The sequence below is a fragment of the Acartia tonsa genome, chromosome 9 (genome assembly GCF_053477335.1).
Source record: "Acartia tonsa isolate MP-2025a chromosome 9, ASM5347733v1, whole genome shotgun sequence".
Classification (NCBI taxonomy): Eukaryota; Metazoa; Arthropoda; class Copepoda; order Calanoida; family Acartiidae; genus Acartia; species Acartia tonsa.
The window spans coordinates 12,727,651-12,799,739 of NC_137268.1; the positions used below are offsets into that span (position 1 = coordinate 12,727,651).

Genomic DNA, 72,089 nt, shown 5'->3' on the forward strand with positions numbered 1-72,089 from the left:
TATATCTTTCTATTCAAACTTCAATTAACATTTAATTTTAAACAAGGGTGGGTACGTTTATTAGTCGCGAAGCTAAAACTTACAGAAATAAATTGAGAGAGAGATAAATAAAGAAAGAGAGAGGGAGAGAGGAAGAGATAGAGAGAGAGAGAGAGAGAGAGAGAGAGAGAGAGAGAGAGAGAGAGAGAGAAAGAGAGAGAAAGAGAGAGAGAGAGAGAGAAAAGAAATAACAGTTAGGTATCAATAGATACTATAAGACAGAAGACTCAAAGAGTAGCTTCGCTACTAAAAAGGATAATAATGACTAAAAACCTTTCTAATTTAAGCATAAAATGTTAATTAAAGGTATATATTCAAAGACGAGTCATTTAAAAAAGATTTATTTTTATAGAACTAAACCTTTATTAAAAATCTAAAACTTAAGATAAGATGTAGTAAAGGATCTCGCTAACCGCTGAACCGTTATGGTTCTCCTTTAAAATGAAACTTTTTATTGAAAGATCTATAACTCTTATTTGTGTACCACCATTCTCCAGAGAAACCCTCCCTACTAAATTTTTTTATTTACTTTATCTATAACAGGGGGGGGGGGGCTAATTATTTGAAAGTGAATAGTTGAATTCCGTACCTTATCCATCACTCAAACGCCCCTAGAGGCCTCTAGTGGCTTAACTGCTAGTATGTTAATATAATAACTGCAAAGTTTGACTGAAAACTATGCAAAATAATATGAAATTCTGTTTGAAGTAAGTTGCTAATTATAAACTTAGTTCTGCAAAGATAAATAACAAATATCAAACAGGACCTCAATCAGGAAGGGAAGGGATATTGGAATATAAATAATTTAAACACATTAATTAAAACTCAATTGGTGGGTTCAACTTCAAACTAGTAGAGACAAAATTTTCAATAAATGATTTCAATTTTATCATCATTGGGTATTTACATCAATTTTTTGTTCATTGTCTTATCCCTCAAAATCCCTGGGGCTTTACTTCAGAGCAAACAAGGACGTCAGTGATGATCATAAGTAGCGCCGCTAATTACCTAATTACGCACATAATTTTTGAAAAACAGGAGAAGTGGTTATTTTTTTCCCTTCAGTCCCCTAACCCTGCTGGTTTACCCAGTATCGAATATAACCTATCCTAAATCTGATCTAAAATAGTATACAAAAATAACAAACCACCGCAAAGTTTTTTACCCCCCCCCCCCAAATTTTTTACCCCGGGGGTAAAATTTGCTTAGGGGGGGGGGGGGATTACCCCCCCTGAAATCTGTTGGCAGGGGTAAATTTTGGTTATTCCCTCCAAAATTTACCCCCTGAGTATAATTTTTTTTTTTTTTTTTGGGGGGGGGGGGGTAATTTAAATTTTATTAAATATTTAGTATTAAAAATTGGACGTCTAAGACCACCCCTTTGTTTACAATTTATTTCAAAATGAGAAGGGGGTAGGTAGGGTATCTTTGCTCACCAGGTTAATTTGTGTGTAAGCACCAAAATATCTCTATTTGAAATAGGACAAACAACATAAAGTGTTTACATTCTCAGATGAACAATACACTCAAATACAATTTGGTTTAATTAATGGATCACGCGAAGCTCCTCTATAAGTCAAATATCTTAAAGGATAAAACAATGAACGATAGATTGATGTACATCCCCAAAAGTGATAATCAAACTGTATAAAACTATAATAACAATCTTGATAAGCAATTGATTAAAAAAACGCCTTATGAATTATCCAATTTTGTCTAAATCTTATTGCTTGATAATTTTCACCACATAATGATGAATACAGTTTTAAAAGGAATTTAATTACGCCCAAAAGCAGTTACTTACTTACCACTATAAATATGTTTATCCACAGTAATCAAAATAATTAGCAGTTTATTACTAGTAGAGGGTCTAGAATCCGTCAATAATAAATGTATATGCATATATTTATAATCCAGAAAACTACCTTGACAAAGACGCAAGGGCTCTTTTCGTCTGCCAACAAAATTCTTACTGTCCTTTTTAGAGACTAGGCTTTATTTATTTTTCCGACGCATTAGCTGATTTCATAGACCCATTGCAAAATCGGGTCAGGGTGCCCGTCCTGTGGACAGAGTTACACGTAGCTTATGCGCGCCACCTCTATTCTTTTACTTTAATCCGTCGATAAACAGAAAATTTATTTCAATATTTATCGATGCAGTAACTTAAAGACTAACTCTAGTTGTGCTTGCCCGGGCCTTAAGCCAGTTCGGGACGACAAAACTGGAATTAATCATATGTTTTTTTTTTATTTTACTATCCATGGATAGTTGTCACTAATACGATTCTATAAATCTAGCAGAATTACGTGAACATAGATAACAGCCTAATAATAATAACCTAATTTGTTGTGATTCCTAAGCTGAGTATGTATCATAGAATAACATTTAAAATACTGCCTTACCAAGCCTAAATTATAATGTTAAATAATAACTATGAAACGACTAAGAGATCCAAGTTTAATAATAACCTAATTTGATATAAACGGACATAATTATAATTCAGAACGTTTTAGTGTTCCTACAAACAAACAAAAAAAAGTTTTAATAAGCAAACTAACCTAATTTTACATTTTATTTTACACTTTTTATTTAAGTGGGGTAAAGAGGTTATATATATTTTTGTGAGGGGGGAGAGGTAACCAAAAGAAACTCAAAACCAAACAAAATGCTGGTTTGATTTGGTTGTTTTCATTAAATACCTAATTGCTAATGAGTGGAGAGGTGGGGGATGTTGCTCATATTTGATTACAAATCTGCGGTTTATCCAGGAATGGAGGGGATATTGGACTGGTAATTATTCTAGTCCCCGAAGTGTAAATAACCTGTTCTCTCGTTCGTTTACTTAATAATATTTATTAAATCTCAAATTTGGTAGTACAATTTATCAATGTCAAAACTTTTATACTACGAAAGGAGTATTTTTGTCTAACATATTTATTTAGGTACACAACAAATATTATGAAACATATTGTTTATAATTTATAAAACATAAATCTTTAACAGAATAAAATGAAGACCTAATTTGTAATGCTTAATCAGCTAAATTTTAAAAATAAAAGCTTATTTTCCACTTAAGCTTAAAATAATCTTTTTCTTTCTAACTGGATAATGTAAAGAATAAAATTAGCCTTTTCTATTCAGTCTAACTCTGTATTTACTAAAATTATGATTTAATAGAAGATGTATTTTATAAAATGTATCAAAGCTTCTGTAATAATATGCTTGTGGTTGGTATTATTTATATTCTATTTTCCAGTATTGCTTTGAAACCTATTGGTAAGGGTTCTCAGCAATACAAAAAATCATGTATAGCATCGTATTACAGACAATTTTCCACGAACACTAAAAGAATCATACTATTAATAAGAGTTTTGTTAGCTTAGAAAGTCCAGGCTTAATAATTTCTATATCCTCCGAAAGCTGTCTATAATTCGATGCGATAAATAACTATCATCTCCTAATCCGAATTTCTTATTTTTTTTCTTCAAATTTTATTTTTGATTACTTACAGTACTACGCTACTTGTGTCCTTATTAACATTTGTAGGTTTCCTTTAATCAAGCTGAAGGAAGCCCTTTTTGACATGGTTTCTTTCATGGAGGGGGGGGGACATTGGACTGTAAATTAGATAGGTGCTCAAAGATTAATAGCCACTGAAAAACTATAGATAATTTTCTTTTATATATATATATTTTTTATTTGTTGTTTGAAGATGATTGAAGTCCCTTCACAGATTATGACGTCATACAATAAAATAACCAATGAGAGGACAGCATAAATTTTACCATTGGTCAATTACAGGGTATACTGGCCTCTCCCTGTCGTATGACGTCATCATCTGTGGAGGGACTTTAATCATCTTCATAATTTACAGGAATTTATCATTCATTGTCTTATCTCTTAAGATCACGGAGTTTCTTTTCATATGGATATTTCTAGTGCATCTACTCAAAATATAAAAATATTTTTATTCGAGATCTAACTAAGATGTAGTTTCTATTTAAGTAAATAAAAGCTGTTTATTTTCAATAGCGAAGCCACTCTATAATTCATGTTTTCTGTCTCTAAGTCAAATACGTAATGTTAATAGTCATATGCTGGATTAGCACCATTGTTCTAAATTTTAAAGCTTTGTTAAATATAAATATTATCATCCTTGTTGTTTAATAGTTTATGCATAATTATTCAAGAAATGGAGCCAATTATGCAATCATTACAACAAATAATTTTTTATAAGTTTTACAAAACAGCAAAAAAACAAGAGGTATAACAGGATAATTATGTTACAAGGTAACAAACGCTGCGTTGTAGTTAACAATATATTCTTGAATAAGAAGATTTACCCATGCCCTCCTCCCATCCCCCCAAAACAAATAGGCCCCCAAGTTTTGGGTACCAAAAAAATCTTTAAAAGCTATCCAAAATTTGGATCTTAGTAATTTGCTATTTCGTTACTATTTTTATTTGTGACCAACAGACAGGTGAACTTTCGGAAAAGGGTAAATAATATAGAGTTTTGCGTTATTTTGCTTGTACTATTGAGTTGTTACTCTTTCTAGTGCACTAAAGAAGCAAACAAAAATCAGCTGCATTGTCGAAACAAGCATTGAGTTTTCATCATTGTTCTTGGCTTCTCATTTACAATTGCCAAGTGTCATTTCAATGCAATTTTAGTCAGGAATCTAAAGGGTTAAGACAATGGCCGATAAATTGATGTAAAAACCCTATAATGATACACAAAATTCATCCCTCTGTAGATTAAAATTATTTGTTGAAACGTTTATACACCCATATTAATGAAACAACAAGTCAAAACCTATAATTGTTAAGCCACCAAATAAGAAAACTTTGGTGACTAGTGTAATAAACAGCCCAATGTCTCCTCCTGTCTAACCAAAAATTTAAGAGTTTACTATTTTAAGTAGCTTTTATGTTAATGTCTTTTTAATTGATATATTCTACTAGGTAGTAATTGATAACAAAATTTGAAAATATTATTTTCTTCCAAAAATTGTAAAACTTTCATTTAATAATAATGAAAAAATATATAATTTGTATCAATCAATTATGAAAAAAATAATATTTAAAAATCGATATTTTTTATAAAAGAAAAATATAAGATAAACTTTAGATTTACTAAGATTAATTAAACTTTATGGATCAAGTTAGTAAAGTGTATCAAGATCAAGTGTTTCAGCATACTCCATGACGACTTAGGTCTAAACTCAAAGAAACTATGGCTAGTCAACCAATCAATCAATCAAAACAAAGTCAAAATATTTATTTCAGTCAACATATTAAAACACAATTATATGATACGAATATTTACATAGGTATATTGTTTATATAGTTTTATTTTATTTATTTTAATACACAAAGAAATATCAAATATGTTGCCTAGTGGCAGGACCTAACGCAAAACACAATGTGTAAATTTTTTATTATAAAGTGGATTATTAAACAATAACACTGTGATCATGCGGTAAAAAGAGATCAAGCCCTATTAAGAATATAATACAGTAAAATAAAAAAGAGATGAAAGTTAAATATCATAAGGGAAAAAAATTTGTATTTATATAAAAAAAAATAAAAAAGTAAGTGGAGCATGTAGTTCAAAAAAAAAAGAGAGAAAGAAAAAAAAGAAAGGAAATGTACGGCGTTGTAGTATGTTTAAAACCTGGCAATTTTTGCATTCTAATATTTTTTGATCACAGAATAATAAAATTATAGAATAATGGCAGCATTCCAACCAACAATAGTTCAAATTGCATTTAAATGGCAAATATGGCAAAGAAGTCTGTAGCAGTTTGTTTCAATATTTTCTATTTTAAAGAAGGTTCTATCTCTGCGGGGGTGTAATGGTTACGTTGTTTGTGCTCCACTAGCAGTGAAAGAAAATTGACTTTTGTTTTGATGAAAAGTTTTTTTCTTCATCATACGAGGTATATTTTAATGAGAGGTTAGGAATAGAGGGTTACCTTCAAAAACAGCAAATATTTAACACTAACAATTATAGCAAAATCTTAATTTTATATATTTTAAACCAAATGTAGAACTTGATTTTCAGTGATTTTGGTACCTTTAAAATAATTACTAGGGTATGTCTTGCGGAAGAGGGTGAAGAGAGTAAGGGGGGTGTCAACAGTAAAACCCCTCTTAAATTAAGCCTTTCATTCAATTTCAAAAAGTCAAAATAAACCGATAAAACTGTATATCGCCAAAATTGTACAAGTTTTGCGTATAAAAGAACCTCTTATTATGAAATTAAGTAAAAAAAATTGGATATCTTGTATAAATGTCGCATAAGAATAAAATTGTGATTAAAACGCTGTAGGGTAATGTAATCTAAAATATCGTTCTTATGGAACTATTACAAATGGACAAAAAATTAGTTTGATGCATGCAAGCCATGGTTATGTAGTCAAAGTAGAACATTTATTCAACAATTATGGCAACAACAATAAAAATTAAGCTCAACCAATAAGAAAATCAAAAAAGGAACATAAAGATAAATCAGCTTTCTAAATTAGAATTAAAACAGAAATTTTACTTATAAGCCATAATTATATATTAATACTACGCTGATAAATTTAAACCTAATCATCCCAGAATTCGCCATTCAAAATTAACTTAATTGGATTATTAGATACTTTGTTAACTAATCATATTTATAAATTGCTCTGCTAAACATTGTCATCCTTTGCGCATATTCATAATTTGCCCATCTTTGATATAAAACCTTGAAGAAAGCTTCTCGTAGAACCTTAAAGCTTATCCTGAGATACACAAATTAGTTTTTAAAAGGACGCTTTACAACTTTTAGTAGCTTTTCAAATCATATAAAAAGCCAATCTTTGAAAAAGGCAATCAAATATTCAAGATACACAAGTGGCTTTTAGCCTTTCTATAATTAGGGTCGGTCCGTCCGTACGTCCATAACAGATAGCTTTTTTCGTTAATTTAGGCATGTTAGAATTGTCCTATTGGTTTCAAACTTTGCATGGTGATTACTTTAGCAGTTAGGTACGATTTAGAAAGCGTAGCAACTCTGTAATCATTACCAGAATGTCCGTACGTACATTTTAAACTTGTTGTTTTATATTATTTTCTGATTTGTTGTTTTGATCTTTTAATCCTGAGTTTGCTTTTAACCATTTTTTTAAAATGAGGATGTTTGTTTATTTTTTTCCATATCTCAAATAGGACATCTAAACTGTGCTTTTAAGGAGAGTTTCATTATAGTTCTGCTGGCCTTTTTTTAATGGTTAAGAAGACTAAAAATCAAATTTTCATGGCATTTTAGAAAGGGGCGTTTTTTTTATTTTATTGAATAATTTTTAGGTAGATAGTGTCCCATTAAGGCCCAATTCTAACCTGCAGAGAAGCCTACATGGAAAATACATCTAAATTTACATATCATAGTCTTACAGGGTGTCTGCCAAAATAAGATACAATTAGGGTTGGGCCGGATATCCGGTGTGGCCGGATATCCGGCCATTTTCAATATCCGGCCGGATACCGGATATTGAAACTATCCGGCCGGATATCCGGCTCTTTAATTTTTTATACTTTACACCAAAAATCTCTGCTTTTTAAAATTTTAAATGGCTATAATTTTCTTATTATTGAAGCTAGAAGAACATTTTTTCTGAACAAGTTTAACTTTATGTAAATTTATATAAGATTTCTGAAGAAATTTTTTTTTGCTACTTTAGTATCTGGTAATTTGGCCGGATATCCGGCCGGATATCCGGTAATTTGGCCGGATAACCGGATATTTGCCGGATATCCGGCGTTAGTCGGATATCCGGCCGGTTACCGGATATCCGGCGTTTGAAATCAGCCGGATATCCGGCCAAAAAAGTATCCGGCCCAACCCTAGATACAATATAATTATACTTAGAACTATATATAATTTGCAAATACAATTCTTTCCGATGATAAACATTATATACATAGAATATCAGAGACAATAAAAGAATAGATTTATGAACCCCATATATTGGTCTGTTCATTCATCCAGTAGAAGGGAGGGGATATGGTAAAAAGGATGAATACTTCATATCGTTATTTTAGCCAGCTGAGGGTATCACCTCATTCGAGTTCATAAAAATCTGGTGCAACATCCAAGTAATTATATATCGATTATTTGAAGATAAATTATTTTCGAATATTTTTTTTTTCACGCGAGCACCCTGTATTTATGATATTCTACTCATAACTGTATGTAACTTGTAAGCCTAAAATTAGATCATAAAAATTATCTTAGATCTTAAGACTTTAAGTTATTGTGTCTATGACTTTATTTAGCGGGGCTAGAAATATATTATCATTACCGTAACATTTTATGTCTTACTTGGGTTTAGCTGTAAAAAATTGCTCTTTAAATTTGTATCTACTAAAAGCAGATAGGGACTGGTACCCAAAGTTTTATGCAATTTATATTTTAACTTAAAAACTTTGGGTACTTTTGTTGGACTTGATTGGTTCCAAACAAATAGGGTCCAAATACAAACTACAGTAGGGGTAATTTCATTTATCATCACTGGGGATGTAAATCAATCTATTAACAATTGTCGTATTCCTTAAGATCCGTGATAATAATAAAATTTGAACTGTATATTTTTTTCAAAGGTGAAAATGTTAATTTTGTTTTTATAAATGTTCCAAATACTGTAACCAATTAAAAAGAATCGATATTATGTGGTTCTTATTTACTCTTTCTCTCTCTCTCTATATATCTACGTAAATTTATCATTTATTGGAAATATTATTGTCGAATTATTTCAGTGGAATTTTTATTCTTACAATTATAAATGGTGATAACCCTCCCCCCCCCCCCCCCATCATAAAGAAAATGGATTCATTCGACGATATGGCATTTCAAAAAGTAGCTATTAACAAAAACGATAAATAGATGTACTTGTACATCCACAATTATGATGATAAACAAAAATACCCCTTTTTAAATAAAGATTATTGTTTGAAAGGTTTAAGCACTACTAGTTTAAAACAACCAATCAACTTTTAAATTAAGGACCCAAATTTTTAAACCAACCAATGAGAGAGTGTGATTACAAAACTTTGGCTACCACAATAATATGAAATACCCCCTGGCAAAACAAATTACTAAAAATAATTTTTTTCAGGAGTTATTTTTTTTTTTTTGGGGGGGGAGGGGTAATGGTTCCCTCGCTGCTAATAGGAAAATTACCTATATATTTATATGTAAAATATATATCTATTCTGTACTTTATTGAATAATTAGAATTTTTTTTTAACTTTTTTGTTTTCCTGCATTCGTTGCGTGACAATGATTTAATTATCATTTAAATACCAACTTATATTTTTTTGTCTACTAAGATATCTAAATGGTTGGACTGATTACTTGATAATTATCATTATATAGCTTAACATTGGTTCTGGGCAGGTTTAAGGCTGTTTATAATGGAATTATGTACATAAAAAATGTGGGAGTTGTTACCACTAACTTTTCACTAATGGAGGCTGTTTAAAAATATTCTTAATATACGATTCAAAAAATAAAATTATATCTACTAAAAGAATATAAATATCTTAATTTAGTTTTGTGAGATAATTAAATATTTCTATTGTTTATTATTTTAGAGAAAAATTTGTTTGTATTTGCAAAGCTAATCTGTAAGTCACTTAGTCTGTTGAAGTCCGTCCTTCAGTCCGTAACGTTTTTGTTGCTTAATCAGCAGTTTATATGTTATACATACATAGTTGGTACGAGTCCTTTTTTATGAATATACTACTTTGAACCTGTATCGTTCCTGTAAATCCCCGCTGTGATCCTATTCCAAGCTCCCTGACTGCTGTAGCTTTAGTGTCACCTTTACAATGCCAGCCACCCAACCTTATCCTCCAGGTGACCAACCTTGGCAGACCACCAGGTCTCAGCCACAGCAACCCACCTTCCATCATACCAAATTATTTTCTGCTACTTGGCTGCGTTAGTATTCCAGACACTATTGGTTAATTTTCAAAGACGCTATTGAGAGTCGGCACAAGGTCCTTGAGATGGGGACATACAGTTTTCTAACCCCTTCCCCCTCTAGTGTAATACTCTAATTGATTTATGACCTCTAATAATTTATTCTTGAATTAAGAAAACTGTACATATGCTCTTTAAATTACTTTGACCGTGTTTCTTCCGTATTTTTTTTTGTTCTTTGCTGCTTATGGATATTGCAATTCCTAGTTTTTTTTATGAAATAAAGAAACTCACTAAAATAAATTAAATATACTAAAATATCTTATCTTAACAAATTACTTCTTTCAATCCAATATTTAGTCCAAATTAATAGATTTATTTTATTTTTGTAATCTTTAAAATTTTACGTAAAATTTACAGAATAATTTGAAAAATTCAATATACAGAATATTGCTTGTGAAAGTCATAAGTAAAAACTAAAATAGTAAAATATGAAGGATTGATTTGATTGTTTTTACTTTTTAAGACAAAATGTATTGTTTTAATAAAGCTTCATATTTACTATATCTCTGCTCTTTGCAATATTGTTTTTTGATAAAAATTAAAAAAATAAGGGGATTTAGTTTTTTCTCCTTTGCTTTCCCTAACCTTACCTAATAAACAATCATTATCCCCCCACCATTATTTTTAATTCATTTTAATACAATGGGGGGTGGGCTTTAAATACTTAACTAGGCACTTTGAGGAATTCGCCAAATATTCATTTATTTCTTGTTAGATATTGAATATTGTTTAAAAATCATTTAGATATTTTATCAACTATCTAACTCTCACGAATAATCTCGTAGGGATTAGGGATGTAGTAAGAAATAATATTAATGCACTCTAATAAAGTTAAACTTGTAGCTGACTATAATAAAGATTCCCCCCATCCCCTCCCCTCCTGGATAGACGAACTAATCAATAAGTGATGTCCATATTAGCAACCTAAAATGACAAAAAAAATTTCCCTATATCCATTACAATATTTTACTTCCAACTTTTCAACAAGTCATAAATACACTAACTTTCATATTCCTTTGGATATTGGAATATCTATTTCTAAGACAATTGGGCATTATGTTAAAAGCGAAGCATCTCTGTAATCAATATTTTTTCATGTAAGTACGTCCAGATGATTTTTCAATTTTTGTTTGTCTATATGATATGCAGTGCTTCGCTTTCATAGTTGTATTTCTTAGGTTTTGTTATGTTACAAAATACTTTTTGTATTAAAACAAAATATCAGGCAAAATAGTTTTTCCTTTAGATGCTATAACTATATGTCCCTGATCTTTAAAATTATAAATTGTTTTTAGATTGTTATCATTAGGACTGGGCAACCGCGCGTCAGCCGCGTGTAAGCCTCATTAAAATCTTGATATTATAATTTTAGAATCTGGATGGATGTCCAAACCTTGACTAAAGAGACAATCCACATATTCATAATTTCATTTTTTGCAGTCAAATGGGTTTAAAATTGTGGTTTTTGAGCGGCTGAGGCGCGGCTGCGAGTCCTAGTTATCATATCAATTCAGTTGTTCAATGAATTCCGCAAAAAATACATTGAAATTAAGGGGTAAGAAAAGGAATGAATAATTGATTTGCTTCCCCAATGAAGACAAACATAACTCTTCTATAAAGTTAATAGTTAAATAGTTTTGGCACTTTTAATTTGAACCAGTCAATCAAAATTTTATATTAGTGTATACAATATTTTTTTTATCGAAAAAGATTGCATGTTAAAAAATATGTTCTAAAGTCAAGAATCTCTATACCTTTAAGTTGTCAAACAATAAATCAAATGCTTTCCTGCATTCAAATAATTTCCGCGGTAAATATTGAACACTATGTGTTCATGCAAGGTGATAAGGATACAAATATTCAGGGAGGGAGGGGACACTGGACTGATAATTAAAATCTTGTGTTTCTAGAACACGTCTCTAGTTCACTAGTTGTATCCAAACTTTTCAAAAAAAATAATCTACAGAACAATATCCGTTCTTTTTTTAAACTTAGAGGGTTGCCTTCCTCCACGTCTCTCTAACACCTTACCTTACCAGCCTCTAGTGGTGTAGTCGGTAGCACAAAAAAAATATTATTTAATATTATCTAATTATATAATTGTAGGGCGAGTAACTAATTAATGAAAAACAAACAATTTATAATAATAAAGATATAATAAAAAAAACAAGGACAATTCTGGTTGTAAGTGACGCAGCATTTTTAATATGTAATATGGATAAGGGACATCAAACAGCTCTTTCACTTTTATACCTCATACATATTTCTTAATTAAATTGAAAATAAAGATAAAGAAAGAGAGATAGAGAGAGAGAGAAAGAAAGAGAGAGTATTTCATCTTGAATGGTTGGATGAATCTAGCATTGCCTAAATTTTTCTGTCAATAGTTCTAATCTACAGAAATAGTAATATATTGATTATCATCACTTGGGGATGTACATTAATTTATCGTCAATTGTCTTATCCTAGACATGTGGCCTGATACTAATTGAGAAGTAGTTGTGCTATTACTGTTCAGTACTATTCTGGAGGGTCCTACGACAAACGCAGGAGTCCCAAACGTCGGAGTGGAAACTTAACCTAACCTAACCTATTTTAGACATCTTTTAGGTTTTTAAATGCCTAACCCCTGCGGGGGGATTATTTGTTCATTCATATCTTAACATAACCTAACCTGTATAGAAATACCTTATAAAATTAATATTTTAACACTCCTGCGTTTGTCCACTCCGACGTTTGGGACTCCTGCATTTGTCCTGGAACCTTCTGGAGGTATAATGTCCAAGAGAGAACACCAGGGATTTCAAGGGATAGGAACCGGTTCTCATCCATACGAAAAAACTATGTCTAGCATCGTATTATATCCAGCTTTCTACGAATATAAAAATGTACAATCATAAGATTAAATCCATTTTTTTAGCCCGTGCCTACGGCATCTCGGGGCTAAAAAACTGGTTTCAATCTTATAATTGTACATTCTATATCCGCGGAAAGCCGTTTATAATACGATGCGAGAAATAACTATTACGTTATATTGATGTACATCCCAAAGAATAAAATTCAAAATTAACTCTTCTGCAGATTAAAGTTTTTAGTTTAAATGTTTGGACACTGCTAGATTGAACCACCAAATAAAGATTTAATAAAAGTATCCAAAGTTATCAAGCCAACTAATGAGAATACGTCTTTATGAAACATTGGGTACCGTTTAATTTACAGTCAAATATCCCCTTCATCCCTTGAAAACAAAGGTAAATGTAATTGTTTTTTAAGTATGGCTTCGAAACCAATTAATATCCGCTGGATTAAAACCGGTTCCCAGCCATACTGAAATAAAAAATCATGGTTAGCATCGTATTATAATATTTTTACGAAGTCCCGGGATAACAAAACTGGTTTAATTAATCTTACAATTTTTCATTTTATTATCCTCGAAAAGCTGTCTATATTAATACGATGCGATAAATAACTATTTTAAAAGCAAACCTTTCTATAATTAGGGTTGGTCCGTCCGTCAGAGATAGATAGCTTTTTCTCGTTAATTTAGGCATGTTAGAATTGTCCTATCGATTTCAAACTTTGCATGATGATTCCTGTAGTAGCTAGGTAAGATTCACAAAGCGTAGCAACTCTATAATCATTACTAGAATGTCCGTACGTTCATTTTAAACATGTTGATTTTTTTACTTTTTTAGCAACAAATTTTCATGTGATCTAATTATCCGATTGATCTGATTTTTGGTATACTGATTCCTGGGACAACATAATACAATATTATAAGCGAAGCAACTCTATAATCAAGTCCTAAAAATGTAAGTATGTCCAAAAACATTATCCTGTATCAAGAAGTTTTTCAACAAATTTACTTAGAATTTTGCTTTGACTCTTAAAAATTATATTCTTATTATTCAGTTCTGATACTATACAATGTCCGTTTGTACTAACGTTTCAGAGCTTCGCTTTTATGGGTGTTGCCATCCTTGTTGCATTATTTTTATTTTAAAAAGATTATGAAAGTCCCTTTATTTGAGCTTAAATCTCTCTTATCCTTATACATAATTAATAGAGTGTCTTTTTATCCTTCTGTGTGTTGCATAAGATCACGCTAACTGCCGGATTGATATGATGGTGTGTCCGTACGTCTGTATGTACGTAACGGATAGCTCTAATAGTAATTTAGGACAATTGTAACAATTTCATTATTCTATTAATTAACTGAATTTTTGGGGTATAGTCCCTTTCGTTGCAACGCCCCTTATAGGACGTTTTTCTACGTAATTTCACAGCAGCTTTTCTCATATTTCTAGTCCCTGCAGGGGGCTCTAAACCTGCGGGGCCAACTGCCTAACCCTGCGGGACAATCACCAAACCCAATATAACCTAACCTAACTTATCAAAAGCCATTGGGAAAATACGACGAATCGCCCCTTAAGGGGCGTTGCCACGACAGGGGCTATAACCAATTTTTGGAATAGAGATTCTTAGAACAAATAAATATAAATATTGAATATTGTTATAATATCTCCTATCATAATATTATTATGCTAACTTTGCTATTTTCAAAATACAAAATATTTTAATATTACTAGGTTTATTATGTAGAAATATTTCATTTTATTACATATTGCTCTGGGATCTAAAGGGATATGATATTGGCCGATAAATTGATGTACATTCCCAATAATGATACACAAAATCACCGCTTCTATAGCGTTAAATTAGTGGTTGAAACGTTTAAACACTTAAATTTAAAAACAGGATAATGTTTATGGACATACTTACATTTTTGGACTTGATTATAGAGTTGCTTCGCTTATAACATTGTTCTTTGTTGTCCCAGGAATCAATATACCAAAAATCAGATCAAACGCATAATTAAAACACTTGAAAATTTGTTGTTAAAAAAGTAGAAAAATCAACATGTTTAAAATGGACGTACGGACATTCTGGTAATGATTATAGAGTTGCTGCTACGCTTTATAAATCGTACCCAACTACTACAGGAATCATCATGCAAAGTTTGAAATCGATAGGACAATTCTAACATGCCTAAATTAACGAATAAAAGCTATCTATCTCGGACGGACGGACGTACGGACGGACGGACCGACCCTAATTAAAGAAAAGCTTCGCTTTTGAAAATAAATTGATGAACTGGTATATATACTTTTGTGGTAATTTTAACTAATACTTTTAAAACTTGCGTACCTTGTTGGACTTTTCGATACCTTTCGCCATTAATAGATTTGAAAAATTATGTATATTATAGATCTTTCGCCTTTATGGATGTTGTCATCCTTGTTTTAATAGTGTCATCCATGTTTAAGATAACAAAACTAACTGATTTTATTATCTAACTCTTTAAAAATTAATTTGTACACTAATATAAACATTTAGATTTAAACTAATTTGTTGAAAAGTTTGGACACTGATAATTTGTACAATCCAATTAAAATTGTATCTAAGTCCCCAAAGTTTTTTATGCTTGCGAATGAGAAAAGGAGTTTATTATAGTTTTAAAACGTACCTTACATCACAAAATGCATTAGAATGTAAACAAAAGTTAATTAATCAAGTAAAAGCAAGTATTAATCTGTTATTTTATAATTACACTAGCGGCTACGCCACCTAGAAGCCTCTATGGGCACTTAATGTAGGAGTTGGAAAAGTCGACCTCATCTCATTTTGAATTTGTGTTAAAAAGAGTAAAAAAATATTTTTTGGGGGAGGGGGGAGAACAATATCGGTTAAGCGGTTAGCGAGATCCTTCGGGACAGACAAAAAACGCTTACTACTTTATATAATAGGATAATAACTATTTACTAAAGAGTAATTCTATTGAAATTAACACTCACGAAATTAAGTAGTGATTTGTTTTTAAATCAAGAAATATTCACTTAACAATAAAACATTTTACTCTTTTTTACATGTTAAATCTCACATTTTAAACACTTTGAAATACTTTTAAAAAGTCTATAATCACTTGATAACAGTTGTTATGTTTAAAATATAATGTTATTGAGCCTTTGATAGGTACGAACGTACGCGTATTGAAAACTAAACTCTCTCTATAAAATACTCTCTATCTCTCTCTCAATATAAGACTCTCTATCTCTCTCAGATTTACTCGCAATGTCTCTCTATATCTCCCTGTTTCTCTTAAACACACTCATCTCTCTCTCTCTCTCGGTGCCTCTCTCTCCCTCTCTCGGTGTCTCTCTCTCTCTTACTCTAACTGTGGTCATTCTCTAAAATTTCCCCCTTGCCCTTTATAAAGGTATTAAATTAAACCACTAAACTCTCTCTCTCTCTCTCTCTCTCTCTCTCTCACTCTCTCTATTTACCACCCCTTCTTCTTCAATCAAGGTATAAGATTTTTATCAAAAGTTCCACCCACTATGTATATTTAATTCTTAGCAGCAAAATTCTGCTTTTAGAAGCTCTTAAATGTTAGGTGAAGAAAGAAATATTATTTTTACCCACCAATATCCCCTATCTCCCTGGCTTACCCTGTTTAAACCAAAACTTCTCTGTGTACTGTTTAGCAGAAGTATATATCTCTTTCTTTAATCACTGCTTTCTTTAACTAAAACAAAACTTACAAATTTACATTATAAATGTTGCTTACAGAATAATAATATCATATAATTATGTAAAGTAGTAAGGTTTTTTTTATCTCTAGCGTAAAAAGTTAAGGTTTTAAATCTACGATAACTTGAGTTCTCAATTTGAGGGAAGCTTCACATATGTCCCAGGATGGTTTTAAGATACTTTTTGCCCTTCCCTAGCCTATCGAATACAGAACTACTGCAAATACTAGAATAATATAAAGTAGTAATTTTTTTGTCTGAAGCTAATGATCTCAGAAAATTTGGATCCGAATTGTCTGTACTTTACAAGAAAGCAATATATATAATATATAGTTCTTGTAATGGTTTTATGCTATTATCCTGACCAACTGAGCAACAGGTCCTATTATATTAAGTAGTAAGGTTTTTTTTTTATTTTTCTATTTTGATCTAAACAGATATATATCTCCATTTTTTGAGGCTTTACACAGGTCTCGTGATGGTTTTGGGGGATTTTAACAAAAGTAAGCCTTTGGAAAAGGATCTGAGAGTTGGTGGTGAAAAAATATGTTCAAGTGAAAACACTGTAGTAATATATTATTGTGTTGAACATATATTTGTTTCTCAAATTGAATTAAACATTTAAATTATCTATAAAAATAAGGAGAGTAGTGATTATAGAGCTCTTACTTTTGCTTTTCTCTCTCTCTTTCTCTTAATATGCTCTCTATATTTCTCTCTCTTTACTCTCAATGAGAATTTTAGAGAGCAAATACGCTCACTAAAGAAGAGGGGGGGGGGTGAAGGGGTAGGCAAGGTAGATATCTTGCAGAGTGGGATAAAGGGAAGAGAAGGGGGGGGGGAACACGCCCCTGAACAGGTTTCTACAGGTGTCAACAACAAGGTAAATACGGGATGAGGGAGGTAGATATGTGTGTGCATGGTGCACGCCTCTAAGATGGTCTTGTGTGTGTGTGTGTGTGTAATGGTGTAATCAAGCAAAGTGCGAGAAGCTAAAATCTTATGGATGAAGTTGCACACTCACACCCACACACACACACACACACACACACACACACAAGACGTGATTCAAAGGTGTTCGTCCCTAGAAGACGTGCGAAAATTCTACCTTTTGCACAGCGCCGTATTATAAACACATAAAAAATGTCTGTACATTTAATTGAAAATAAAATCAAGATTTGAGTTTTAAATTTTTACTACATTTCATATTCAGGAAGGGAGGGGACATTTGGCTCTTCATTACACGAGTCGCCAAAAGTTTTCATAACGTCTTCCTATTCGTTGGCTTCACCAATTTTAATTTTGATAGGTTGAGCTACAGAAGGGGATATTTTTGTGTATCAGCATTGGGGATGTACATTAATTTATCAGCCATTGTCTTATCCCTTTAGGTCCCTGTTTCATTTTAGTCTTCTATTATCTTTTTAAAAAACTGTAATTAGCTTGTTATTTATGGAACATTTATCCTGACTTATATTTATTTTATTTAATCATTAATTGTTTTCTTTTTTACAAGAAGTTAACTCTTTAAAGCTTCTAAGAATTCTGTTTACATCAATCACAAGCGGCCCCTAATCCTAGGGGTTGGCATCCACCCTATTTGCAATTATATTTTTTAAAAAAATGGTTTAAAAAATTTTGTAGGGGTAAATTTTCGTGGTGATTTCTCTTGTGAGGGTTATGATACCCAAATATGTTAGCGAGATTTGGTATTGACAGACTGACACACGCACAGAAAGACATCCTGTTACTATAATGTAATAACTATCTTTATTAAATATTAGATAGATATAGAATATACTTATTACCCTAAAGGGTCCATAATAGGAATGTTTAAAAATGTTTTTTTTTATTAAAAAGAAAGCTGTTCTGTTGGATAAGTCCTTTATGCTGCTTTAATGTGTTTTAATTTCAATGCAGAAGAATTTTTAACCAGTTTCTTTTCTATAAAAATCCCTAAAAGATTTAAGAAAAATAAAAATTAGGCGGCGTAGTATATGTTGAAAATATATGCCTATAGGGATACATTACACAGGCTGTGGCTCAGCAGCAAGCAACAGCAGGTAGACAGATACACAGACTGTGGCACAGCAGCAAGCAACAGCAGGTAGACAGATACACAGACTGTGGCACAGCAGCAAGCAACAGCAGGTAGACAGATAATCATAGACTATTTAGTACATAGAAACCTATTGTAATCATAGACTACATAGATAAAAAGTTTTGTTTACATTATTTTCATAACGAAATGAAACAACAGTAACCTTTATTGACAGCTGGAGCTGAGGTGAATGAGGTTAATGTGGGCTGTTGGGAAATATGAGTGGCGGAGGCTGATTGCGGCTGAGGGTGACTATGGATTAGCTGCGGCTGGAAACCGTCTGGTTTAAAATTTGATGGCTCAGGCTCATGTTAAGGTTGGTTGACACCAAGTGGGGCTAAAGTTGGCTACGACAGATGGCGGACGATTCTTTCTTATAGCTGCTTAGCTTTCCCATGCAGTTAATTGTTTTATTTCAGCGGGCACTCATGTAATCAGCTTCAGCTAAAGGCGGCTGATTTTAAATGCATTTCTTTTCTATAGTGAGTGCTTTTGGATTAAGAACTTTTTTATCCATCTATCATAGCGGCTACATGTACTGGAAGCTAGTAAAAGGTGCTGACTCTGATTATGACGTCGAAAAAATTAACCAATGAGGGGCCAGTATACGCAGTAATTGACCAATGGTAAAATTTATAGTGGCCTCTCATTGGTTAATTTTTTTGACGTCATAATCTGAGTCAGCCCCTTTTACTAGCTTGCAGGAACTGTTATCTTTTGAACGTTTTGTAACGTTAATTTTTAAACTTCTTGTTTTTAAATTAAGAGAGTGTGGCAAAATAAAACTAGGGGGCCCCCTAATAATCAGCAATATAAAGCAAAATCTTTTTTTTTATTATAAATAAATAAATTACCCATACAGAATCACGAAACCTTAAATAATGTGTCTTTCTTTAAAGAAAATATAATTTCATCGTCCAAATAAAATAATAAATAGCCTTGAAGACTTACAGACATGCTAACAGATTTTTTTTAAACAAAAAAAAACTAATTAAATTTTAAAGTTTTTAGTGTCATATTCCAATCATTGTACCGGACAGACGATTTTATTTAAACTAAAGGTGTCTGAAAAAATGTAATGATTATAAAAAAAAACTTTTTAAAGAGAAACATCTCCAGCAAATTTAGGAAGAAGGAACGAATTATAGAGTAGCTTTGCTAGCAATAAGGTACGTACAAACTGCAACATGTAAAAACGAACAAATATGATTCATAAAATAGACATAACACAGTTTTATGGTTATTAGAATATTAAAAAAAGCTGGAAGTAATTAGAAAATGAAATTGAAACATGTCCCCAATAGCATGTTGATCTATTGTATGGTCATTGACAAAGCTAGAAATTATTCCCAATAAATATTCTAAAAGGTTTTATAATAGAAATTAAACGATGCCTACTGTTAATTTTTCTGTCGGCCTGAAGCTTAAAATCTTGCTTTCACTGTTAGATTGAAAATGTTCAGGTCTCAAGGGAATACACAATGCCAAAAGAAAACTAATATACAATTACTTTCTCAATTACCCAATCACAGGTATATTTTGTCCAACCCCCCCCCCCCCCCACACATATATATTTTTACAATTTAAAAAGTTTTTTTCAAACTTCTTTTCGGGAGTTGGGGGCATAGGTTTTATCGCAAAAAAGGGCCGATTTCATACTCCCCCTTCAAAAAGCCTAAAACCTTTCATGGACAAATGGAAAACTACCCTGAAATGTATAAGATCTACTCAGCCGTTTTTGAAATCTTAGCAGACGATGATACATACAGTTAAACATCTTGTTAATAAATATATTGCTTTAATTTTATTTGTCTTATCTTTAAATGCAAAGATAATATTTGTAAAATCAACTGATTACCTAACAGCAATACTAGAAACTAAATGACAATGTTATTTCTTATCTTTCTGTAGCTAAAATTGTATACCTATATGTGCTCAAATATAGAGCTTAGTACGGCATAATATCTTTATAAAATAAAATACAAAATATAAATGTGAATTTATAGTGTTTTCTTATTATTATTATGAAAATGAAACTTAAAATTTTGATTGTTTTTATAAGGTATGCTTAAATATTAACTTTATGCACGTAAAATAAAAGTTTAACACCAATTTAGTAAGCATCACAAATTTCATAGAAGAATAAAAATATAAGAATAGAAGCATATTCTGAACCCTTTTTTCGTCAAATATAAGAAGGAACTTTTCTAGCAGACAAAAGGTATTGTTTACTTTTGACTCAAGCTGATGTGGATTCTTAAAAAACGATAGACTCGATAGTGAGGCAAAATCATTTTTGTAATAAATCATCTAAAAGCACATTAAAAATTTACAAAAATTAAACAAAATCATATGTTAATAACCCTTTTAAAATTTTATTTAATTTTTGTAAATTTTTTAATTCGATTTTGGAGGATTTTTCACAAAAATAATTTTGCCTCATCAGCGAGTAGCCAGCCTAATTTTTTAAAAAGAATCCACCTCTTTCAAATTGAAGACGAAATTTTTGGGCAATTAATTCTGATTCCGCAAAGCTTTCTATTAAGAAAATATACTGTTTACAGCTGACTTTTGTGTATGTATGAAATGAAAAAAAAACATGCGTTCGTGACAAAATGTGTACACAATTTCAACCAATGGGATTAAATGTATGTACCGATACGATTCTCCTATTGGCTCAATCAGACATTACCCCTCTTTCTTAGTACCTTTATTCATAGAAGCAAAGCGCAGCAAAAATTTACGTCCACAGCATATTGACACCAAAACCTTGTTGGGTGCTTGGCACCATGATTTAATGCCCTTATTTCCAACCCAACACCCCACGAACAAAGCTTTGACGACATTGACTAATTAATTAATTTGACATAATAACATGAGACCAAGTACGTGCACGCCTTTCCTGCACCGTGCATCAATGACCCTGGGAGCTACACCAGAAGAGTCCTGCTGTGCTAGAAAGGTCCCAGGGTTAGATGCCAGACTGAATTCTGGTCACTTCCCCCAGTCTAGGGGGTTTGGGTGGGGCTAACAATCCTTCCCTAGAAAAAACCTGCTTATGTTCAACCCGCACAATAACATTACAATATTTTTGGCAGAGATGAACGCGGCCATAACCGTATACGGTGTAGCTATTCTTTATGTTCAGATTATTGAGTTGTTTTGGAGTAAACGCACAAGTTAGAAATTCTTCAACAGCTGATAGCCAGTTTACTCAAACGATAGGTTAGTTTTAGTAGCGAAACTACTCTTTAGCTCACTTTATCTGCCCGTTCGTCAGTAACGCTATGGGGTAAATATGATTTTCTCAGCTGCTGTTCAATATAAGCGGCTGATTTTTTAATGAAAAATTCCCTTCTATATTGAATCGTTCTTAAAGCTATAGAGTTATTACAAAAGAATTTCTATTGTCCTATCCCCCAACAAAATAGCTTAAAACCACCACAGAAACAGTTGTATATTCTCTGAAGAGTAGAGCCCAATCGGTTCAACATTCACCGAGATCTTAAGCTGCAGACTGACACACAGATATCGTTCTACATTGTACTATATTTAGATGGTGACGACGGATCCATCATTTTTGATGAAAACTTTGGCAACTCTGACAACTCAAATCTTGTATCCGGCAACTCTGACAAAAAAGAAATAACATCCGGCACCCCTGGTCCTGACAATTTAGATTTAATATCTGGCATCCCTGAGCTCAGTTCTCAATATCCGGCCAAAACTTTCTGTGATATTTGTCAGTGCATCAATGAGACGGCAACCCTGCTTTTTGTTGACTGTAATTATGCCGGACACCCTGTTGGATTAGGTAATAGTTTTTTTCTCGTATTCATTCGAATCCGGTGGATAGGAACCGGTTCTCATCCATACGAAAAAACTATGTCTAGCATCGTATTATATCCAGTTTTCTACGAATATAAAAATTCGGCACCTCGGGGCTAAAAAAACTGGTTTTAATCTTAAAATTGTACATTCTATATCCGCGGAAAGCTGTTTATAATACGATGCGAGAAATAACTATTATTGCATTGTATTATAGACAGATTTCTGCGGATAGTATAAAGAACAATTTTAAGATTAAAACCAATTTGGTTGGCCCCGACTGTTATAAAGATATTAATTTGAAACATTAACACTTGAACAGAGATGGCAATATCCATAAGTAGCAGATGTTCAGTCATTATAACAAAATAATAAGGAAAGAGAGAGAATATACATTGCAAGTTCTCAAAGAAAATCAGAGCTGGACCTTTAAATCATTTCAATGGTGCGCCAAATCGGGGTGAGCCAACTTTCCACCAATGAGAGCACAGCATTTTACGAAATGCCACGCTGTGATTGGCTGAAATTCGGTTCACCCCGATTTGGCGCACCATTGAAATGATTTAAAGATCCAGCTCAGGAAACCTATTGTAAAACAAAGGTTTGGGTCTTTTGAAGCATGGACGACTGACAGCCAGAAAGAAACAATGCATTTTCCCCCATGACTGACAGACTGCCGGACAGACAGAGTAAATTATAGATTAGCTTTATTTTATAACTTTTACATCTTATGTTCAAAGAAAATCCAAATTTGATCAAGCTAAGACACTAATTTGGTCTTAATTGTTCTCAGTTGTTTCTTTGATTATTTTTTTTATAATTAAATTTATTGTATTAGCTAAAGTGAACTGTACCTTTTATATTCTACTAGTGGTTGCCCCCCTAGTATCAAGGGGATGTGTATTCAAAGGAGCAGAACGTGCTGATAAATAAATAGCTTAAAGCCATCCCAAGACTTAAATCTGAAAAGGAAATAGCTTAAAACCCTCATAGGGCCTATGTGAAGCTTACCTATAATTGAGAACCCAATCAGTTGAAGTAGTTATTAAGATCTTAAGCTTCTGAAAAAAAATCTTGCTACTGTTTAGAATAGGATTCTGGCAAAATTTGAATCAGATTTTCCTTTTTTTTATTATTTTCATTGGATTAGGTTATATTTGACACTATATGATGTGTTATAATTAGAGATATGTAAATTCATTAAACGCCCTTTGACATAACCCTTAAGATTCCTGATATTTAGATACGATACCGCCGTGGCCAGCCAAATTGGAAGAGATCTACAACTACACAATTGTTATTGATGCTTCCAACAATGAAATTCAACAAGTCAAATCTTTTCCAGATATTCCTGTTATCAACTTAGACTTAAGGTAGGTTTTGTTTATAAAGATACCTTCACTTTGTCTGTACATTCGTCCGTCCGACTGTAATGTTATATGGCATACGGATTTTTTGGCTGCTATTCACGATAAATGGCTAATTTCTTAGTGAAGATTCTCTATACCAATCAGCATCCATCAAACTTTACTTGAACCGTCAGTTAGTCAGCAATGCTAAAAGATTATAAATTTTATAACACATAAAAAAACAAAAATGAAAGGTTTTGTGATTTTTGTAAATTTATAATTAATCAATGAACAATGTACTTCTGTTTTTTAAATCACTGAATTTAATTTTGCATTCACGAAAATTCTTGTACAATGCTACTTATGGATGGTCATTCTTAGTTGTAGTGAAGCTACTATACTTTTCTTCTTTTCCTCTGAGTCTTGCAATATATCTGCCAGTGTTTTATCCCCCTTCTTTCTCTCTCTTTCTTTTTTTCCTATTTCTATTTTTCTCTCCCTCTCACTCGCTCTCTCTCTCGCTCTCTCTCTCTCTCTCTCTCTCTCTCTCTATCTCTCTCTCTCTCACTATTTTAAACTATTTCTCAAACAACAACAAAAATCAATTATTACATCAAAAAGTATTATTTTGAGCATGTACTTTAAAAAAAACTTGTATAATATAAAGCGTTGAAATAATATATTTGTTTTTCAGTAACAATGACATTAGAAAAATTGACACGGACGCTTTTGTTGGTATTTCCAAGTATATTGAGCACTTAGATTTAAGGTATTTCTATTTCTATATTATTTTAAGACTATCTCGTGAATTACATCACACTAGCTAGGCTGCTGTCCATTACACTCTAACAACAACCTAGGATAACTATGAATCGCCAATTTCTCATTTTCTATCCAAACATTCAGAGCTGGATCTTTAAATCATTCTAGTGGTGAGCCAGATCGGGGTGAGCCGAATTTCAGCCAATCACAGCGCGGCATTTCATAAAATGCTGTGCTCTTATTGGTGGAAAGTTGGCTCACCCCGATCTGGCTCATCACTAAAATGATTTAAAAATCCAGCTCAGGATATTAGGTAAACAACCAACTCTTTGATTTCACATCCACTACCTTGAATATTTAACTATCATAATAATAATAATATTTAATAATAATGTTTTTGTCTGTAGCGAAGGATCTAGCTAACCGCTCAACCGATTTGGTTCTCCTTTACAGTGAAGCTTCTTGTGGGTCCTGAGATGGTTTTAGGCTATTTTAATTTTACAAATAAGTCTGGGAATGGTTTTAGCCTATTTTTGGCTCTTCGATAAATGAGTCCCTAAATGCTAGGGACGCTGCCGCTAGTGCATGATAAGGTAATAAGTTGCGTCCGTTTTGGGCCAAGGCATCCCCTTACTCTATAGTTGATAATGTCTAGCATCTAACGTAACTAAAATAGCAGTAGGAATAATTTTAACGTGTTGTGACATGGTTTTGAGCCGGTATTCGATCCCATCACCTCCCCGATGCCGATATGATCTTATTCTTGATTTTTGTAAAATTCAAAATCTTGATTTTCCTAATTATCTTCATTTTAGTGGAAATAAATTGGATGCTGAATCTATGAGCAAAGAAAGTTTTAGAGGTTAGTACAAGTTTAACCAATATGTTGCATCTATGAACAAAATCTTGTTGATGAACGTTCTATGGACTACCAACTCTTTGATTGCACAGATTTCATCTGTAAGTTTTAACTGTGCATGGAAACAAGTTGCAAATGTTATGGACTTCTGGATTAAACAACATTGTAAAAATTCACAGACAAGCTTAGTTATAGAGTAACTTAACTCTAATTATCAATCTGAATCAAATAAAGTTTGGCATCCTAGAATAATATCAAAATGATAGGTATTGCTTAGTGATACCTGTTTTAAGATAGACATACATACAAACTTATTATATTTAGGTAGCCTGGAAACTAATGGATATTTTCATTTCAATATTATTCAATTGAGGTAACAGTTTAGGGCCAAAGCTTTGAATACATTTTTAGTACATTTATATTTTACAAAATACATTAATACCTTAAGACAACAAATGAATTATCTAATGACCTATCTATGCAAAGCAAAACATGAACATACAGGCTTTCTGGTAACAAAAAATAAGGAAACTACGCTTTCTAAAATGTAAAACTGTTACAAAAAATAATCATGCCGAGTTAAAATCGATAGGACAATTCTAACATGCCTAAATTATCCATAAAAGCTATCCATTACGGACTGAATCTAATTAAATAACAGCTTTAATTTTAAAAATAATTTAGTTTTGCTAAAAACCGTCTACACACCCTGGCTCCTGATTTTTTTGACCATATGGTGTACCTTACTACTCTGGATCTTTCCAATAATCCACTTGCTCCTCTAACTCAGGTATAGATAGATAGATAGATAGATAGATAGATAGATAGATAGATAGATAGATAGATAGATAGATAGATAGATAGATAGATAGATAGATAGATAGATAGATAGATAGATAGATAGATAGATAGATAGATAGATAGATAGATAGATAGATAGATAGATAGATAGATAGATAGATAGATAGATAGATAGATAGATAGATAGATAGATAGATAGATAGATAGATAGATAGATAGATAGATAGATAGATAGATAGATAGATAGATAGATAGATAGATAGATAGATAGATAGATAGATAGATAGATAGATAGATAGATAGATAGATAGATAGATAGATAGATAGATAGATAGATAGATAGATAGATAGATAGATAGATAGATAGATAGATAGATAGATAGATAGATAGATAGATAGATAGATAGATAGATAGATAGATAGATAGATAGATAGTTCAATAGATAGATAGATAGATGAATTTAAAGGTATTTCTGAGAAGTATTGACAAAAGCGATTGAAATTATATCTTACTCAATTTCGTTATTTTAAGGACTTTCAAGATGCAATAAGTAGTATAGCATCTCTACAATCTTTAACATTAAGGTAAATATAAATAACTTTAATTATGCATTTAGTTATGAAAATTATTTAGTTTATTTTACATAGCACATATTGTAATATATGGTACTTTCCCAGATAGTGCCTAGCGAGTACAGAAAACCACTTTCACTACTCCTTTTTATCTTAACTAAATTGACAAAATGGGAAAGGGGTAGGTTTTTTTCTATTCCAACCCATATTTACAATTAATTTAGTTAATTTTGGAAGGGCAGGCTTTATTTGCCTTCATAGGAGAGAAACTGAATGATAATTCTCTTTTTTTTTTTAAATTAGTCAAATAATTGAAAATATCCAACATTTAGTTTACTAAATTTACTTTTCCTTTAGGAACATTGGACTTGATTATATACCAAGTGGGTTCTTATCAACCTTACCAGATCTTACCTACCTGGATCTTAGTTCCAACTTATTTACCCAGGTAAACATTTCTTATCAACCTTACCAGATCTTACCTACCTGGATCTTAGTGCCAACTTATTTACCCAGGTAAACATTTCTTATCAACCTTTCCAGATCTTAACTACCTGGATCTTAGTTCCAACTTATTCACCAAGGTAAACAGTTCTTATCAACCTTACCAGATTGTATCTACCTGGATCTTTGTGCCAACTTATTCACCAAGGTAAACAGTTCTTATCAACCTTACCAGATCTTATCTACCTGGATCTTAGTGCCAACTTATTTACCCAGGTAAACATTTTTTATCAACCCTACAGGATCTTAACTAACAAATTTAAGTCTGGAAAATAATGCATAATAAAAGTAACCGGATAATTGTCTGTCTTCTGTGTGTACCCTAATATCTCGTTCCTCTTTGCAGTGAATCTTTATATAGGTCTAGTAAAGGTTTACAATTATTTTGGTAGAGGATATCTCCAATCTTTCTGAAATAAAATTGCCCCTCAAAAATAAAAAAACAAATATATATTTTTTAAAATCTAAAATCAAAAATGATGTACGACATACCAAGGTTACATTCTTCCCTCAATTCTGCTAAGAGGCCTCTTGGGGCGTAGTTATTAATAAACTCTAAAAGCTTCTGCAAAACAATTTTTTTCCATTTCATAAATATTTTCCTTCTTAATAGATAGATCTCCAGTTAAAGAACCTGCCAGGACTTGAATCATTGAACCTGGATGCAAATCTTCTTCAAGTAATAGACGAAACCAGTTTCAAGGGTCTAAATAACCTTAAAAATGTTTCTATCAGGTAAAAATTTTAGAACTAAGGAATGCTGAATTATTATCATTTAGGTAAGATCATGTAAATACATTAGATAAAACTTTGTAATTTCAGTCCCAATAAGCCTTCTCAAAAGAAAATTCCTTTTTCAGTGTCATTTCTGAAGAATTTTGACATATGTTTAGTACAAACATAAAGTTGAAAAAATTAATTTTAGTTAAATTTAATTTATAAGTTAGTGTATAACATATTTATAAGTTTTTTATTAAAAAGATTTGTAAAAGTTTGAACATTTTTATATTTTTCTATGGACAAAATATATTTCTGTATCTTTAAGTGAATGTACAAGGTTGCAATTTGTTGATCAATTCTCTTTCCAACATCAAAACAACTTACAGTTTCTCAGGTTGAATTTCAAATCAATTTTTTCTGTTCCTATAAAAAATGGTTAAGAAGGGGATCATTCCACTACCTTATTTTTTAGTAGCGAAGCTACTCTATAATTCACTTTGTCTGTCCGTCCATCAGTCAGTCAGTCCGTAACACTATGGTGGAAACGTAATGTTACCCGTCTCCTATTAAATATAGACAGCTGAAATTTTTAGTGAAGATTCCTATAACATATGCTCATCTAATCTATACATTGTTTTGTCCATCTGTCTGTTAATTGGGGTGCTAGATTAATTCATACATTTTTGTCTTCGTAATTTTCTCGACTCCTTTTCAAGACAGACTTCTGAAATTTTTAGGGATTTAATAAATTCACGTTCTACATATTTTTGGTAAGTTTCATTGAGATTTGTATATTAATATCTATATCTATCCATAATTTTTATGCTTCGCTACTTAGGGATGTTGTCATTCTTGTTTTAATAAATTCTAATTTTATAAATGCGGTCCATATTAGCAATCTAAATCGACGACAAATTCATCTGTCAATATATCCAAGTGATTATATATCGACTACTCACACATACATCATGCAAACATCGAATGTAAGGATAAAAATAACAGAAAAAAAGAATTTTTAGGTTAACCTTGTCCTGTCAATACAACTATTATTACTGAGTGTAAACTGAAAGTATAGATAGAAAACTAATTTAGTTTTTGGCCACAAATATTACTCCAAACAGAAATTATAAATGTAAAAATATTTTCCTATTCTGTAGTTAACTAAAAACACACATATATTACGTTTTTAAAAGCGAAGCTTTTCTATAATTATAATTGGTCGGTCGGTCCGTCTGTACGTCCGTAACGGTTAGCTTTTTTGGTTAATTTGGACATGTTAGAATTGTCCCATCAATAGTCCTAAAAACGTAAATATGTCATTTAAACAGTATTCTGTATTTAACAGTTTTGCAACAAATTCACATATAATTTTGTTAAAACTTATACATTTTTTATTCTGCTTATTCAGCTCTACAAGTGTTCGTTTGTCCTATCGTTTAAGAGCTTAATGGATGTTGCCATCCTTGTTAAAATAAATCTATATTAATTTTGTACTACAAAGTTATTATTTTTGATATAAGGATAAGACAGAATCCTCTGTTAACTTGGATAAGTCCAGATGCGTGGCCCACTCAGCCAAATGTATCAACCAATTTAATTGGTAAGCAAATTATATTTATTTTTCTATAACAAATATTAAGTATTGCTTAATTTAACCCACTTACTGACATAGCTTAGTATATAATTAACATTTTATTTTTGGATTGGCCAATCTTTTATCAGAAAACAATATTTTAAAAATTACCTATCCTGGAAAAAAAAGGTGTTAGATCATAATTAGTTTAAAACCATTAAATAATTTTTTATGTTATAAAACTTCCCAAGCCAATTAAAAAAATATATTAATGTTTAATTTGTGTCAGGTGTAAGTGGGTATAGAAATTACTTTATATTGAATAAAAAATCCCTTTGATATTTGATGTTGGTACCTGAAATTCTTTTTAGAACTAGACCTGTCATGGAATTCATTGACCTACCTTCCCAGCTCATTACTACACTCTCTTGAGGATTGGAAACAAATTCAAATGATAAATATTCAGGTAATAATCGATATGGTTCTCATTTACAACATTTCTTCTTCTAGGTCCTGGGAAGGTTTTGAACTATTTTGGGGGAGGGTACCACCACCCTCTAAAGAGAGATTACCCCCTGAAAAAATGACTACTAACAAAATTACCAATGAATGGAGTTCGACTCAACTCCACTCCCCCCTACAACTTAGGGTGCTCCTTGAGGCCTCTAGGAGCGTATCATCTAGTATTTAACAGGCCTAGCTATTGTAACAATCATTTCTACAAAAAAATCACGAAACCTTTGGAAGTTAGCTGGGGGTATATCTTGTTTTTGCAGGGTTGGGTAAAAGGGGAGGAAAAGGGGAAGGGGGTTGTGGGGTAATTTTCCTTTAGATTTGTTTGTCAGAATATCATTCCCTTTTCCCTGAGTAATAATCCAATACATCAGTCTACAAACATTTTAGATCTGAAGAATAAATAATCAAAGGAACACATTTTAGGGTAATCCTTGGATGTGTGATTGTCACAATGAGTGGCTCATCTATGATTTGGTTCCTATGATTCATCAAACTAATCCATCAATGACTCAAGTAAGAAGAACCTAAAAGTAGCAAAAATTTACATTCCTATCTTAGAAGACCTCAAAAAAATTCCATTACTCTCCCGGGAATAAATGATGAGCTATCACTCCATATTTTATTTCAATTTGCAATATTCAAAATTGTAATGTATTCAAAAATAATCATGATATCTTAAAGTAAATTTGATTTAATTGAAGGTATTTTTTACTAGGAAATTTTGTGTGGGGGTCCTAAAGAAACTTCTTTGATAAAGGTACAAAAAAATTATTTATAAAAATCAAAATTAATATTTTAAAAGTGCTTGTCTTTTTCTGTCTTAATAAGATTGTTGCAAAGCTACTCTACAATCAACTTAATGTCCGCCCGTCTATATTTATAATGAGGAAATGTGATTTTCCTGGCTACTATGAAATTTTCCGTGAAGATTTCAATTTTGTTCCTAATGTTCATGATTTAAAAAAATGTTAAGGTTTCGTGATTGTTTTGTTCATCATATTTTGTCCATCATTGGTTTTTAGTGTTTCGCTAATAATTGATGTTATCATCCTTGTTAATCTGTAGGAAGAAATCATTGTAGTTCAGCAATTAACAAATCACACTCAACTTCAATGTACTCATGATCAGGTACTAAAATGAAAATATTATTACATAAATGTTGCAACAGATTTTCCTATACTCTGGTAAAGTGATGCTGACATATACTTCCTCATAACTCCCTTTACCCCATCCCCTCCCCTCCTCTTGGATAAACTGACCAATTGTTATTTTAGCCCGCTGTGAGTTTTACTTTATTAGAGAACATGAAAATCTGGTGTAACATATCCATTATTTAACACCTTTTTGTTTCTCATAAAATTTCAAATAATAATGTATTATAAATTTTTAGTTCAGTTTTTACAACAAAGATTTCATATTTCATGATGAAGTTCTTCATAATCCAAGGTAACTTAAATCAATAAATGCTTTAATAACAATATGATAATCAGAATGGATTAACAAAATAATGTACAGTATTGTAATACAGACAATTTTCCACAAATACTAAAATAAAACATAATATTAACAGTTTTGTTAGCCCGGTTTTTCCGGACCCTCGGGCCAACAATCTTAATCTTAAAATTTTTCATTTTAATATCCGCAGAAAGCTGTAAATAACCATTTTAATATTCTAATTTTGTTTTAGACCAAGAAAACAGATCTTACCATTAGCTCTTACTATCATTTGTGTGACAGCTGTCATGGGTAAGTTACAAACTTACTATCATCTGTGTTACAGCTGTCATGGGGTAAGTTACAAACTTACTATCATCTGTGTTACAGCTGTCATGGGTAAGTTACAAACTTTCTATCATCTGTGTTACAGCTGTCATGGGTAAGTTACAAACGTTCTATCATCTGTGTTACAGCTGTCATGGGGTAAGTTACAAACTTTCTATCAACTGTGTTACAGCTGTCATGGGGTAAGTTACAAACTTTCTATCATTTGTGTTACATATGTCATGGGTAAGTTACAAACGTTCTATCATCTGTGTTACAGCTGTCATGGGTAAGTTACAAACTTACTATCATCTGTCTACAGCTGTCATGTGTAAGTTACAAACTTACTATTATTTTGTAACAGTTACAAATAATGTATTGATTAATACTTGGATCTTACCAGATTATCATGTACTCTAATAAAGTGAAACGGCGTTATTCTCTTCAAGTTTGAAAATTTGGGTACAGAGGAACAGACAAAGTGGATTATAGAGTAGCTTCGCTACTAAAGATTTTGTTTATGTAAATATAAATTAATTTTCAGGTACAGCAGCAATGGTTGGATATCTCTACATGGAAAAGAAAAAGCGAGTTAGGCGGTAATTTCAAATCATATTAAGTTAATAGTTTTCATTAACCTATTTCTAGTAATTCAATTGCAAATTGAAAAAAAAATGAAACTTAGAAAGTTCCATCAGTCATACAACTTTTGAAGTTATCACACAAAGAACCCTCTTGAGCACTGAAGATAACCACCCCACCCCACCCCCCATCCATAATTTATAAATAAATTGAAAAAAAAGAAATTAGTTTTGCATTTGTTTTTTACTACTTTGGATTAGGTTAGGTTATATTAGGTTCTTGGTGTTCCTAGAGGATTAAGGAACCATAGAAATAGGCCTCGCAGAGTCAGTCCCCCCCCCCCCCACCCACCAAAAAAACATCCCCCCACCATATTTTTTTTTATTTTTAAGGGGGTTATCAATGCTCAACTGGCTACATGTAGGAAAGCACCATTTTTATGTCATTTTTTTAGAACAACAAGGGATAACCCAACACCTCGTGTTGCCTACATACCAGCAAACTTGGCCAGGGTCAGAGGATACCACAGGCAACATGATGAACCAACAGAACATCTGGCAACATCGTTTACTGACAATCCAGTTGAGAATCAAAACTCAATAATTCGTTCACAAGAAAACAATCGGAATTCAAATGTTGAAAATGTTGATGATCAAACGCATGGAATAACAAATATTAATTTTAATGCAAATTCTTAAAATTATTTATTATCTGATGTGTAAATATTTAAAACAAAATAAACATATTTGTTAAATACTTTGACTCAATAATTTTGATCCCGTAGAATCTTGTTCATCCCCTAAGCATTCTGTGGCAGAGGCATATTTTCTAAAAAAAGTGGACTAAAATTAAATCATGATTAAGAATATAGGATTTGTAAAGGAATGATAATGAAATATACAACATACTATAGTTAAGAAATATTTTAGAAATTTTGTACAGTTAATTAAAGAAAAATTTAATGTTATTATATATGAGTATTTGAAACTGAATGTGTCTGTCTGTCTGTCAGTACCGAAGGATCTCGCTAACAGTAACAGCTGAACCGATAAGGTTCTCCTTTACAATGTAGCTTCTTATAGGTTCTGGGAAGTTTTATTATTATATTTGGTGATGGTACTGCCACCACACTAAGAGCAATCGGTTCTAGTAAAAAAAAAGTTTTTCTTTTTAAAACCAAAATTAGAAACGGGAAGAGGTCGATTCCAACCCCCCCCCCCAAAAAAAAAAAATATGTTTCCCCAACACTAAGAAATACTTTTCTTTTTAAATTTTACCCCCCCCCCCCTCCCACCACTCGAATGCTAATAGAGAGAGACCTCTAGGAACGTTGCCGCTAGTATTATATAAAATATCATACTAAAAAATCTTTTGAAAGTTGGTATTATTTCATCATAGTTACATAGTGTACAAAAAAAAAACCAGTAAGCATAACAACGTAATAACAATGACGTCAAACCTTGGGCCTCTTACATTTCATGATCAATATCCTCAAAAAGCCATCAAAGCTGATACAGCTGTGAAATTTTTTTTTCAATACGGTATTAAATAAGTATAAATCCCAGGTTCGGCAGCCGTAGTAGCCTCAGCCATAGCTACAGTCATTATTGAACGGAAACATCATCCCCTCAAAGCCTCACTTTCCTCATCCACCCGAAGCCTCTATCAATCAGTCTCATCCGCCATCAACCACTTATGAAGCAGCTTTTTAACAGCTGTAACTACGCAATAAACCTTTACAAATCAGATGTGGCAACAGCAAATAACTGCATGAATTTGGGAAAGCTAGAAAGCTAGAAGAAAGAATCTGATGCCCCTAGCCGCAGCCATCATTAGTCACTCTTAGCCTCAGCCACCATCAGCCTCAGGCATCATATTTTAATTCAGCCGTCATCAGTCGCAGCCAGCCATAGTCACCCTAAGCCGCAGCCAGCCATAGTCACCCTAAGCCGCAGTCATCCTCAGTCCTAATCAGACTTACCCAACCTCCTTAATTGACAAATTGAAACATAATGGGAAGTATTTATCGCTTGTTTGTTTCGTACTTTATGTCAGGTCATTTAAGGTTTTATTGGATGCTAGATAGGCCCACAGGTTAGGGTATCGAAGCTGGTAGATTTCTTGCAGGGTTAGAGCATGGGTTAGGCATTGGGAAAATTTGTATTTTCATTTTATTTACGAAATAAGGCGGGGAGTTCAATGCACTTTAAGGGAAAGCTTACACAAATGAAGAAGCTGCACATGCTTTACAAAACTGGTTACAAATTAGCTGCATTCTAACTATTGGTACTGTGTCTTATAACTTGTGTACAAAATTTCTTCCGTGGTTAGAAATTGGTTTTCTCTGGTTCATCTTTGTTAGACAGAATAATAAAGTTAGGCAGATGAAAGCAGTTTTGTTTACCTAGTTTATTATCATTTGAAATAATTTGTGTATAGGGGTTTTAGTCTTAATATGGCCATAAAGTATGTACTTTTGTGTACTTTTTTGTTAAACAATGGATAATTTTTATTGATGTGGTAAAATAACACATTTAAATTTTTCCCCAAAAGTTTAGGGAATGTAATTAACATTTACAGTATGGCTTTGAAATTGAATCAGATTAATATCCGCTGTATTAGAACCGGATTTTCATCAACACTGAAATACTAAAATAGAATCAAGCTGAAGAAAAGAACAACATAATTTTTGCTGTGTTACAAAATTTTTTTGTCTTGATGATAGATTAAATTTATTTCAACTGCACTATTGCACTATCAGTAAAAAGCTCTAAAGATAAGTATTAAAAATGGGCATGATTCATTTGAGATCTTTATCAATTTTTACTATATTCATCATACTAGATCAAACAAGCTTTTTCAAGCTTATCAAGTTCTACAGTATTTATAAAAGCTGTATGAAAATTATAGCACATTTTTAAGTACTTGATATAGGGAGAATAACCCATCGCCCTTAATTTTAATTGCCGTAAGTAAACAGAAAAGCCGCCATACCAATCTGTGGCCAAAGTCGGCTGCCTTAAACTTAAATGCAGCCAAGCTCTGCATGGCTAGAAAAACGATCACAATTTGTTAGAAAGTGTCCATTTCATTGGTTTACGTCAATATAATCGCGCTGAAAAGCAAGACAGGGATCTAAAGGGATAAGACATTGGTCGATAAATTAATGCACATCCCCAATTATTTCACAAAAACTACCCCTTTTGTAGACTAGAATTAGTGGTTGAAACATTTGGATACTCAACTTAATGAGCCAACCAATCAAAATTCAATGAAGTTTTTTACGCCAATGGATAAGAAAAAGTCTTTACAAAACTTTGGAGAATAATGTAATGAATAGCACAATGTCCCCTTCCTCCCTGAAAGCAAGAAGTTACGTAAAAATATATATTACATTTAGATAACGTATATGTACGTAATATGTACATATGTGCGTTTTAATCCCCATGTATATTTAAAGCCGTCGTTCTTTACAAAAGTTTAGTTCTAAAGAAGTTTGACCACTGTAAAGGTAACTTAAACTTATATTTTGGTGATTTTGGTTATCTTATCTTTATTTAGAATTTGTATTAATTTTCAAATCTTTTAATCTGTAATTCAAAGTAGAACGATGTCTAAAGCGATGTCTAAATCTCGGTAACAGTGTAAACAAAAAATGGTTTTAATAACGTCTATTTTTTTTAGTTTTTGTTTCTGGGTTTAAATTTGCCTGGGACTAAATTTGATTAAGTTTTTTTTATAATTTTTTTAGCTTCAAGAGCGATTCTATTAGGAAGTTATTAAAAAGTAACATATTATTTTTTTAAAAGCAAACCTTTTCTATAATTATTAAAAGCGAAGCTTTTCTATAATTAGGGTCGGTCCGTACGTCCGTCCATAAGTCCGTCCGAGATAGTTAGCTTTTATTCGTTAATTTAGGCATGTTAGAATTGTCCTATCGATTTCAAACTTTGCATGGTGATTCCTCGAGTAGTTAGGTACGATTTAGAAAGCGTAGCAACTCTATAATCATTACCAGAATGTCCGTACGTCCATTTTAAACATGTTGATTTTTCTACTTTTTTAACAACAAATTTTTATGTGATCTAATTATCCGTTTGATCTGATTTTTGGTATATTAATTCCTGGGACAACAAAGAACAATATTTTAAGCGAAGCAACTCTATAATCAAGTCCTAAAGATGTAAGTATGTCCATAAACATTATCCTTTATCGAGCAGTTTTTCGATAAATTTACCTACAATTTTGCTTCGACTCTTATACTTTTATATTCTGATTATTCAGTTCAGACACCATACAATTGTTAAAGTCCGTTTGTCCTACCGATTCAGTGCTTCACTTTATGGATGTTGTCATCCTTGCCATAAATACAAATTTGTTACAAAAAAGATTTTTATTTTAAACCAAAATAATCGTTTATAAATATATTATTATTCACGAAACCTTTACAAAGGGCTCTCGGAGGTTAAGATTAAAAATTAAAAATTTTTACCGAAAGCTGTAAATAAATCAACAAATTTATATTTTAAATCGTGTTCAAAAGTATCTTTTAAAGATATATTCTAGATATATTGTATCTCCCTCAGAAAAATCCCCCCCACGCCTAAATTTCTTTTTTAAAACTAAATTTATAAATGGGATGATGGCCGATAACCCCCCCCCCCATCGAAAAAAGTCCATCTCATAACCTTTTTTTTAAACTAAATGTAAAAATAGGTTATTGGCCTCTAGGGCGTAGCCGTTAGTAAACATTAAACATTGATTTATAACAATATAACTTTTTAAATTTTTTAGTGAATATGCAATTGAAGTTGCTCCACTGTTTTCTGTTCTTGATTATAATCAGTCTCTCAATGGCGCTGCCACAGCTAAGTGATTTTGACGTAAGAAACTTAAATATATTTATTATAAATCTTCAGTCATCTCTTTCACAAAAAAAAACAAGGCTGACAACATCCAAAAAAGCGAAGCTCTAAAATGTGAAGGAAGGATAAATGATTAATAACTCTTGTAGAGTGTCAGTACTTAAAAAGCAAAATATTGATCTGTAAGTCTAAACAAAATTGTACAAAAATTTGTTGCAAAATTGCATAATTACAGGATAAAGTAAAAGGGCATACTTTCATTTTTAGAAAAAACTATACAGATGCATCTTTTTAAACATTGCCTAGCCCAGGAATCATTATTCCAAAAATCAAATATATAGGATAATTTTATCATACAAAAAATTGTCAAAAATTTTAAAGTTTAGCATATTTCATTTGGACGTATGGTCTTTATTGTAACGATTATAGAGTTGCTATGCTAACTAACTGTTATAGAAATCATCATGTAAAGTATGAAATCGATATGAAAATACTAAATGTCTAACCTTTTGAATCTTAATAAAGAATGCTTAGGTTGCTAATATAGTCCTTATATATTAAGCTATAAAAATTGGAAAGAATTTTAATGAATATAATAGATTTGAAATCTGCATAAAATTTTAAGGATTTTTTATAAAATTCGTTTTTTATATAATTCATTATTTAAAAGCGCAAATCCAATTTAATTTTATAAATTTTGACCAATAGGATAGGTGGATTGGAAACTACCTGCGCTCTAATTGGTTGAATGATGTACGTCACTTAAGCTTCTCCAATCAGGGCGCAGATAGTTTTCAATCCACCAATCACAGATGTCAAAATTATTTAACCTAATTTGTATTTGCGCTTATAGGTAAAGAATTATACAAAAAACGAATTTTATAAAAATTCCTTAAAATTTTATGCAGATTTCAAATCTATTATATTCATTAAAATCCTTTCCAATTTTTATAGCTTAATATATATTGGTCAATACGTTCTCCCATAGTCAGGAGGGGGAGAGGTAAAGTCGTTAAAAGAGGGGGGGGGGGGGGATCCTTATATAAGCCAACGGGTAAAAATATTTTATCGAGTATGGGTATGCGAGAATCTCTTACAATGCAATGTCCAAGTATTTCATATCAATTGTTTTTGTTATAATTTGTGAACTAACGGATTTTGACTTTAAACAGAAACTAAAATAGGTCAGGTTAGGTTGGGCTGTCTATCCATAAATTGATGGGGATAAAATGTTCTAGATCTCTTAAGCCTTCCAATGAATTGTTATGATTATTTTTAGGGTGATTTAATAGAGGTTGGAAGTACAGCTGAAAAATTTATGAAATGCAAAGAAGGTAATAGGTTCTCATCCATACGAAAAAACTATGTCTAGCATCGTATTATATCCAGCTTTCTACGAATATAAAAATGTAAAAGTTATAAGATTAAAACCATTTTTTTAGCAGGTGCCTTCGGCACCTCGGGGCTATAATACTATGCTATAAATAACTAATATTAATTAGATAAAATTTGATAATTTTATTTTTTTTCTATTTAATTAAAAGTAAACCTGAGCCATTGAACAAAAATGATTAAGTTCATAAGTTGCGTAGCAGTTTTAGGCCTACAAATTGTTTTTTTTCATGTTTAAAAAAAGTTAATTTGAGAGAAGATGTCAATACATCTTCTGTAAAATAATATAATGCAAATTAAAATTATCAGTGAACCAAAAATAGTAAATTTTTTTTTTTATAAAACAAGCGGCCAAACAGATGTATGTCTAAAAATACTTTTTTGTAATGTAGCGGTGCTACAAAATGAAGTTTAGCCATGTTTAAAAACTTTGCTGTTATACATATGTATTGTTATTTTTTTTTTATTTATTTCAGGATGTGTTAAAAGAACTTGCAGGTATTTTGAACTTTTATTGTTATCAAAATATCAACAAAAAAAATAAGTTTTTAAAAAATAATAGGCCTTAAAAACCCGGTTGTTCTTTCATATTTTGTATACCTTAATACAAAAAAAAAACGATTTTAATCTGTCCTCCTGAAGGTTAAGATATTGGTAACCGCTCAACTGATTTTATTGGTGGGCAACCCTCTCCTTTCTAAAATTTTGTTAATTTTCTAAATTCTAATCAAATGATGTATAAATAAATCAAAGGTATAGTCCCTTTCGTGGCAACGCACCTTAAGGGGCGATTCTTCGTAATTTTCACGGTAGCAAGGGGGGGGGGGGCTCTAACCCTGCGGGGCCAATTGCCTATCCCTGTGGGGCAATCATCTAACCCAATGTAACCTAACCTAACCTAAGTTGCTACGAAAGGGACTAATCCCGAAATTAGTTATATTTTTAAGCTTTTTTTCTATTATTACAGAAATAGAGTTATTTGTACCTTCCCTGGAGCATGGTAAGTTGTTCATTATTTATTTTCTATGTCTAGCAGCACCTTTATATGTTTCTTTCAGGGACGTCCAAGAGGAGGGGTGGTAAAGGGGTGATTACAACCCCTCCCCCCAAAAAAAAAAAAAATTTAAATGTTGGAAATCCTTGCTAAAGTAATACTGAAATTACTCCCTTCCAAATTAATTTAAATTTTTAATCTCCCCCCCCAAAAAAAACAAAAAAAACAAATATTCTTGAACGTCCTTGTCTTATTTGCTCACTTTTACTTTTACCAATTGTTCAAATAGAATGTAATCAGCATAAACAACGGGATGCTCTATCACATTTCAGGGTACTTTCCATGTGGGGCTCTACAATCTCTCCCTATTCATAACCTAACCTGAAAGATGAAACAAGCATCTTTTATTTAAAAAAATGTGGTTTAATGGGGAAAAAGTATTGATTAATTTATCCCACTTACCATTGACAGAAATAAATAATCAATATTCTATTGTAGGACCCCGTTATGGTGTTACAAGCCCATGTACACACTTCCACAGTAAGCAACTTATTTCATCATCTATAATTCAAAGTAGAACGATGTCTCTCTGTCTGTCTGTCTGTTTGTTTGTACCGAAGGATCTCGCTAACCGCTGAACCGATCGGGTTCTTCTTTACAGGGTAGCTTCTCATAGGTCTAAGGACGGTTTATAACTATTTTCTTGAAACCCCCCAAAAAACTTAAAATAGTGGGTTCGACTAAACCCACCCCCCCCAAAAAAAAAAAAATATCTTTTTGTTTTAAATGTTTCTTTTAAATCCAACAAACGAAAAATTAGGTAGATCAAACCTTCTGGGGCAAAGCCCCTAGAGGCTAGGGGCGAAGCCGCTAGTTTTATATAAGCTATCTTATAGCTATTTTATAACGTATGGATTCAATTGACCTGGGCAGCCTAATAATGTCATCACTAGTTGCTACGCCCCAGCCCATGTAAAGATTTAAATCTATTTTAATACTCTAATAAGATTAGTTTTTAACTCAAAGCATTTTTCAAAACTAATTCCTTCGGGGGATTTTATTTTAATGGTTGCCCCAAAACGTTTCTTATGCATGATTGCTCTTCTCTTACGTAAGCTTAATATTGTGCGCATATTATCTAGTTTTACCAGCGGCTTCGCCACTAGTCTATAGGGGCTTTGCCCCAAGAGTTATTGGGAAGTCCTCCTCCTACATATACATATTCCTAATTTAAAAAAACGAATACAATTTGAGGGTAGGGGGGGGGGGTTACGAGGGCTTTGCGCTGGGGGTTCATCCAACCCGCTTATTTGTTTGAGTTAGTTAATTATAACGATAAATTTTCTTTTTTAGTAAAAGATGCGGGAAATAAAGAAGCTTATCAATAAAAAATAATGTATTTTCATATCATGTATTTAAATGTATTTATTTATATAAAATTTTATTTATTATTATTGTAATTTAGCTGTAAATGTCTAGAAAATAGACTAAATAAATCTATTTATAAATCTATATTTTTTTATATTTAAGATGTAATCACGCAACCTTTCTAATTATATTTTAAAAGTATATTTTGATTTGTGAGAATTAGTTTTTATTATTAGACAAGGATAACAACATCCATAAGTAAAAAATAATTGACAAACGTAAAGATTGACTGGAGCAAATGGTTAGTGGTCAAGAAAAAAGAGAGGCAAAAATAATAAATAGCAATAAAAGAAGATATCAAGAATGAAAAAAGTCTTTAAAAAGTTGCATAACCCACGAACTGACCCTTTCATTCATCTATGATCACAAAAATAACCAATACGACGAGAAATCTAATTTTTAAACTGTTACTCACAGAAAATTTTAAATTGTACCAAAAAACTCACAGAAATGTTAAAATCAGTAATAAAAATAACAGCGGCTAAAAATTGCTTCAAAACAGTCAGTCAGACTACTATGGATGTTATGTACTCTTATATGGAGAAAAAAACAGAAGTTCAGCTTTTTTAGCAACTGAGAAAATCCCATTTCCTTTAAGGTGTTACTGACGTACAGATGGACAAAGTGAATTAAAAAGTAGCTTCGCTAATAAAAAGAATGATTTATGATTAATTTTATTATTTACTTTTAATCAATTTTTAAATACAATTTTATTATTTTTATTTCAAAGCTTTGGTACTTAAGCTTGTTGCCATAAACGTTTGATAAAAAAAATGTTTTATCCATTTATAATAAATCTGCTATTAGTGCCAAAATTGTCAGAAAATGGTTTCATTGTTTACCCGTGTTTATGATTGAAACGTGAGGCAAGACCGACATTTTACTTATTATCCGCCATTTTGTATATTTAGTCGACATTTTGTGTCATTTTTCAAACCATTTATGTATGTTATGTAAATAGAGTTGCAATTTATGAGTTTTTTTGTTGATAAGGCCGTAAACGGTAACAACACACAAAAATAAAATACGAGTAAATTTTATTACGTTCAAACTTTATTACCCAGATACTATAAAACTAATTTATTAATTAATAGTCATATTTTATTTGTTTTTGTTTAATGGCCTCGATTAAATGTATTTTATAATCCTTGTTCATTTTGATTAGCATAATGTTTAAGATTGCCCATTTTTGCCTTAGAGTTAAAGATCCAAATTCCGTTTGTTCGTTCACTCAAACCTATAAATGGATCAACGAAACCCCCCCTCAGCCCCCATTATTTTCACTTTCAAACTGCTATCTAGTGGACCTATTATTACGGGGTACTTTACATGTGGGGCTCTAGTAACCCTTGCCTTTCCTAACCTAATATGACCTAAAATAAGCATAATAATACATTTTTTTTTCTTTTTGTTTATTTGTGGTTTATACTGTAATTGCAAGAAAATGCCTATTAATGATTGTAATTGGTTAATTATCATTTTAACGAATCATTTAGTATCATTTAACGCCATAAAAATTATTTTAATTATTTAGTACTTGTCAGCAGAGAGAGAGGACAATGGGCTGTTTTATACACTTGTCCCCAAAGTTTTAAAATAACGTTTTAATATTCGTTGGCTTAACAACTTATGGGACTTTAATGAATTTCGATTGTTTAGTTTATTATGTTAAGTGTTTAAACGTTTCAACCACTGATTTTAATTTCCAGAAGTTGTAATATTGTATATCATCATTGGGGATATACATCAATTTGTCGGCCATTGTCTTATTCCTTCAGATCCCTGTTAATAGATAAATAGTGTCTTTCAAGATAGGCTCAAGAAGCCCTTTAAAAATCACTATCTATCAAACTGCATAGCTTGCTATCTATCCATCCAATTACCAATCTATCTATCCATCCAACTAACTATCTATCTATTCATCCAATTACGTATCTATCCCTCCAATTACCTAAAAGCATAGCTTGCCTTTTATCCATCAAACTAACTATCTATCTATTGACCTCTCATCTATCTATACAACTAACTATCTATCTATTGACCTCTCATCCATCTATACAACTAACTATCTATCGATTGACCTCTCATCTATCTGTAAACAGAAAAACAGTAACAAGCCCTTTTCACTCCACAGGGGGAGCATAGGCCGCTGACAATTTGTCAGTGTTTCTGTAACTATAGAGTTGTCAGCCCTAAGCCCTATGATTGCGGTGTAAAGCATCCAATTGCCAATCAGACAACCAATCCTTTGATTGCACGACCTTTGTCTGAGAAGTCCTAACTGTGCATGGTAGTGAGTTGCGCCTGTTTTGGGCCAAGGCATTCCCCCTACTCTAACTATTTATGTCGCGCACCTGACATAGTAGCAGTAGGAACAATGTTTAACGTCTTTAGTTATGACGCGGTGTCGGACCGAGATTCGAACCTATCACCTTTCCGGCGACGAGCGGATGCGCTACGTGTTGAGCTACGGTCGCGGGTATCTGTACAACTAACTATCTATCTATCGACCTATGATCTATCTAGCTATCTAGACATTTTAACCTTCTATCCAATGAACTATCTATCAAGCCATATAATACTCAACTATATATATGCATCGAACTATCTATCTATTCCTCCTTAAAACTAACTAATTACTACCACATTTTTCCTGTCATTTTATCATTCTGCAGTTTAGTGCGTTCCTTCAAAGCACCAAGAGTAAATGATATGAATTTACTTTGTCCTTTATAGTATGAATCTTTGTAGAATTACCTGGATGTTGCACCAGATTTCCATGTACTCTAATAATTTGTTAATCGCTGGCTAAAAAAATCATATTAACAACCTAATTTGAAGTCAAGTTTTTCCCTGTCAATATATCCACGTATTCTATATACATTTTAATAAGCCGCAGTCGCTAAAAAAAAGTCTAGCATCAGAGCAACTCTAAAAAAATAATTACTCAAACAGGTATAAATAAACTTTTTATTTGCTGTTTTTTCTTGTCAATAATTTGTTGTTTTGTAATCATGTCCTTGTCATTAAGTTCTAAGTTTAACAAGGCACTTGTATAACAAGGATGACATCATTCATAAGAGGCGAAGCACAAAAATCATGGATGGAAATGCTTACATTGTTAAAGATAAATAAAATTGATATTTAGAGCAGATATTTAGTATTTAGTATTTAATAAAATATAACTTTAATGTGGATGGGGGAATCTTTAAACCTTCCATATTTTGTATGCTTTAATATTTATGTTTTTGTATCCTGAGTGACAAATTTACGGTCCAAGTAAATTATGTAAGGGATGATAAATCTTTACACAAAAATTCAGCCGACTATCGTTAAAGCCAGCTGAGAAAATCAATTTTTCGGACTGACGGACGGACAGACGGACAAATATATTTATAGAGAAGCTTCGCTACCATAAAGGGCTATTTTGTTAAAAATATTATTAAAGGTAGAATATAATAAATGTTTATTATAATAACTAAACTTAGATTGATATATCTATAATCTATGTTTATGATTTAATGAGAACATTCTACTTCCAAGTATTTAAAACAATAACCTATCATCGTATGATTGACTTATGCAAAAACAGTTTGAATTGAAAATTATTGCTAAAATTGATAATAATATTTATGTCTGAGAAAAGTTTAATTTTATTAATTATTTTTTATAAAAATAAGTTTAAAAACATACTGACTTTAAAATAAATATGACAAACACAATAAGTTTAAGAGTGTACTTATACGGAACTTTAATAGGTATTTTAGGTAGACACATTTGCATTTTGATGTATATGTATGATAATATATCAGCATATCTTTAAAAGCGAAGCTTTTCTGCAATTAGAGTCCATACGTTCGTCCATCCTTAACGGATAACATTTTTAACTAGATTGTTATTTCGATTTCAAACTTTGCATGGTGATTTCTATGACAGTTAGGTACGATTAGGAAGAGTAGCAACTCTATAATCGTTAACAGAAAGTCTTGAAATCCATGTAAAACATGTTGATTTTTAACTTTTTTTGAGATGCTGCGCAAAATGGTACAAAAAAATTGACGTCATATGATAAAATAACCAATGAGAGGCGAGTATTTATTTTACCATTGGTCAATTACAATGTATACTGGCCTCTCATTGGACAACTTTATAGTATGACGTCATTTTTTGTACCATTTCGCGCAGCATCTTTTTTGATAACAACTATTTGTCCATTTTTTGGAAAAATGATTCCTAGGACAACAATGTACAATACTATAATGTTCTTCTCATTAAACTATGACTCTACAAGATTAATTGTTAGTTTGTCCCTCCTTCAGATTTGAGAGCTTTGCCTTTAACATCCTTGTTATCCTTGTTTTTTCATATACTTAGTTGACATGATTTTAATTATGGATCAAAGAACAAGAATATGTTAATAGTTATTTCTCGCATCGTATCATAGACGGCTTTCCGCGGATATAGAATGTACAATTATAAAAAAAACTGGTTTTAATCTTATGATTGTACATTTTTATATTCGTAGAAAGCTGGATATAATTCGGTGCTAGACATAGTTTTTTCTTATGGACCGGTTCCTATCCACCGGATTCGAATGAATACGAGAAAATGTATGCATCACATCTAGTTTTTAAACGTCTCAGGGATATTAAGGGATAAAACAATCGACAATAAATTGATGTTCATTCTCGTCGATTACAATAAATAAATTACTCTTTATGTAAAAAAAATAATGGTGGGAATGTTTCAACACTATAGGAGTGTTCAGTTCAATCAACATTAAGAATAAATTTTAAAAACCCAAAGTTTAAAAGCCAACCAATAAGAAATCAATTTTTAATAAAGTTTTTGAACCTGTGTAATTTACAGTCCAATGTCTACTCTCTCCCTGAAACTACCCAATGTTTTGTGAATATGTTCTTATACGTTGATTATAAGATATCTAATTTAATTGTTATTTGCAATACTTGGATATTTTGTTACTCTTGTAATAATAATTAATCATAACAAAAATATGAAAGAAAGGAAAGTAGTTTAAAACAATGTAAAAGTCAATAACATGTAAAGAAAATGATTAATCAGATATGCAGTGTTCATGCCAAAAGGTTAAAATCAGCCATTCAGCATAGACAAAAGTTTATTAGCAGCAAAACCATAGTTACATCAAAGTATACAATATATATTATACAAAGTAGAAAGATGTCTGTCTGTCTGTTTGTTTGTTTGTTTATACCAAAGGATTTCGTTAATGGATCGAGTTCTTCTTAACAGTGTAGCTTCCATAGGTCCCGGTAAGGTAATAACTATTTTGGAGGAGGGTACCATCACCCTCCAAAGAGAAATCACCCATAGAAAATAATACCCCCTCCCCCCAATAAAAAAACAAAATATTTTTTTAAAACTAAAATAAAAAATGGGTGGATGTCGACCACACCACCCAAAAAAAAAAAAAATTCTTTTTAAATCTAAAAAAATGTGGTTTGGTATTCAAATCTAGATGCCTCTAGGAGCGTAGCCGTTACTAATATACTATTTATACATTTTGATAAAAATTGATTGACATTTTCTTTAAAAAGTATTTAACGTCAATCGATTCTAACAACTAATGATTCCTTTTTCAAGCTGAACAGCTATTCTTATACTTTTGCTAGCAAAATTTAGCGTTTTATAAAAGTATGTGTTTATGTTTGTTTTGAAGGATCTCGCTAACTGCTTAACCTATATATAGTTCCTTTAGATTGAAGCTTTTTATGGGTCTAGGAAAGCGTTTAATTATAAATTTTAACCCCTCCAACTAACCCTAGAAATTATCTGCTAATCACCCGCACCGTCTTATTTTGACGGAAATAAGAAATTATTTTAAACTAAAACAAATATCATTAAAAGGGATATGATACATATAGTTACTTATCGCATCGTATTATGTATAGATAGCTTTCAGGGGAATAAAAAAATGAAAAATTATAGGATAGAAAACTTAACTCCGAGGGGCTGAAAACATAACCTAACAAAACAGGTTTTAATTTCAGGGTTTGTTTTTAATATTTGTGGAAAATTGTTTATAATACGATGCTATTCAAGATTTTTAGAATGACTGAAAACCGGTTGTAATCCACAAGATATTAATCGGTTTCGAAGCCATACTGGAAAAAAGTTAATTAATCATACATAATGTCAATAAACATTAGTAGTTTTCATTATTATAATCAACACTACAAGGACGTAAACATTTTAAAAAGTCAAGCAAACAAATAAAAAAACAGTGAGATTGGTAATATATAATAAAAAAAGAAGGACGAAGCTTAAAATCTCGCAAAATGGTTCTATACCTACTGGTCCTGTGATTGTTTTAGGCTATTTTCTTGGGGTGTGGGACACTTCATCTCCCCCCACAAAAAAAGCCTCTAGAGGCTAGGAGCGAACTGTTATTCCTTATTTTAAAGTCAGAAAATCGTTTTTCAACCGGTTTAAGAAAGGCTTTTAACTACTTTAGAGTAGGGTAACTCCTCCACCCACCCCCCTTCCTTCCTGCCTCAAAAAATATACCACAAGAAAAAACGACAAACACGTCATAAATGTAGAAAATCTGCGTTTTATAAGCCATCAATTTTTTTTATGAAAATTTGTATTGTAACGCTTCAATTGTTTTACTTGTAATTTAGGAAGGCATAATTATACAAATTACTTTATTTTCTAATATCAAAAGAAATGTCATATTTGGAAATTTTATTGTATAATATCATTTTCAAAATGTTATAATTGGACTATAATTGCAATGATTTACAAAAATTTATTTTTTATGCAAAAAATCAAGCACATTTCCATCATTTTGCATTGTTTTTAGATCACCTGCCAAATTTTGTTACTTTAAAAAAAAATTAAAAAGGCAGCAAATAAACTATTAACTAGCGGCCGCAATACTAGACTATGTGAACTCTGTAAGGAGCTAAAAATTTAGCTTAAAACCATAAAAGGAGACACAATACTTACTACTTTATATCATACAAGACTTAAATCTAAAATTAAAATAGCTGAAAACTATCCTAGGAACTTTATCCATTAATAAGTTATTAAAATCTTCAGCTTCAGACAAAACAAAATTTACTACTTTATATATATAGGATATACCACCCCATGCATTTGTATGAATAATCATAACAGACTAGCCATTTTCGAGATTATTAGCTACAGACATAAAAACCTTACTACTTTTGTTTATGTAATTATTAGACTAACCCTTGAGGCTAGTGGCACAGTAAAAATATAAGGAAATTCTTTTCCATCAAATTTTGAAATTCAAATTTCATACTTGATGAAGTATTCTAATTTAAGTTTTGCTAATTACAGATAGTTAAACATAAATATATAAATCATCATAATAATTATCAAGATACAAGGAAGATTATGTCCAATAGTAGCTACCTACACATATCCTTTTATAAAATTTACAGGATCTCTGTGTGTCTGTACCAACAGATCTTGCTAAGCGCTGAACCAATATGGTTCTCCTTTTATATTGCTTCTCATAGGCCCTGAGGAGTTTTATAACTATATAAAAAAATGGAGGTTTACTTTTTCTGTTTCAAACTAAAAAAAAATGGGGGGTTGAATTAAAAAGAAGTTATGGAACTGATTCCTGGTTCCACAGGGTGCCAGCAATCCTTTCTGGATCAGCGTTGGTAGCTCTACTGATGCATTAGATTCATTATAGAAATACAGACTACTGGTTAACAATCAACACTTGAAGCATTCCTTCGCTGCCGACAAAAGTTAGAATTGCACTTGTACCTTCCTACGTGTAAAATTATTGTAATTATAAAAATCAACAAGGCTTTTATCACTCCTCGCTACAAAAAGTTATAGGTTAATGTCAATAATAAAAAATAAAAGATATGCTTTTGTAATTTTAAAAATGTATAGACTGTTAGCAGACAAACGGCTGTACGTAAATATTGTGAACTTTTTTTGGCAGGAGGAGGGTTATGAGGGTTATTTAAATAGTCCCCAAACCCTCCCCTCAGACATATATATCTGTTTCAACAACTTTATTGTAGATGACAAAATACAAATAAACTAAACTAACATGTCTAATTTAATCAAAGAACCATTCGTTACGGACGGACGGACCGACTTTAATTATAGAAAAGCTTTTAAAATTTATTGTACGCGGATATATAAAATCTACCAATTCTATAATAGCTTGTCAGCGCGTAGTGTAACTAATTAAGGTTTGCATATAGTTAGGAGTTATTAGTCATAATTACATACTTACTTTGACACTTCATTTAAACAGGAACAATTATATCAGCAAGTACAGCAGCAACAACAAGATAATAATATTATGGAAAATAACAGAACAGGGAGATACGGAAAGTGTCATGTGTGACGTCATAAAAATCTAAAAGGAAGGATAAGAGGAGAAGTGAGAAAGGAAACCCCTAAATACAGAAATATAAGTATGTTTGTATCAAATAAAGCTTCCTATGAAACGAACTGCAATTGTTTAAGCTGTTAAAAAGATTTTAATGAACAAATAGACAAACATCGTAACTCTTTTGTTTAGAATGTTCTCGTTGTTAATTTGCTCTATCCTTATAATAAAGTAACAGGGTGTCTATCTGTCTATTCTGAAGGATCTCGTTAACAGCCGAACCGTATTTGGTTCTTCTTTACAGTGTAGCTCCTCATAGGTCCTTGGAAGGTTCACAGCTATTTTTAGGAAGGTTACCACCACCCTCCAAATGGTCATAATTGACAAAATCTAGCGAGAACAATTACTCTTTGGTAAACAGCTTATCTTTACATAGATTAAAGAGAAAATTTTTACATCCCCCTAGAGGCCTCTAGGGGCATAGTCGCCAGTTATGGGATATAGGGATTGGAAAATATAAGATTAATTAAGGATATTTTTTTTATTTTGAAAATTTTAATCTTATGGCCGTATTGTTGAGATAGAGGGGTAGAAAGGGATGTTGATTTATTGTCCTCTTCCTCCCTGGGGGTAATAAGGGAAACAAGACAGACTCATTTATAATAATAACAATAAAGAAAAAAGTTGGTTTTCTACAAGATCTATATTGTAACAGGTTGAAAAATAAATAAAAAGAAATATTCTAAATATGTAAAGGAAGCCTTTTCCCTCCTAGCAAGCGAAAAAAAAGATAATTTCTTCCTAATCTTTTTGGTTAACTTTTTTTGCGTTCAACCCCCCTCCCTCCATCCTTTTCCTAAAAAGACTTGTATACATGGATATAGATTTTACGAGGTTATTAGATCAGGGGAAAAGTGTCACCAATTTAGCTTGTTAACATAGACATCAATTATTGATCGGTTCTTTCGCCAAGTAAGAAGGGAGGGAATGAGGTAAAGGGAGTGGATAGGGGGAATCGTTATTAGAGTACATGCTACTCTGGTGTAATCTCCAGGTAGTAATAAAATCATTCCTGTATACGAACCTAGTAATAGTGTCTGACTGATTATGACGTAAGAAAAAAAACTAGCCAATGAGAGGTCATTATTAACCAATGGTAAAATTTTTAGTGGCCTCTCATTGGCTATTTTTTTTTCTTACGTCATAATCAGTCAGACACAATTACTAGGTTCCTGTATACTTGACAAAAAATCAACTTAATAAATAGCTTTTGTAATAGTAAAGCTAAAATGTATACATAAATGCCCTTTAATAGCTGTTTGGTAATCAAAACCTTGAAGAGACCGGTGTGATTCCTTTAGTTCAAACTTTGAGTAAAATTTCCATGGTTAAAAGGGCAAAAATGAAACAATGCCATATTGTGTAAGTTTTTAGTTTCTCTATTTGGCACAGTTTAATCTTAAAATAATAGGTTGTACAAGAAACTATTTCATGCCTTCTCATTACAACATCGATTTAGTCTATGCTTTAATGTAGTAAGTTGCATGTATGCAATATACCCGAAGAATCTCGTGAACGGCTGTCAGATAAGTTTGGACATGGACCAAGCAAGATTCAGGTTATTTATTTTATAACACAAAAATTCCCTAGAGGAAAGGGGCTACGCCAGTAATAGATTAGAAATAGTAAGAACAAAAACAATTAAGACATGTGTTACTAATCAAACCATTTTTGTTTGTTAGCTCATATAATTTTAAGTAATTTATGGTTTTGACTTTTTAAAACTCCCAAAAAACAAGGAAGTTGTATTCATAATCTTTTATGGACTTACGGAGATGCTTTAATTATAGAGTAGCGGCGTTAGGCGTATTTTTAAGGCCCCTAAAAATGACATTAACATTCATCACACCATTTAGATTACAAAAGAATAAATGTTTTGTTCCTAATAGAGTACACTTAGAAGAACAAAATTCGGAAAATTAATTTTAACATTTGTTATACTAAAGTAAAAAATTACTAGTTCATTCAATTTGATCCTATTAAAGTTAAAAGGAAAAACGATCAATGTGAAGAACAGATGTTTAAGGGTATTAAATCAAGAATAAATTTATTGGAAATAAATCACGAAACTTATATATCATATGTGTTTTTATATTTTAATTTTGAAAGCGTTACTGATAGATAAATTATTTCAGTTCATTCATCTAGTAGGAAAAGATGAGATGGGGTTAAGGGAGTGGAAGGGGGATCGTTATTTTAGCCAGCTACAAGTTTCACTTAATTAGAGTACATGATTATCTTGTGTAAGATCCAAGTAGTATTAAATCTATTAGGTACTAATATTTTCACTCTTTTGGGACAATTTCGCAGTCTATTAGTGCAAATTCTGATATCAAATATGATTGCCAAAACTTGGACGCTAATGTGACAAAGAAAAAGAGCAAAACATTGTCTACATTTAACATTAGATTTCAATACATAGACTGATCATTAACTCAACTTTTATGTATAATCACAAATGTAATGTCATAAAAAAACATAACATAATTCAAATATATTTCTATATTAAATTAATTTAAAGGAAGAGGAAAGTTAAAAACAAATTTTATGTTTATTCTAATTTTATTATGCATTTGATCATGTAATGTATATTTGATATTATTTGTAACTCAGCTTCTTTACAATCTTCTTGCGGATGCATATATAGAGTATCTAGGGCTTTGGAGGGATAAGGAGGGGAATGAAAAACAGCCTAGAACCATACAATTAATATATATTATATATATTATTATATACTAAATCTATAATACAAAGTAGAACGATGTCTGTCTGTTTGTTTGTACCGAAAGATCTCGCTAACCGCTGAACCAATCGAGCTCTCCTTAACAGGATAGCTTCTCATATGTCCCGGAAAGGTTTATAACTATTTTGGTGGAGGGTACCACCACCCTCCCTAAAGAAATCGCCCCTAGAAAAATATTAACCCCCTCCCCCCCAAAAAAGAAAATTTTCCTTTAAAAAAAAACCTAAAAAATTTTTTTTTACTTTTTTTACAATCTAAATTGAAAAAAAAATGGTTTTAGGGTTCAACTCCCACCTTAAGTGCCACTAGAGGCCTCTAGGGGCGAAGCTGCTAGTTATAAATAAAGTAGCCTAAAACCACATTAAGACTTAAAACTTTACAAAAAAAATAGCATAAAACTACCTCAAGACTCAAATTTGTAAATGAAGTAGGCTAAAACCATCCTAATTCGATTAGTTTTCTATCATCATCCAACCCCATGGGCTGTTTTTTTTCTCACTATTATTGAATTTAGATTGGTCGATTAGTAAAGATGAGATTTCAAACACCACTAAGTGTAATCTTAAGAGGGGATAATTTTATGCATAATCATTGGAGATGTGCATCAATTTATCTTATCACTTTTGAGTCCTGGTTATTCCTGTTGTAATAATTGTTTTTGAAATGCCTCACCCATTTTAGCTGTGTGTTTGGTGGTCGTGATCAACAAATAATCAAAAATAACTAACCAACCTTTTACAGGGTGTCAACTTTATGTACAATTATTATCATTTGTAAAATGTTTCAAATCAACTCTTTACAGTGGGGCTAATCTGTTACAAAAGTGTTTCCGTATAGTTATTGTATCACAAATGAATATTCTTAATAGTACCTGTAAAGTACTGAAATCCCCCCTCCTCCACACCCTAATTTAAGATACATCAAATAAAGGGATTGCTTATTTTATTTTCCTATGATGAACCCTTACGGGAGTCATAACTTGCGGGTGTGGTCATGACCTGGGTCCCATAACTCTGCTGGGCTACCCAGTATACAAAAACCATCTTCCCTCTCATTTTAAATTTTATTTTTTAAATTTGGCACTTTTAGGAGAAACGGCAATTTCTGTTATAGTATTGTACTGCAGTTTACTGTCTGTACTTTTGTTAACTTTCTATTTGTTATATACTTTTTTTAAATATGTAATATGTTTTTAGGATCTCAAAACATTAAAATGAATTGTTGCAACTTTACTTTCTTCTATTACCTTATTGATTTTGAGAAGTGTTTGGGCGCAGCCAATAGTTATTCAAAATACTAAAACTATTTTATTGTTCTATTTTGACACCCGTTTCCATATTTTAAAATGAAGTATTGCTTTTGCCATTTCAAAATTGTTTCGGGGATTTTTTGTCAAAGATTTATTTTGTTTCTTCCGCTTAAACCAGGAATGGTGCAGTGTTTTTGTAATTTCAATTGATAATAATTACTGATAGACACCCTGTTACTTTATAAGTAATATTTAGATTTTTCTAAAAATTGAATATTTTTGTACGTCCAACTGTTTCCACGTAATTCAACAGACCTTATATTCCAGTATATATACTACTAGGAGCTACGCCTCTAGGGGCGCTTGATGAAAGGTGGATTGGAAGAAAGGGGGGGGGGGGCGTCGACCCTCTTTTTTTTCGGAGGTGAGAGGTGTGTTTACAAGTTTTACCAGGTACAATTTCTTTTGGGAGTGTAAAGATGCCTTCTACCATAATAGTTCCTTCTCTGGACCTATAATAAGCTTCACAGCACACATTTAGGGCAAAATTGTTCTTGTTATCAATTTGATTCGTGAAAATATCTTTGAATTTAAGTACAAGATAATTAAATATTTGAACGCTCCAAAATTTTAGATTTAATAAGTCTGATCGAAAACAATAATTTAATTTCTAAATTATTGCCTAATCCTAATCTTAAAAGGATACTCTATAGTTTCGGATTTTTTTGTAAATCAGGATATCTTTTTGTCTGTTTGTGTGTCTGTCTGTAGCGAAGGATCTGCACCCTCCTACTTCCCAAAATAAATATCCTCTAGAAAAAAAAATATTTTAAACTCCCCCACCCCCAAAATCATTTAAAACTAAAATTTAGAGTTGAGAGTCGAATCCCTACACAATTGCCCCTAATTGCATCTAGGGGCGTAGCTGCAATTTTTTTTATTTAACACAACCAACTTTAAAATGATCGATGGTTCATTGGTCGAGCTTTAATTTTCCTTTGCATCAACAAATATTACATAATTCTAGGGGGGAGATATCTCCGTGTACATTTAAATTTGGATGACAATATCCAAAAGAACCGAAGATACTCGCTGATAAGAGGAATTTCAGAATGAATTACTTCAGTATTTTAAACTCGGCCCTGCAGCCTCTCGGAGCCACAAAAAAACAATATAATTTACTTATACATTTAAATTTAAACTTTGAGTGTCCTTTTAATTAATTGATAAAAACAGTAATATTTTACATTTTAACATTGATAAATGAGAATTTCTTTGTTTGAATCTAAAACTACATTGTTCATTTATTGATGCTAGCTTAACTTTTGTGACCTATAATTGATATATAGTTCTTGAACACATAAAAAATGTTCAAATCTTATATATAAACCAAGGATGACAACTTCTATAAAAGCGCATCTCTGAAACGGTAAAAAAACCAGACACTTAGATTGTTGGAGCTGAATAAGCATAATATAAATGTATGAGTTGAAGTAAATTGTAAGTTAATTTGTTTAAATTTACTTAATTACATGATACTGTTTAACGACATTCCTGGGACTCGATTATGTAGATGATTCACGTGTAACATGGTATTTTGATGTCCTGAGAATCAGAGTTATAAATATGCATACTATGTAATTTTTTTGCATTTTTCTTTTGATAATATAAACAAGGATGACAACATCCATAAGTAGCGAAGCACAAAAATTGTCGATGGGAATACGTAGAAGTAGATTTAAAGTTTACTTATTAAAATCAATAATAGATTTATTGGAGAAAATAAACATGAAACCTTGTTTTATTTTGTATGATGAAGATGGTTAAAGTAAATTACATACTAGATGCACATAAAAATGGGAAAAAATATTTTGAAACTGTTAATGCAAAAAAGTTTTAAAATTGAACCAAAAATGCCAAAGAATGGGGAAATATATCAACATATAAAAATAGCCAAAAACCTGCCGCCATTGTTTCTTTTCTTAAAACGCCAGAAATTTAATTTTAATATCTTTAACTGAAAAATTTATGAAAATTGGACTATAAACACCAAAGATATGGGTAAAAATGTGAAAAATATAAAAATAGCCAAAAACCTGCAAAAAGGCAGTCTGACCGTCATTGTTGTTTTCTTCAAATGACGGGAAATTTGTTTTGATAACTTTAACTGAAAAAATTTTGAAAATCGGACCATAAACACCAAAGATATGAGGAAAATTTGGAAAATATAAAAAATAGCCTAAAACCTGCAAAAAGGCAGTCTGACTGTCATTGTTGTTTTCTTCAAACGACAGGAAATTTAATTTTGATATCTTTAACTGAAAAAATTTCGAAAATCGGACCATAAACACCAAAGATATGGGGGGAAATGTGAAAAATATAAAAATAGCCAAAAACCTGCAAAAAGGCAGTTTGAACGTCATTGTTGTTTTCTTCAAATGACGGGAAATTTAATTTTGATATCTTTAACTGAAAAAATTTCGAAAATCGGACCATAAACACCAAAGATATGAGGAAAATTTTAAAAATATAAAAAATAGCCTAAAACCTGCTAAAAAGCAATCCGACCACCATTGATGTTTTATAGTTAATTGTGCTCCTTAATGATGGGAATGTTGTAAAAAAATTTCAGCTCTCTATCTTTTATAGGAGCCGAGAAAATCACGTTTCCCCCAATTCATTAATTACGGACGGACGGACGGACAGACGGACGGACAGACGGACAGACGGACGGACATTGTGAATTATAGAGTAGCTTCGCTACTAATAAAAACATGTAACTATTAAATTTGAGTGAAAGATATTTGTGTTGGTGGAAGAAAGCGGTCTATTATCAAGACTTTAAATGAGTTGAAAATACTAAAAATACTTGGATTACTCTTTTTGGCAGCGAAGAAAGTTAATATTTTTTACATGTTCACTACTCAGCTATATTCTCGGCTGTTATTTAAGATAGCCAGCTAAAGTTTTTTTAGACGATGTCCATTACCATTCCTTTTTAGTAGCGAAGCTACTCTATAATTCACAATGTCCGTCCGTCCGTCTGTCCGTCTGTCCGTCCGTCTGTCCGTCCGTCTGTCCGTCCGTCCGTAATTAATGAATTGGGGGAAACGTGATTTTCTCGGCTCCTATAAAAGATAGAATTCTGAAATTTTTTGACAACATTCCCATCATCAAGGAGCACAATTAACTATAAAACACAAATGGCGGTCGGACTGATTTTTAGCAGGTTTTAGGCTATTTTTTATATTTTCAAATTTTCCCCATATCTTTGGTGTTTATGGTCCGATTTTCGAAATTTTTTCAGTTAAAGATATCAAAATTAAATTTCCCGTCATTTGAAGAAAACAACAATGACGGTCAGACTGCCTTTTTGCAGGTTTTTGGCTATTTTTATATTTTTCACATTTTTCCCCATATCTTTGATGTTTACTGTTTATGGTCCGATTTTCGAAATTTTTTCAGTTAAAGATATCAAAAAAAAATTCCTGTCGTTTGAAGAAAACAACAATGACAGTCAGACTGCCTTTTTGCAGGTTTTTGGCTATTTTTATATTTTTCACATTTTTAGTAGCGAAGCTACTCTATAATTCACTTTGTCCGTCAGTCAGTCAGTCAGTCCGTAACGCTATGGGGGAAATGGGATTTACTCAGCTCCTATAAAAGATAGAATGCTGAAATTTTTTGACAACATTCCTATTAATAAGTAGCACAATTAACTATAAAACATCAATGGCGGTCGGACCGCTTTTTAGCAGGTTTTAGGCTATTTTTGTATTTTTCACATTTTTCTCCATATCTTTGGTGTTTATGGTCCGATTTCCAAAATTTTTTCAGTTAGAGAAATCAAAATTAAATTTCCTGTCTTTTAAAGAAAACAACTATGACAGTCAGACTACCTTTAAACAGGTTTTAGGCTATTTTTGTATTTTTCACATTTTTCTCCATATCTTTGGTGTTTATGGTCCGATTTCCAAAAAATTTTCAGTTATAGATAACAAAATTAAATTTCCTGTCGTTTAAAGAAAACAACCATGACGGTCAGACTGCTTTTTTGCAGGTTTTTGGCTAATTTTTTCCTTATTTTTCCATTTCTCTTATGTATATACTATATAGTCCGATTTTCCTAATTTTTTAAGTTAAGGATATAAAAATTAAATTTCCTTTCGTTTTAAGAAAACAACCGTATTCCCATCCATGAATATTTTGGCTTCGCTACTTATGGATGTTGTCATCCTTGTTTATTTGGTCAGTCATGTTCTACAGAACATAAAATGTGTGTTTTTCAACTCTTTATTTATTCTGGCGACCAATGTAAAAGACTCCACAAAACACTTTGAATTGTCTAAAAGACCATGAATACCGATATGAAATGCATGAATTATATTACCTATATTATTTTCTCAGCCTTTATCAATCAAAGATGCTGTAATTTTGTTTAAAATTCATATAACCACTGATCATCTATTCTATACAGTTTTTTTTTATCCAAATGTCTGTTATGATCATTTTTTCTACCATTAGCTGGTTCTACTTTCACTGCTTATGGATGATTTCATCCTTGTTATTTTATAGAAGTGTGTATAAGTGTAAACATTTTTAATTATGTTATGAAAATGAAAATATTAAACCAATCTATATTTGAAACATCATCTTAAACACATTTTAAAGATATTGATCGTTTTCCAAATTTCACATTTTCAGTTTTTAATGGAAAATATTGATCTCTGAACTAAATGATAGATTTCTCTCATGTAAATTGATTTTTCATTAAAAGATGTAATTTTATATCCTTATACTAAAGTAACAGGATGTATGTGTATTTGTCTGTGTGTTTGTACCGAAGGATCTCGCTAATCGCTGAACCGATCGGGTTCTCCTTAACAGGGTAGCTTCTCATAGGTCCCGGGAAGGTTTATAACTATTTTGGGGGAGGGAACCACCACCCTCCCAAGAGAAATCGCCCCTAGAAAAAAATTACCCCTCCCGAAAAAGAGGCTTGAACGAAACATAAACCAATTATTTCTCTAATTAGATATTATTCATAAAAAAAACATTCAAAGTGCCACTAGAGGCCTCTAGGGGCGTAGCCGCTAGTTGAAGATATAGAATTTGTGTGTGTTTGGTCCTTTCTCTCTTTCTGTCCTTTCTGGGTAGCAAACAGGGAGGGATAGAGCAATGGGTGAATTTTAACAGAAGAATAAGGAAAAGATTTATATCGCCCCTTACCCTACTCCTGTTACCATGATGTGTTCTAGTAGACCAATAAAATAATTTGAAATGGATGAAGGCGCTCACGAACGAGTCAAGTACAGCTTTTTCTACCCATAAACACACAGGCAGGGAATAATATTCAATAATTTTTATTTCTCGTATTCATTCGAATCCGGTGGATAGGAACCGTTTCTCATCCGTACGAAAAAACTATGTCTAGCATCGTATTATATCCAGCTTTCTACGAATATAAAAATGTACAATCACAAGATTAAAACCAGTTTTTTTAGACCGAGCCTACGGCACCTAGAGGCTAAAAAACTGGTTTTAATCTAATAATTGTACATTCTATATCCGCGGAAAGCCGTTTATAATACGATGCGAGAAATAACTATTACTTGAATCTAATTTGATTTTTTTTCTGTGGGGCCCGCCCAGATCGGGATAAAATTGTTCGAGGACGTTCTGTTTCTATTTGTGTTGGGGCGGGGAGATTGTGGCGCGCAAAGAGCCCAAAATTCTCTGTGGATTTCAGATGTTTTTATATGACGTAATGCCCGAAGAAATCTTTTGATAAAATGATTTTAAAGGGGGGGGGGGGCGGGGGGTGGTTAGAATAATTTTATTATTTTTGAAAATTTGTTAGGGGATTATGACTTTCTGTAACATGGATAAAAGTTTCTTATTAATATATTTTTTTATACATATCCGTGGAAATAATTTATGATTACTGCTTTACCTAGGCTGCTAAAATCAAGCTACGTGTTAGATAGACAAGGATGACAACATACACAAGAGCGAGGTTGAAAAAAATCAGAATTATATTTTTCTGTTGTAGACGCAATGACGCAACCTAAATGTTACAAGGATGACAGCAACCATAAAAGCAATGATTAACAAACCAAAAGTCAGACATACTAATATAAATTTGAACAAGAATTCCGTATAAATCTATATACTTAAATACTGATTGCTTTATGTGGACAAACTTGATTAAAGAGATGATTCGCTAATAAAATTATACCAAATAGTCCTAGAAATCTAAATTTCAAAGATTAATTAAATAAGATGATTTTTTAAAAGGAAAAAAGTCATGTTTAAAACAAACATGCAGACTTTCTGGTAAAGACTATAAAGATGCTACTCCCTCTAAATTGTACCCAACTATTACAGGAGTTGGCATGCCAACTTTTTAATCAAGAATATATATAAAATTAAGAAATATCCGGTTGGGACAAGACTACGGACGTAGTCTAATTGTAGAAAACAATGATGTGTCTACTACATATTTAAAATATTAAGTATTCCAAACCCTAAACGTATCGTATTTCGAGAAAAATCAAAAGGGAATTTAGAGACATGATAATATTGAAATTGGGGAATATTAATTAACGTCGCCAAGAATTCTATTTCAAGAATATGATATATATTCCCCTCTCCGTTCGTTCACAAATAGCTCCCTATTTATATTTTTCTAAATATTCAAATTTCTTAATATTTATTTACAAAGTGCTTCGTAAATAAATACTAGATTTTGAAAAATAATAAATTTTTACGTTGTATATTTCTATTTCTGAAATAAATCACGCAATCTTAAATGAAGTATGTTCGTTAAACAATTCCGAAATAAAATTTACTAAATATATTAGACTTTTAGGTTCTTTCTATGAAATTAATGTGATGACATAATTTCCTTACTCCAAAAAGTCTACCTGTTAAGAATACGACATTTTAGACGTCTTACTTTTTTCATTGCTTTTTTTACAGGGTAAAATAAAAATTCTTCCTAATATTAAAAAAGTATAATTTTGCATTACGTAAAAAAAGTATATAACGATAATGAAATATATTAAAGTTAACTTATAATAGTTTGTAATTGTATTTGTAACATTATTTGTAATAATATTATAGATATCTTCAAATATGAAGTGTTGGGATGTGTGAAATATTTTTAACAAGGATGACAATATCCATTAAAGCAAAACATTAACATAAATGCATAAGTATAATCAAAATTATAAGTAAGTATTCTGTCTATAAATTATATAAAATACTAACATATTAATGATGAACAGACTGACGTCTATAACCAACACAAATTATAGAAAAGCTTCGCTAATTCCTAGTATTTTCCATAAGTTTTGTTTTGTTATTTCTTGGGTGGGGGGGGGGGGAGGGGAGGGGTCAATATCAAGTGTTGGGATGTGTGAAAAATTTTTAACAAGGATGACAATATCCATTAAAGCAAAACATTAACATAAATGCATAAGTATAATCAAAATTATAAGTAAGTATTCTGTCTATAAATTATATAAATACTAACATATTAATGATGAACAGACTGACGTCTATAACCAACACAAATTATAGAAAAGCTTCGCTAATTCCTAGTATTTTGAATTTTCCATATGTTTTGTTTTGTTATTTCTTGGGGGGGGGGGGGGAACATTAACATAAATGCATAAGTATAATCAAAATTATAAGTAAGTATTCTGTCTATAAATTATATAAAATAGTAATACTAACATATTAATGATGAACAGACTGACGTCTATAACCAACACAAATTATAGAAAAGCTTCGCTAATTCCTATTTTCCATATGTTTTGAATTGTTATTTCTTGGGTGGGGGGGGGAGGGGAGGGGTCAATATTTGTATCGTAACGGTCAACCTTCAAACTAGGGGGGGCGAGGTAGGGGTGAATCAATATCATTAGCATATATATATCGACAACATTTCTTAAATAGGGGAGGGGTGAGACTACACTAGTGTAATAAATTATTATCGATTCAGCGTTTTTTTTTTGGGGGGGGGGGGGAAACATTTATGACCTCATAAAGCTAAGGGTCAACTCATCATACAAGAAATATGAGACCTTAGAGAACAAGGACAAAACGTTACAATTTACAAAACTAACTCCAATCCAAATAAAATAAAAATATTTATTTTCATTTTATTTAAGTCAACATAGTTTATTTATTTATTTAGAATATTTATTTCATTAAAGTAAAAAAAGTTATGATTATTGTTTTGTTAGTATGTTAGGTTAAATTAGTACATATTACTTGAGTTAGAATGATTAATACATTATTTAATGGTTATTTGTGGTTTATTTTTTAACTTTTCTTTCACTTTATGATATTAGCAAGTTTGATATATGGTTGAGTTGAAATGTAGAAGACAGTAAGCAGGGTGGAGGGTTGGAGAATGTAGGGTGTTGGAACTTTGGAAGGTGGATTATTATAGAGTAGATACGCTGAAAGCCTGAAACAAAAAATCTTAAGTCTTAACAGCTATGTGAGGGAGAGGGGGGGGATGGTAATTTATCTATCTTGCTTAGCGTTCGGTTAATTCTAAATTAATGAATAAATAAAAGCTATCTATCTTAAACGGACGTACGGAGGGACGGACCGACCGACCCTAATTATAGAAAAGCTTCGCTTTAAAAAAATAAATTTTACTTTTATTTGAGCCAATGTTAGATAAAAAGTTAATAATTTAACCAACCAATTAAAATATCCTTGTATTTATGTTTTGACATGTCCTATAATCAATAGGCATCTATTAAATGTAATCTAAACAAGGATAACAAGATTATCATCCATTGTCTTATCTCCTAAGGTGTACTTTACAACCCTCTCACATACTCACACGACAATACAAATACACATAATAAATACTAGGATATGACAATGAAAGAAATATCGAGATTTTTGGAATAAAGAAAGGGGAGAATAAATTATTTAAAAGTCTTATCTATTATACAAATTTTATATCTAAGTTTTCATATTTATTGAATTGTTTACAAGTAAAACTGATATGGTTCTGATATCGCAAAAACCAATCAACCAATATTATTTTTTTATAATTCATTCTAAAAAAATAAAAAAAACTCATCAATATTTAATTTTTAAAGTTTTAATATTTATTGAATTGTTTAAAAGTAAAACTGATATGGTTCTGAGTTCTGATATCGCAAAAACCAATCAACCAATATTATTTTTTTTATAATTCATTCTATAAAAATAAAAAACTCATAAATATTTAATTTTTAAAAAAAATTTGTATAAAAAGTAAAAAAAAACACTGAGAAAATATTAGGTGTAGAGGTTTCGTGTTCTTTCTAGACAGCTATATTGGCTATTTTTCCAAATTTTGACGGAACGAAAAAATTTATTGGAAAATATCAGTAAATATTAACTTTCAGGATCGTAAAAATTTAGAAAAGATTTTAATATTTCTGTTTCATGTCCATTTTCAACCCTTTCCCTAATTATTATCAACGACTTTGGACCGTTCGTAGATAGGGGGAATATCTGAGAAATATTGACCCGTGGGTTTCAAATTTCCATCGTCAAAGATATATTGGATTTATTTCAAGTAGACATATGTCTGGTAGAAAAGCTTTGCTTTTTTAAATGTAAAAACAACCATAACATATAAAAACAAGGATGATAACAATCATCATTAGCGTAGTATATCAATGAAAGCTAATTTTATTGGGAATCAATCTTATCGACTGGGCAAGCTAGTTTTTGACACCAAAAGAAAGCTGACTTGTAAATTGTTTAGTAGACGCTGTTTCTTCAGGAAAATTTCGTTTTAAAATTTTAGAAATCTGACATAAAAATTAAAATGTTTTGCTTGTTTATAAAGTTCTCATTAACCACTGAAATGACTGGATTTAGGGAAACTTTACATACAGAGCACAGATAATTTTCTGTTTGAGATTACAGTCCTAGAATGATTTTATACCTTTTCTTTGCCACCTCTCAAACCTTCCAATACAAATACCCTGGGGTATTACTGGTATAAAAGCTAGTATAAGTAAAAATAGCTTGAAGAAAAGCTTGGTCACTATTAAAAGTTATAAAGGTGCTAAAACATGAATGATACTAATTATAACATTTACCAAAGTAGCACCACAAAATCTTTATTAGATCTTGCAGATTTTTACAGATAGCGTATCTTTCAAAATATCTAGCACTAGCACCTACGTCCCTAAAAGCCTCTAATTATTCTTTTGGTTTAAAAGAGGGGAGCGTTCAGAGCAATTTCACTAGGAAGGGTAGACATACATGGTACTTTCCTGGGCACATAAGAAGCCTCACTATAGAAAGTCGATTCAGTACTTTACGTTTATATCACAAATAATTTGCTACATTTTCAAACTTTTTTGGGGTTTAAAAAAGTTGGAAAGTTAGTTCATCTCAAGAAGGAAAAAAGAAGGAAAAATTTTAATCATGCTCAAATTTCAAGAAGAAAATAAATTCAATTTCCTCCCTTCGTATATGAAAAATAATCGTTAGCATTATCTAATATATTAACCCTTAACGGTCGAAGGTTTGGGGGATCGTTGCACGCCCCCCCCCCCCCCCTCCCTCCGTTTTTTTCTATCTCATTTTCTGTGTGTAAAAGATAAAGAGCCCAAACTGCGTGACTTTTTAAGTAGGGGTATGACACATTACTGAGAGTTAGAATTTTTGGAATATCTTTATCCTGGCGGGCACAGGATGCCAGCAAACCTGGCAGGGTCATCCAGGTAAAGAGCAAAACTATTTTGTTGACTATAAACTATAAACATTAACTACTCTTGAACACTGTGCAATACACATTTTTTCTTGGCTATAATCGTCCTAGGATTCATAACCTAAAGATACATATATTTAGAATTGAAATCTCCAGACAAAGAAAGTTAAAATTCGTTTACACATAACTATTTTAAGTACATGCACGAGGTGCGTCAATTAAACTGCCCCAAAAATAAATTAAATTTCAAAATTTGTGGTGCTTGTTTTGGTACATTACATATAGCCTACTAGAAAAGTCAGTTGTCAACATTCCCATTAATATGAAGCATGGAAATATCCGTAACGGTCTAATTGCTTTTGAGCAGGTTCTTAGCTACTTTTATTTTTCTCTCAAAATTAATATCCCGTTGTTCCAAGGGATTTTTGTGTTTAAATATAAAAGGCCTTTTTATGTAAATTATTTTGAACATGAGTCAGTAAGTCATCATACAAAATATAAAATACGTGAGAAAGGTTTCATGATTTTTTCTTCAATCTATGTTTTTCAAATTCTAACTGTGTCAGCTTTGCTGGACAATTTTGGTGAAGCACCTTGTACTATATTTGAGACTATTTAACCTTTGTTATGTATAAGGTTAAATAGAAATGATTTACTCAAATTATTTAATCTTTTCTTTCCTTTGTATATCTACTTATATACTACTCTAAAATTCCAAATAGTAACGTGATAAGGGGTTTGCCATTCAGTTGCGCGAAGCACACAGAAAATTTTGACACAGGTGTAAGGTATAACCAACAAGCGAAATAAATATAAAATAATATTTGAGGGGCAAATGGAGAGGTCGTCAATTTTACGATGTGTTGCCCCCAACGACAGCTAAAAAACACATATAGGTTTCGCGATTTTTTTTCGAATTAATTTCATTGTTGGTATAAGCTGATTTTGACAGCCCTTTTATGATTTTTTATCTTTCAGCCTTAATCCAAAATCAAAGGGGTTGTTATCCCAAGCTTTAAAATTGGCCGCTCTACAGCTGTTTTAATATTTAGTGGCTGACCGCTAAGATGGGACCTAGGAGCGGTCTGATCGCTATGACTAGTAAAAGATATTTTCTCTAAAAATGCACATGAACCACCAGAAATTTATGTCTCTATCTGTAACGGGAGCAAAATATTGATATTAAAGACTTTTTATAGAAACTCTTAATTATAGGAGTATTATCGAGATTTTTAAATGCATTTCATATAAGTATTTTTCTTTTTCTTTCTATCTTTGCATTTCCCTTTCTCTTTCTCCTTTTCTTTCTCTCCTTCTCTCTCACCTTTTATTTCTCTCCTTCTCTCTCTCTCTCTCTCTCTCTCTCTCTCTCTCTCTCTCTCTCTCTCGCTCTCTCTCTCTCTCTCTCTCTCTCTCTCTCTCTCTCTCTCTCTCTCTCTCTCTCTCTCTTTCTCTCCCTGTCTCTTCCATATCTCTATCTCATCCCCCCTCTCTCTCTGTCACCCTTTACATTAAAATCTATTTTCGCGCAAATAATACTGTGAGAGCGAGAGAACCCCGTACATCTTCTTTTTGCCGATTTATGCCTATTTCTGTGTGTGTGTGCATGACACCAAAAATTGTACGCGCATTTTAGTCGGATCTCTAGTTGAATAAAATAGCTCGTAGGGGAAGCAGCATAATTTTAGATATACTTTTAATTGTGAATATATTTTTATTTTATTTTAAGTGATATTATACCTAGATTGTGAAAAATGTATATTTATAAATAAAATAAAAACAATTTTAATGTAGAATATTAACATTTTAATCGCTATTTGTATAAAATACTTTTTTGGCCATTTATATTTTTGTTAGTTTTGTAGAATTTATAACTAATGATTTTATTTTGTTTTTTTCTAAATTTTGATTTTTAGTTAACTTTCAACAAACACCTTTTTAAATAGTTTTGTAGAATTTATTATTTTAGCTTAAAAAAAAATTAACCAACTGAAATAATTTTCGTGATAAAAACCCATTAAAATTAAAATTAGCATGTTTCGCTAATTAAAACTTTCATTATTGGAGCTACTCTATAAGTAAGGTATGTTCAAGCCTTTTATATTAAGGGGCAAAATGAGGGGTTTAAAAGTTTGAGGGGGGTAGTGAACCCTGAACCCTCTTCCTTGGACGTCTATGTGGCTTGCTTAGACTTATCAGAGCTGTCTAAAAAAAGGTCTTGGTTATTAGTTTTATTTGAGTTATTGGCAATACCAATCTAATTTAATTAGTTTTTAACCTTATTATTGATCCGCTAGTCAAGGACATAATTGTCCTAGTTAAGTCAATAAATGTATAAGTATAGATATACAATCCAGACCCAAAATAGCCTAGGCCCTTTTTTTGTAGGTACTCGGCTGAGTTTATATTTCTGACATTTTTAGTTGATTTCAAAACTCAATACAAATGCCCTTAGGACAGAGTTACATAGAGCTCATGCCCCCTCTATTCTTTTACTTTAATACTAAGTCTTCCTAATTAAAATTTGTGTTATGTATAATCCTTAACATAAATAAGGCAAATATGGAAAGTATTATTGTTAAAAATACGGCGATAGGTAAATGAGGTGACAATTAATCTTTCCTCTAACTCTTGTGGTTTAATAGTTATTTCTCGCATCGTATTATAAACGGCTTTCCGCGGATATAGAATGTACACATTGGGGCTAAAAAAAAACTAGTTTTAATCTTATGATTGTACATTTTAATATTCGTAGAAAGCTGGATATAATACGATGCTAGACATAGTTTTTTCGTATGGATGAGGACCGGTTCCTATCCACCGGATTCGAATGAAAACGAGAAATAATATTTATTTGTGAATTAAACTGGTACCCAAAGTAGGCTCGAAAAAAATGTTTTTTATTTTTTAATTTTGATTCTTTTAAACAAGTAATTGCTAATATTTTAACTAATAATTTTAATCTACATAAGAGTAAATTCTGTTTATTATCCTTTATCGTATATTGTCTTATCACTTCAGATCCTTGATAAATGAAAGAAGGGAAGAGTTTAGTTTCTAGTATGGCTTCGAAACTGATTAATACCCTTTTGTTATACTGGGCCTTGTAAAACTGATTTTAATCTCATGATTTTTTATTTTAATATCCGTGGAAAGCTGTCTATAAGACGACGCGATAAGTAACATTTTTGTATTTATTTCTCTATAGAATGAATATTTAATTTAAAGGGATAAATAATTGTATGATTGTGCTATCCCTTTTTCTCTGTATAATAGTTTAATTTTAAGGGTATCTTATCTAAAGAACATAAGTAATACTAAACAGAATATTTATTGTATGTATATGTTAGATGGATATTTCATTTTTAAAAGCGAAGCTTTACTATAATTAAGGTCGGTCTGTACGTAACGGATAACCATTTCTGTTTATTTATAATTGATTCAATCGATTTCAACTTTTGAACTAATGATTGTAATCTTTTTTTCTGTAATGCAAACCACCTGCATGATTAAGAGTTGTGTCTTTTTATTGGACAAGACATTCCCCTTACTCCTACTTTGACTGTAATGTGCCTGACCTGGCATCAGGTGATATCATTCCTTGAACCTCTGGTATGAAGTGTTCTAAACAGACTTGAAATCAGAGTAAACGTATCCAAAGTTTTGGATCAACGAATATGATAACGTGGTTATAAAACTTTTTGAAATTTTCAATCTAATATCACATCTATAAATGCTTAGAATAAACAACTAGCAGATATATCACTGTAGGCCTGAACTTAGTCTATAAATGTTTTGTCTATTGAGTCTGAGTCCCAAATTTGGATATAAAGACCACCTCAAACTTATCATATTATAATAGTTTGTTACATAAATGAACTTTTATGTATTAGTATATCAATAGTTTCAATGCCAATAATACATCTTGATTTTATTAGCTTAATTTTTGTGTTTTCGAAAATTTAACACTGATGTTAGAAAAAAAACACAAAAAAATAGCTAATAGAAAATCGTCCATGCCAGTACAAAATAACTATTTCACTTACCTAACTGTTTCTTACTCTCAAATCAAAAATAGATCCATTTTTGATCATGGGAAACAAATATTCAAATTTTTTCTTTCTTTTTCTTGTTTAAACAAAGATTTTCAAAAATTAGTATATAGTATTATATTAATGGAATTCTTTATAGACTTAAATGTTTAGGGATAAAGTAAATTAAACTTTCATCTTCAATTTACCCATCTACATTCATAAATCGATTTCCTAAAGATTAGTTTCATGTTACGAAAACATAAAAATCAATATTTGAATTTCTATTGCAAGCTAAGCTATTTAGTTTATTTAAACGTATCCAAATCACGAAACTACAAACTAAGGCAATAAACTCTAATTTTATATAAATTTAACAAACATTTAAACTGCTCTACTTATAAAACTAATCACCCTTGTTGAATAAAAACTATAAAATAAACCTATAATATAGAATGGAATAATAAGTTAAACCAACCAACCAATCAAAATTAAACAAAATCATTAAATTTTTTAAGTCTATGACAAGATAACGTGGTTATTAAAACAATAGTTATTTAAAGCCAAATGTCTCCTCAAACCCTGTAAATGATATATCAGTATTGTATGGGCATATACCTAATGATTTCTCTACCCATTTGTCCATTTATTTAAATATGAACAAACATATGAATAGTTAGAGGGATACAAGAATACGAAAATGGAGGATAAATCAATCTTTTTCCATACTAAAATTATTAAAACAAATTTTGTTTTAAAATTACATTTATCTTTATTTGCTTGACTTACACAGAAACCAACGTCCTACTGACAATTAACCCAGAAGTATTTTGGATGCTTGATAATTTAGGTTAGGTTTATTAAAGGTTAAAAGAGTCCCACAGGGATAGTGTCCCGCAGGGGAATGGCTGTGATGGATTAGAGCTCCCTGTAGGAGCTAGCAATTATTTTTTGTGTAATATGGGGGTTTGATGGTCAAGAAATAGGTTTATGTGGAGGCTTTCTATTTATAATTTTACATGTCTGACATAGTAGAAGTAGATTCAGTGCAGAAAAATCCTCCAAAATCACATAAAAAAATCGACCAAAAATAAATTAAAATCTTAGAAGGGTTACTAACATAAGATTTTATTTAATTTTTAATTTGTTTTGGAGTATTTTTCACAAAAACAATTTTGGTGAGGCAGCGATGCAGCAACCCTAAGTTTTAAAAAAATCAATTAAGAATTGTTCTTTCATCCATACATCTCTGAATTTGAAGAAGAGATGAATATTCAGTTTCAAATATTCTAACTCATCCATCTAATCATTAGACATTTAGAAGCGTCATAATTGATGTAAATATCATAGACATACTTTTGAATATTTTCTAATATCCCGAAACTAAAATAATGTAAATATACAGGTATATCCTTACAATAAAGTAAGAGAGTCTGTATGTTTGTACCAAAGGATCTCGCTAACTAATGAACCGATATGGTTCTCCATTAAAGGTTAGGTTTTAATAAGTTCTACCTTGTTGGAGGATACCACCAACACCCAAAGAGAAATCATCCCTAGAAAAAACTGACCCCCCAAATTTTTGTTTACTTTTTAAAAACTACAATTGAAGCTGGGGGGTTAACTTCAGTATTAATTATTTATCGAATCGTATTATCCAGCTTTCCGCGGATATTAAAAGGAAACTTTATAAGATTAACATTATAATATTCGTGGAAAATTGAAAGAAATACGATGCTATTCATGATTATTAACCCTTACAGATCAGAGGGGGGGGGGGGCTCCAAGAGCTCCCCCCTCTAGTTTTTTCAATCTCATTTTTTTTGTAGGTAAGATGGAGAGCTGTAACTTCATGACTTTTTAAGTTTAGTAATTATACGTTGGCAAGAGTTGATTTTATTAGGATATCTGGCCTGTGTCGGTCGTGGTGTCCGGTCAAAGTCGGTTGGGTAGCAAAAAAAATTAGAAAAAATTCTAAATAAATCCTAATTTCTACATTATGACTTTTGTGTATAAGGTAGAAACCTAAAATTTTTTTGGTGAATACTTAGATATCAATGACCTTCTGAGAAAAGTGGTGTTATGACCGTTTGACCGCTCCCTGACCGACTTTATAACCGATTTTTGTCCGGCTTTTACTACAGACATATATCATGAATATCGTGGCTTCTATTACACCTAGAGACCTATAATTTTTTTTTGGTAAATCCTTGAGCAATAATAAACAGATAAAAATATTAATTTGCGCCGCCAACCGCCGTTTTACCGCCGTAACCGCCGAAAATGGCGGTTTCCGTTATTTGCCGTTTTTCGGCGATGATCAGAAAAAGTATTTTTTTTGTTATGAAAAATAAAAGTACGTCCTAAAATTTGGTCATCCTAGCTGCAAATTTGGCCGCTTTACAGCTGTTTTAAAATTTAGCGGCTGGCCGCTAAAAAGCGGCTAAGGAGCGGTCTGACTGCTATGACTAGAAAAAGTAATTTTCTCTAAAAATATACATGAACCACCAGAAAAAAATTTTACGTTTTTATCTGTACCAGGAGCCGAGATAGAGGGGGGGGGGGGGCTCTTGGAGCCCCCCCCCCCCCCCCCCCCCCCCGATCTATTAAGGTGGGAATTGGGGCCCGATCTGTAAGGGTTAATTATGGCTGAGAACCAGTCCTAATATAGCAGATATTAATCGGTTTCGAAGCCATACTGTTAAATATGAGTAGTTTAATATAAACATTGATCTATGCTTGAAAATCTATTTTGAAATTGCCTATTTTAAGCTTCTTACATACACAATAAGAAATTTTTCAGGAACAAAGATAAAATTGAATTGCTCTTAAATATAAATAGGGGTAATGGTTGAGTATTGGTCTCTTTATAAGCTCATTTTCATTGCCCACATTATCTTAGAACTTTCTGATTGTCATTAACTTTAAATAAGATATTTTTTATTCTATTAAAAATAAGAGATAATTTTAACGATATAAGCAGTCAAATTTATTAATTTTGTAGTTATTAATTCACTATACCTGCTAAGAATAAACGTTAAGGCTTTTGTTTTTATGAGTCATTCTCATTTAACTTTTATTTTCATCAAAAACAAGATGAGATGCTTCCTGACTTGATGTTTTTGTTCCTCGATTATTTTTAGCACTTTTTTAGAGATCTGCAAAGTTTCATATTGCTTCTATAATAATTCAAACATTTTTTAAAAATCCAAGCCTTATTTACATTATCCTTTCTTCGTGGGTTTCAAGAAGAAAGATTTCTACGATAATGAATTGTCCGTGTATCTTACTAAGACCCAGGGATATTAAGGAATAAGACACTGGACGAAGAATGGATGTATATACTATTGATTAAGCTAAACCAAATAACCCCTTTTCAAAGTTTAAAAATCATAATTTAGTGTTGATACTGCTTACTGAAAAAAAGATGTTTTTTTTATATAAATTTTGATAAATGATATAAAGTCCAATCTCCCATTCCTTCTAGTTAATACCTAAATTCTCTGGTTAAAAAATAGAACCTTGTCCCTTAAAATCTTTTTTTTACACTTACAGATCTAATAAAGCTTGAACTTTTGAAGTAAATAAAATGAACTTCAAACAAATGAGTTAAGTAAGCAGAAAATTAAT

General features: G+C 31.5%; 1 protein-coding gene and 1 long non-coding RNA gene across 2 annotated transcripts; both read left to right on the forward strand.

Moving 5' to 3' along the window:
* The first annotated feature begins 20,666 nt into the window (after positions 1 to 20,666).
* LOC145328239 (uncharacterized) lies at positions 20,667 to 33,338 on the forward strand. The gene is made up of 21 exons (XM_080171854.1): positions 20,667 to 20,816; positions 21,903 to 21,979; positions 22,311 to 22,568; positions 23,826 to 23,955; positions 24,626 to 24,700; positions 25,509 to 25,555; positions 25,877 to 25,925; positions 26,237 to 26,342; positions 26,886 to 26,938; positions 27,284 to 27,374; positions 28,044 to 28,165; positions 28,476 to 28,544; positions 29,671 to 29,750; positions 30,095 to 30,189; positions 30,663 to 30,752; positions 30,955 to 30,996; positions 31,305 to 31,367; positions 31,630 to 31,685; positions 31,927 to 31,985; positions 32,545 to 32,599; positions 33,037 to 33,338. Exons 1-21 carry the CDS (start codon positions 20,779 to 20,781, stop codon positions 33,278 to 33,280), a joined length of 1,899 nt encoding a protein of 632 aa, XP_080027980.1. The 5' UTR covers positions 20,667 to 20,778; the 3' UTR covers positions 33,281 to 33,338.
* Positions 33,339 to 35,977: 2,639 nt separating this feature from the next.
* On the forward strand, positions 35,978 to 41,345 carry LOC145328240 (uncharacterized). The gene is made up of 7 exons (XR_013882405.1): positions 35,978 to 36,093; positions 37,377 to 37,465; positions 38,727 to 38,781; positions 39,316 to 39,337; positions 39,807 to 39,839; positions 40,332 to 40,373; positions 41,187 to 41,345. It is a non-coding gene; the product is annotated as an uncharacterized LOC145328240 (long non-coding RNA).
* Positions 41,346 to 72,089: the final 30,744 nt, after the last annotated feature.

Bases quoted from the DNA above. Each gene is read 5' to 3' on its own strand.
- LOC145328239 (XM_080171854.1), top strand. From the start codon at position 20,779: ATGAAAATGAAACTTAAAATTTTGATTGTTTTTATAAG. The intron at 21,980-22,310 runs GTTAGTTTTAGT...TACTATATTTAG, and splicing joins CCAGTTTACTCAAACGATAG to ATGGTGACGACGGATCCATC. The intron at 31,686-31,926 runs GTAACTTAAATC...ATTTTGTTTTAG, and splicing joins GAAGTTCTTCATAATCCAAG to ACCAAGAAAACAGATCTTAC.